This window comes from Sorghum bicolor, chromosome 9 (assembly GCF_000003195.3).
Source record: "Sorghum bicolor cultivar BTx623 chromosome 9, Sorghum_bicolor_NCBIv3, whole genome shotgun sequence".
Classification (NCBI taxonomy): Eukaryota; Viridiplantae; Streptophyta; class Magnoliopsida; order Poales; family Poaceae; genus Sorghum; species Sorghum bicolor.
In genome coordinates this window covers 13,607,428-13,679,516 of record NC_012878.2, presented here as the reverse complement: position 1 = coordinate 13,679,516, position 72,089 = coordinate 13,607,428, and positions in this window count along the sequence as shown.

Below are 72,089 nucleotides of genomic sequence, written 5' to 3'. Positions count from 1 at the left end.
CTTCCTGCAAAGCAGAGTCCTGATTGGACTTAGGGGCAGGGCGGGCGCCCAGTTGGACAGGGCGGGCGCCCTGTCTCTGGCCCCGATTTGCCTCCGCTTCGGTCTCGTGGCTTCTGGAGTCTTCTAGATGTAAGATAATTGCGCAGCACGTTAATATCTTTACGTAATCCTGACATGTGGGCCTTTCTTCCATATTTCCTGATAACCCCCTGCAGAAATAGACAAACACCAAAGCTCGTGGAATTCTGTCAGATAAAACCCTAAGTCTAGATCTTTATTTCATTTGGATCCTTTTCTTTATTTATTTGATAATTAAATTGGATACTTAAGGACCGTCAACAGATACCACATAGGATCTTTGACCTTGATACCATTTGGTGGGGCACTCCCCCTATGTCATAGCATGGGTCATTCACTTGTCAATCTTGTTGGTGAGGGAACTTTCTTTGCTTGATGATCACTTAAAGTTAAGGATCACTTGTGGAACCACCTTCTTGTATGATAGATACCATATGTATAAATGTGATATCACTTGAAATATCTTGTCTGATACCATATGGGATTCTTCTACCAATTAAGGATCTTCTAGTATGGAACCACTTATTTGCAATCTTGAACATTTGCTATCATGAGTACAAATTGTAGGATACCAATTGAAGAAACATTTGAATCTAGATATCCGCTTGCATTGTTGTCTTGTTCTTGTATTCTTATCTTCATGAGCTTCTAATTGTTGACTTGAACTAAGTTGATTGCCTAAGCTTCCAAGTCCGATTTGAACCAATGACAAGCTTTTTCACACCTCACATTAAGGGTTATCTTGCCAATGTTGTACTTGTCACTTGTTAACAATCCGAAATAGATCAAGTACTTGGGTTCACTAGCTCATTAACAAACTCATATACATACCACTAGATCAACTAGTCAATCAAGCAATAGTGGTAGGTTATGAATTTAAACCTTTTCATTTGTCATGCATGATCCTATTAAGCATGTACTATGTGCACTAACCGCATACTAGTAAGGGATGAAATGATCATGCACATTACAATGGTACCTTTGCTATCTTGGAGCAGAGGATAGTCAATAAGATTCCAATTTAGCTCCAAATAGCAATGTGAAGTCCAACTATAAGCTTGGTGAAGACCAAATATAAATGCCAATTGATAGATCAAATCTTCACCCATATGAATGGAGAACCACTTCTTGATCAAGTGCACTATCTTGTTGTGGTTGGCTTGCTTTTTCTTTTGACCATTGCTTGCATGAGAGAACTATTAAGAATATTACTTGAAATAGCATGACTAGCTCTCTTTTGGGTTGTTGCTTGCTTTCTTGATCAATCCTTTTGATTGCTTCAACTAAGCATCTCAAATGCCCTTTAGATCACCACTTCCATGTCAGCCTTCCAAGCACCACACTTGGTTTACCCACTCCTCGGGCGGCACGCCCCTCACATAGGGAGAAGTGACCTCTCTCCAAAGAACCATTTTTGACACTTATTTGAATTGCCTTTGATTGATTGATTCAAGTGACGGACTTAATGTGATGAGTAACCATGAATCCCTTTTCTTTTTAAGTCCTTTTATTTCTACTAGTTTAAGTCCTTTTCTTTCTACCAAATGATTTCCAATAGTTACTAGAACTTAAACTTCATCTTCATCTTGAGTTTGATCTTGATCTTCAATTTGAGTACTAAATGTGTACACCAAGTACATTCCACAATCAAATGACCTTGTACTCATTAATTGTCATGCTTCTAGATCAATTCAAAACCAAACTTAGGTGCCTCAAACACTTATAATCATATTTCCAACTTGAGGACCTTTCAATTTAAGTGACTCTAGATCAATCCAATATTTGTCACTTTTCTGATAGATTCTGTACCCTTTAAAGAAATATCTATATCTCACAATGTACAGATCCAAATGCTACGAAATTTGGTGGAGATGTGATTCACTAAGTCTTTTAGCAGCTGTAAAAATTTGAGCTTCATTTGACTTCTAGATTGCTACCAGATTTCAATTCTTCCACCACTGCTACATGCTGAAAACTGCTGCACTATAGCTGATAAGATCCACTCCAAAACCGAAGTATCCCTTATCCAATCCTCATGAAATTTCTACAGCATCTTCTATGATAGGTGTACAGCATGCATACCAAATTTCAAGCCATTCCAAATAGATTTGATCACTCAAACTCAGACTTGATCACTGCTAGCTCAGTTTTTCAAATTTAGACAGATTTCAAGCAATTGAGCTATACTTGTTCAAATTGAATCAAACTTGAAATCAACTTGATTGAATACTTTCACAAGACATATATCCATTCAATCCACTCACTAAAAGTCATCTCATGAACTTATCCATCTCATACCAATCCAAACTTGATTACTAAGCATTTAATCCATTCAATCATCTTATAGCAAGCAACATTGCATATATATCCAATTCAATCAACCTATATGCACCCAAATGAATGTGATCAACAAATATATTCCTTGGTTAGCTCATGATCATTTAATTTGCAAGATTCAACTCATGTATTTGCAAGCCATCAAATAATCCAATAAAATACCACAACTTGAATATGACACTTGTATGTTGTAGCACATTTGGACTTCACTATCTTGTCATGGCATTGGGTTTGGATGTGCACTAGGCTTCAATACTTGGTTCAATCATATGATGAACAATATAGTATCAATTGAAATAAGCCTCCAATGCCGATGGTACCTACAAACAATCATCCACTTTTTGATGGTACCCAAACTAGTTTGGGTCCTCTCAAGTTAGGTGCAACATACTTAGGCATAGCCTTAGTATGAATAGCGGGATGTTTTGCAATAGCAACCATAGAGGTACCATTACCATCCTTTCTAAGCATAGTAATATCATCAATTGAAATAGGCTTAGAATTATTACCTAGGGGACATGAATGAGCCATGTGTCCCCTTTCCCGGCATAAGTAGCAACTTCTTTTAGATTGAGCCTTTTCTTCCTTGCTCATGTGTTGCTTCTCATTGCCTTGCCTTTGAGAATTGCTTGAGCCTTCTTCTCAAGCTTGGTAGGACACCTCGAGGCAAAGTGTCCATAATCCTTGCACTCAAAGCACTTGATGTGAGCATAACCTTTCTTCTTGTCTTCATTCTTGCTCACCATCTTGGCATCTTGGATTTGCATTGGATGCCTTGCTCTTCCACCCCTTCTTGTTTTCTTCTTCTTCATCATCAAATCACCGTGATCGTTGAACTTGACATGAGCTTGGGGCTTCTTTTCTTGCTCAACTTGTGGCTTAGGTTGAGGCTCTTCTTGTTGCTTCACCAATTTCTTCTTCTTTTATCTTCTTGAGGTTCTCTTTGTTTGGGCAACTATTAGCAAGATGTCCCACTTCATAGCACTGATAGCACATGAAATGAGAAAGCTTCCTCTTTTCTTACTTTCTTTCTCCCTTTGTCATCTTCTTCTTGAAGCTAAGGCCACATTTGTCACCATAGTTTCTTTGGGTCTTCAATATATTCTCAAAGGTGACTTTTGAGTAGTAGCACCTCTCCAACTTGTTGCTCAAATTCTTCACTTGTTCATTAAGCTCATTGTTCTCTTTCAAAAGGTTAGTCTCACAAGACATGGAAGTAGAACAAGCATCTATGTTTGAAGAACATGACATAGATAATAAATCATCACAAGAGGTGGATACATGCTTCTTTCCTACATCACAAGGGTTAGTAACAATATATGATTGATCATTTTGTTGATATTTGGTAACGCAATAAGGAAATGATCTGCAAGCGCATGGATATCGGTGAGCATTTCACCCGGGAGGTTTTCCAGAGTATCGTATTTATATTTTTACCACTGGGAGAAAGGGTGCATCTGACTAACCAAATCTATTGCTACCATCCCTTTAGGCTACAAAGAATGTTTCTCGATGTGAGTGATGTATAGAGAAGACTGCAACCGTAGTCTCGTTCTAACCTTGGTAAGGATGATCTACTGTTCTATTGGGGAGGCTCACGGAATCTAGACAACACAAAGGATGTTCGACCCGCACCTATAAACCTACCCGTCCTGCTAACAAGATATGGGATACAAAGGTAACTCGGAAATGTCACGTTCCTCGCTACTACCACGGTCCAGCTAGTCAGGGGATATCTATGAGTACCCTAGCCTAAACACCACGTTTACGCTAGCAAGTGATTACTCTAATACTCAACCGGAAGAGGATTAAAGTAAACTCATAAACCAAAGAACAATAAAACAAGAACTTACTAGCATTAGAAGTCGAATTACTGAAGAAACTTAGAAGCAAGCCTCGGGTTAGGAGACTTGATCCCGTAGGTACAACTCGGAGTAGACACCGACAGGCCGGCCTTCCTCCGATCCACACCTCCACTCTATCTCTCTCAATCTAGTAGAAACTAGAAGATCTATTTCCACTTTACATTGGTTGCTAAGCCTAAAAAGAAATATTATTTAGAGAAGAGGTTTTCCTTCGAGGGCACCCCTCAATCTCTATGATAATTTCTTGTCTTCTCCAGGGGCCAGGGGGGTCTCCTTATATAGTCCTCCTCCTCTATGCGTTTTTGGGTCGGTAGGCGATGTGATACTATGTTTTCCTTGATCCAATAGGTCGGTGGAACATCGTGTGCGAAGAGAGTCCCGAACAGGATCCAGCAGGGGGCGGGCGCCCAGGTCACCAGGGCGGGCGCCCTGGGCCTGGCCCCTTTCGGCCTCCGCTTCCTTCCCGTGGCTTCTGGAGTCTTCTAGATGATAGAAAATTGCGCAGTGCGTTGATATCTCTATGTAATCCCGACATGTGGGCCCTTCTTCCTTATTTCCTCATAACCCCCTGCAGAAATACACAAACACCAAAACTCGTGGAATTCTGTCAGATAAAACCCTAAGTCTAGATGTTGATTTCATTTGGATCCTTTTCTTTGTTTATTTGATAATTAAATTTGATACTTAAGGACCATCAACAAACTCCCCCAAGCTTACCTCTTGCTCGTCCCTGAGCAAGGATGAACTCAAGAGTTTCTGCAGTGGTTTCATGCCTTAAAAGTACACACGCATTCAAGCAAGATCTCATCTCTGAGTTAGAATAAACTGTTAAGACTTAAAACTTACTCATTTTACCTTTCACCATGGGTCTTGTAACCGTCACTTGTGTCTTGAGCAGTTAAAAGATAGAACGGTCAAGTCAAGCGTCATGTCTCTTATTCTTGATCAGCTATAGCTCTGGGGTTTTTGCAGATTTTCAAATAAAACTCAGAGATTCCTTATATGACTCTCTTAGATCTCTCTTTTGTGGAATTTTTGGATCCTTACCAAGGCAGTAATGGTATATGCCTTCTCTCAAAGTATGTGGTATTTTTGGTATGAGGCATAGTGATATTGCCTTCTCTCTCACCCTACTCTAATAAGGTTCTGATATCTGGAGCTCATAGGTGGGAGACAGCTAATACATACTTACAAGACATTTATTGCATAGTCAAACCATGGACCAGAGAAACAAGTCAATAAGTCAAATCAAGATGTGCATGTGTGGCGAATGAATGGTGTACGGTGATGATGGTGATAATAATGGTGAAAGTCTAATTCTACTTTTGCTCTTTTGAGGGGATACATACCTTCCTTGCTTTTTGAACCTTTTTAGGGAGAATGAGATGCTCTATATTTTCTTTTTCTTTCCTCTCAGGTGGGTATCTTGTACCCCTAATTCTACTGTCGGACACTTGCCTCTTTTTATTTTTACCTCTCGTCTTACTTTTTCTTTTCTTTCGAGGTTCCGGGCACTTGCCCCTTTTTATTTCCTCGTATTTTTCCTCTCTTTTTTTAGAGCACTCATCTCCTTAAATAATATAGCAAGTGGTAGTAACCAAGATAACTCGAGCATTTATTTCACAGAGAATAACAGGGATAGGAAAATATTTTTGGCTATTCTCTCCCGGATTAGGAGTAGAATAATTTCGGGTGAATGTGGAGATGGAAATGAGTGGATATATGTGGATGGTACTTCCGGAGTAGAAGTAGCATGTATGAGTGAACGTGCAAGTGAATCTTGATTTTAACCACATGACAAGCTCCTAAGGGTCTACACAGCTTGACCACACTCAATGCTCATAAGCAGTAAAAAGTAAATATGTGGCTCAAAGTCTAGCAAGCATGTATATATGGCTGTGGTAGGAATTTAAACTCTCATCATATAGGAACTCATCATGTGTTATTTTAAAGATTTTTCAAAGATAAAATTCTCCAGAATTCTAGCATCTCTAGGAACAGATAAACAGTAGCTCAACCTTCCCATATCATATCCGTTAACGACTTAGACTTTTAGATCAAGTACTCTTCCCACGAGTTCAGGTTTAGAGCAAATCTTACTTCATAACAGTCATGCCTAAACTTGAGAGAGATTTCAATTTTTAGAACTAGTCATGGCAGAGCAACTATTCATCATTTCCATGTGAGAGTTTATCATGAAAGTTCATAGCAAACTTTATTTATTTATTTATTTATTTAGCAAACTAAGCAAAAATATATAAAAAGCACAAAATCTTTATTTGGGTTTTCATGATTATGCATCTTTTATTATTTGAGTAAAGTATAAACGCGAGTAGAAACACTTAGCTGGATAAATGGGGGTGCTCTTCCCCAAGCTGGATTTTGACGTAATTTCTTCTGATGTAGCTAGCAGGTGGTGGAGGTGTATTTGAATGTCGGCAGCACCCTGACATCGATTAGGATGTCCTCCGTCTGCTAGTCTTCTTTGATCCTTGAATTCTGTGGAGCTCAAATAGACAACAAATCTTTGTGGAACTGGTTAAGTGTTAGCATAAATATCTAGCCTTTATCATGTTGAGCCTCCTCCATAAATGTTACTTATTTAGCAGGATCAGGCACTTCTTATTTTTATATTTTTTATTGTAAGATGAAAACTTATTTATTTTATTTTTATGCCACCACAGTGAATGTACTTATGGGTTTTATGCCATGAGCATACTCACATGGGGCTTACTATTTTTTAACATTTTTATTTTCTTTTCAAGATAGCATGAACCTCATTAACTAAGCAAACTATAATTGAATAATTGAAAGGAAAAGGATAACTACCAAGTTTACCTCTTGGCAAGGCGTTCGGTGTTTTTAAATCCTCCGAATGGGACTCCTTGTGTTTTCAGTCGTCCTGGGATTCGCTAGGTGGCGTAGTCGGTGGTTCCGGTGGCGCCTCCTCTTCGTGTATAACTATCTTCTCTCTCCACACCTAACTCGGTGCTACAGTCTCCTCAGGACAGTTCTGTTCAAGCTATATGTCTTCAGACCTTATCACTTCTCCTTCGTAGTCTACCTATCCGTCCTTGATGATTTGCCTCCTCTGGTTGCGGTTGTGTTGGCTTCTTCTTGTCCTGACCTGCTTAGAATCTTCAACTATATAGTTAGAATCATTAAATTAGTGGCGTACCTTCTCAGAGGGGAAGTGCATGTGGACTTCTCCAGTTCCAATATAGATGATTGCTTTGATAGTATTTGAGGAACGGTCTTCCAAGGATGGTAGGTGGATCATACTCGTCTTCTACCATGTCAATGTCCTGAAAATCATCTGGAGCTGAATATATTGGTTGTAGGGGCATGGTTCCATGCAGGAGCTGATAAGTGACTGCGGCCATTATGTTGTCGTCAGATTCGGTGTCGTAGAGTGTCTTCTGAAAAGAGTATCCATTGATTGCGCACTCGATGCTTGGAACACCAGGGTCGTCCTTCTTGATCAAGAAAGGTGACTTGAGTCGACGATGTTGACCTCTTCTGACAAGGATCCAAGGTTTTAAGTCTCCTGGACAGGACTTTCCACCATCTTCATCCTTTAGGTGCATCATTTGATTAGGTGTGGACCTTGACGTCTGCACCTCTTGATACAGTGTCACCCATGTTCTTCGATTGCCCAGCAGTTCGAAGTGCGGTGTTGGCAATATCATGCTCAGTGTGTTTGTGCTCATAGATCCAGGTCCTTCACTTGGTGGAGTCTGGGAGTTGTAAAACTCCTCCATGTTTTGCTTGAAGTGTACCTGTTCATAGAGACAAGGCAGAGATCAAGTGCATGGGCCCTGTTGGTGGAAAACACCAACAGAACCAAAAGTGTATTTGTTCTTCTCTAACCTTAAGCATAGTGAGCAAGACAAAGTTAATGGATCATGAGTGTAGCATTTAAAACATTTGTTAGATCAGATGGCTCAACCTAATGGAAAGATAATCTATCTATATTTATGTTTTGTTTATATCTTCCAAAGATTGAATGTGCAACATATTAGCTTATATGTTTAGGAGCGTGGGATCACGCAGGTAGTACTAAGAACAAAGATTAAAGGACTAAACATGTTGAATTAATTGGGTTGGTTAATTTGGAGTTATAAATCATACATGTCTATCTCTTTGTTTATGTGAACACCAGAACCAAGGAGAAGCTTATAAAAGCGATAGTCAAGTACCTTAAGATGTTACCTTACTTGAAGAGTGATGGTATAGTATCACCTTGTGGAAGCTTTCCTTTCTTAGCGGTTGTGCATCGTGTTTGTGGCACCCTCCATGAATCATCTCTTATGAGCTACGTCTTTCTTGGGCAAATTGTTAAACTTCATGTGTCTCCTTTATCTCCAATGAGTTTGTATCTCAGGACTTCCCAGGTTGATATTGAAAGTTTTCCTGCAGGAGTTAGTCCAATAAAATATCCCAAATCTACTATAGCATACTATCGGCTCAAAAATCAACCTAGACACCATGTCTAATTTGATTTAAGGGGGCATTTTAACCTAAACACCATGTTTAATTTAAAAAATCCTTTGGAAGTAAGATCATCATTCCTAAACTAAGCACCATGCTTGATTTAAGAGATAAATGAAACTACTCCAAACCTAGACATATACTAAAGCAAATAAAGGTAGCATGAGAGCAATTATAGAGATCCTACTCAAGTGGAGGTGAAGTAGTGTAATTAGTATTTAACAAATTGAGCATCTCTCAAAGGTAGGGACAACCAACATAGCAACATGGCGAAGGATGTTTTTATGTAAAGTACTCCCCCAAGCATGAATTTTACAAAATTCAAGTTTGGATGAATTTAATTCAATGTTGCATGATGATTGGTTGGACATACCTTGTGCTTGTCATTCATCTGATCTTCTTGCTCCAATCCTAGAAAGGTTAGTGGCAAGAATACCCGAAGGAATATTTCTACAATTATCTTTATATGCTCAATACACAAAGCAATGTAAATAATTAGAAGTGCTTGTTTTAGCTAAGCTTGTCCTTGGGAAACCATCAATTAACTCAACGAGATCTGCAATATTTATTATAGACATATGCATCGACAACCGCTCTTTTAAAGTTTTTATAAATAGAAAAGAAGAGAGGGTTGGAGATCTCAAATGTGGTGATAGCACATGAATTTTTAATGCCATTGATGTTGCTCTTCTCGATCCTCCTTATGGTCTTGGTGACTCTTATGCATGGGATGTCTAGAGAGATTCATAGGATCATCGGGAGGTTCAAGAGAAAGATCATAGTAGAAATTATTAGGCTCAATGATGGATTGGATAGCCGAATCATGGGATTGGAATGTTTGGAAATCGGCTATTGAAACTTCCTTTCCTTGTTTGGGAGATGATTCCTTCTCTATCTCTAAGATTTTTCTATGAAGACTAGTGCAAGAAGGATGTCCACAAATGAAGACATACCTTCCTTTACTAATAGATAAAGAAAGAAGGACTCTACCAAAGGTTATATGATTAAGACCAATGTGAAAATATCTAGGAAAAACATGGTCTTGTAGGACTAGGTCTAAACCAGAATTTATAGAAAGATTAAAAGATTCCCTAGTGTAGCTAAAAGTGCATTATCTTCTTGATTAAAAGATAGGACCTCAGCTATAGAAAAGGGTTGGTTTTGACCTATTGCAATCAACTCCGGACACAGATCATAATTAGGGGCAGGACGTGTTGACTCCCATGGTCTATGGCTGGTCTCCGAAGGTGCAAAGAATTCAATAATAGGTATGGAATTTGAGTTATCCATAAAGATAAAAATAAAAAGATAAAAGAATAAAAGTATAAAAGTATAATACAAGATAATAGCAAGACTCAAAGTTATCTCAGCAAACCGTCTTTCTCCCCGGCAACGGCGCCAGAAATGCTTGTTGATATTTGGTAACGCAATAAGGAAATGATCCGCAAGCGCACGGATATCGGTGAGCATTTCACCTGGAAGGTTTTCCAGAGTATCGTATTTATATTTTTACCACTGGGAGAAAGGGTGCCTCTGACTAACCAAATCTATTGCTACCATCCCTTTAGGCTACAAAGAATGTTTCTCGATGTGAGTGATGTATAGAGAAGACTGCAACCGTAGTCTCATTCTAACCTTGGTAAGGATGATCTACTGTTCTATTGGGGAGGCTCACGGAATCTAGACAACACAAAGGATGTTCGACCCACACCTATAAACCTACCCGTCCTGCTAACAAGATATGGGATACAAAGGTAACTCGGAAATGTCACGTTCCTCGCTACTACCACGGTCCAGCTAGTCAGGGGATATCTATGAGTACCCTAGCCTAAACACCACGTTTACGCTAGCAAGTGATTACTCTAATACTCAACCGGAAGAGGATTAAAGTAAACTCATAAACCAAAGAACAATAAAACAAGAACTTACTAGCATTAGAAGTCGAATTACTGAAGAATCTTAGAAGCAAGCTTCGGGTTAGGAGACTTGATCCCGTAGGTACAACTCGGAGTAGACACTGACAGGCCGGCCTTCCTCCGATCCACACCTCCACTCTATCTCTCTCAATCTAGTAGAAACTAGAAGATCTATTTCTACTTTACATTGGTTGCTAAGCCTAAAAAGAAATATTATTTAGAGAAGAGGTTTTCCTTCGAGGGCACCCCTCAATCTCTATGATAATTTCTTGTCTTCTCCAGGGGCCAGGGGGGTCTCCTTATATAGTCCTCCTCCTCTATGCGTTTTTGGGTCGGTAGGCGATGTGGTACTATGTTTTCCTTGATCCAATAGGTCGGTGGAACATCGTGTGCGAAGAGAGTACCGAACAGGATCCAGCAGGGGGCGGGCGCCCAGGTCACCAGGGCGGGCGCCCTGGGCCTAGCCCCTTTCGGCCTCCGCTTCCTTCCCGTGGCTTCTGGAGTCTTCTAGATTGTAGAAAATTGCGCGGTGCGTTGATATCTCTATGTAATCCCGACATGTGGGCCTTTCTTCCTTATTTCCTAATAACCCCCTGCAGAAATAGACAAACACCAAAACTCGTGGAATTCTGTCAGATAAAACCCTAAGTCTAGATGTTGATTTCATTTGGATCCTTTTCTTTGTTTATTTGATAATTAAATTTAATACTTAAGGACCGTCAACACATTTGACCCAAGTGATGAGCTCTCACTAGTTTTAATTTCTTCATTAGAAATCTTCTTAGTGAGAAAAGCATGATCTTTTACCAAGTTGTCATGAGCAACACAAAGTTCCTCATGAACCAATTTTAGCTCCTCATGTGAACAAGTAGTAACATAAAGTAGATGCTTTTGTTGTTCACATGTGGTCTTTAGAAATGAGTTTTCATTTTTCAATTTATTTGTTTTTGCTAACTCATTTCTTAAAGCTTTTGAGAGTTTGCATACAAGCTCAAAATTTGGACCATCACAATCAATAATCACATCACCAATAGATACCTTAGTGTCACCATGTGACATGAAGCAATGTGGTGATGTAGTAGATGAGCTTGTGGAAGCATCACTCTCAAAGCCATCATCTTCACCATCAAGTGTGCATGAGGTAGCATCATCATTTGCATCACTTGAGGCATCATCATCATCCTTGTCAAGTGATCTTGTAGAATGATCATCATCTTCTTCTTCACTTGACCATGAGGTGGAGCAATCCTCCACAACCACCATGTTGTGGTCATGCTCAACATCCTCATTTGCGTCCACCTTTGGCACATCATCTTCTTTGGATATTGCCTCATATTTCTCATTGAGAAATACCCAAATCTCATGGGCGGACTTCATATCCATGATCTCACCAAATATATTATCTTTCATAGATGATTAGAAGATGTTAGTAGCTTGGCAATCAAGATGTAGGCATTTCTTTTGCGCTTGAGTTGCAACCTTTTTATCAATTGCACAAGAAAAGCCCACATCTACGATCCACCACACTTGAGGAGAAATAAACTTAAAATTGCATTGCATCCAATTTCTCTACAGTGCAAAGTGTGTGCCATAAAAAATATGTGGACACTCAACATCTAGCCCATAAGCCGCCATCCTCTCGAGTCAGTGAAGACCACAAATGTGAGACCTAGCTCCGATACCACTTGAAGGGTCGAGATGGCAGACTAGAGGGGGGGTGAATAGTCCTTTCTAAAAAATATTACGTCGACTAACCGAAACAAATGCGGAATTAAAACTATCGGTCTAGCCAAGACTACACCCCTCTATCTAAGTTCTCCAGCACCTTGTAAAAGATCCTAAACAAGCAAACAAGGTGCTACCTTAGCAAGAGCTCACCTAAACAATTCTAGGAGCAAGGTCACACAAACCTATGCAACTAGTACTTTGCAAACAGGAGGAGCTCCTACACAAACTAGTGAGGCAAAGCGCACAAAGCCTAAGCTCACTAGCAAACTCAAAAACAAGGCAACTAATGCCAAATTAGAGAGCGCAACTTACTTAGCTACACAAACTAAGCAAAGTGACTAACAAGGTTACACAAACCAAATTAGTCACGCAAGGGAACTACTTCTAGCTACACAAGCAAGAAGGTAAGTAGCAAGCTACACAAGCTAACTAATTACAAGAGCAACTACACAAGCACAAATATATGAAGTAAGAACAAGCTTGTGTTAGGGACTTGCAAACCAACGGGAAGAACAATGTTGACACGATAATTTTCTCCTGAGGTTCACTTGGTTGCCACCAAGCTACGTCCCCATTGTGTCGACCAACACTTGGTGGTTCGGCGGCTAAGAGGTGTTACACGAACCTCGTCCCCACTAGGACACCGCAAGAACCTACCCACAAGTGAGGTAGCTCAATGACACGCACGATCCAATAGAGTTGCTCTTCGCGATCCCCGCGGGTGAGCACCGTACCCCTCACAATCTCTTCCCCGGAGCACCGCACAATCTCCTTGCGTGCTTCGACGGAGTCACAAGCCACCAAGCCATCTAGGAGGTGGCAACCTCCAAGATTAACAAGCACCACCAGCTTGCAACACGAACATCTAGTGCCACTCTATGCAATCTCTTAATGCAACGCACTAGAATCGCTCACTCACACAATCGGATGATCACTATCAAGCATATGTGAGTTAGAGGCTTTACTAGCACTCCCCAAGCATGGACACTAAGTCCCAAGGGTGCTCAGCACCAGCCAAGGCCGGCCACTACTTCTATTTATAGCTCCATGGCTAAACTAGCCGTTGCCCCTTCACTGGGCAAAACACGTGGGCACCGGACGCTCGCAAGGAGCCACCGGACGCTCAACCCCCAGCGTCCGGTGCTCTGGCGTCAGCCACGTGTCACTAGCCGTTTGAACTCGACCGTTGCCGCCAATGGCTACCTCGCGCTCGCGCCTGACACAGCACCACCGGATGCTCAACTAGTCCACACCGGACGCGTCCGGTGCACATCGGACTCGTGCGCAGAGAGCTCCGCAAACTCGCACGGTCACCGGACGCAAGCCACCGGACGCACCCTGAGCGTCCGGTGCTCACTGATCAGAAACACCTCGCGTGCACTCGCTGACATCGCACACCACCGGACGCTCGAACAGTAACCGCCCAGCGTCCGGTGCCAGCGTCCGGTGCGCTCTGCACACCTGAGCCACAGACACCACACCGGACGCTCTGGACCAGCGTCCGGTGCTGCCACCATCAGCGTCCGGTGAGTGTTTCTCGGCAAGAAACACTCCCACGACTTCTCCAAATTTCCCACCGGCGCAATATAAAACATGCACTAAATTTTCTCAAAAGCGCCGAACACACCCCTCTCAACCCTAGGAACTCCACCTCCTTTGTAAATGTGCCAACACCACCAAGTGTACACCACCATGTGCAAGTGTGTTAGCATTGTCACAAACATTTTCTCAAAGGAGTTAGCCTCTCAACTTGCCATGCCACTCGATCCTAACACATATGCAAAGTTAGATCGCTCAAGTGGCACTAGATGACCGATATGCAAACTAGTTTGCCCCTCTTGATAGTACGACCATCTATCCTAAATCCGGTCATAAACTTCTCTACACACCTATGACCGGTGAAATGGAAATGCCCTAGGTTATACCTTTGCCTTGCACATTTGATTTCATCTCCTCCAATGTTGATGCAACACATGCACCAACCAATCACCAAATGATATGATCCACTTCATATCATCACGTGACCGTATTGGTTCATCGATCTTGACCTCACTTGCTCTTCACCGTTGCCTCGGTCCATCGGCGCCAAGTCTTGCTCAAGCTTCACCGTCACACGCGGTCACTCACTTCAAAGCCTCTGACTTTCCCTTCACTCTTGCAACCGGTCCATCAAGCCAAGCCTCATATTGATCTTATCCACCTTGGTCACATGACTCCATGTCATGTCTCATATGCAATGAGCTCCTCCATCATCACATCATCACCTGTGGACTAATCTCCTGTGTATCTCACATAAACACTATTAGTCCACCTAAGTTGTCACTCAATTACCTAAACCAAACAAGGACCTTTCAATAGCTTCTGTAATTAAAAAGTTATGAAGATTTCTTTGCACTGGTCCGTTTTTGACTTCCACTGGTCCGTTTTTGACGTGTCTTCTAGGACTTGCACTGGTTCGTTCTTCAGGGTCCGATTCATCCTTCTCTTCTTCTATATACCTGAGTACAATCAAGGTAGAACACTTAGGTACAATATAATTTTCATTAACATTAAAATGAATCTCACAAAGTAGCGCGTGGACCTCTTGTTGTAGCTTCTTTGCACGACTACGTGTAACCGGTCCATCGATGACTTGGGCTGGCGTCGGTGTAGGTAAAACTTGAGTGGTTGTAGCTTGACTTGGAGCTTGTGACATCTTGCTTGCTGTCATGGTCATATCAGTGGTGGAACTAGGAATAGCCGATGAAGTAACTTCAAGAAGTTGAAGGTTTGAATTCATATATGCAAGTTAATATAAGCAAAAGGATTTATCCTATCGGCTATTATGTGATGTTACCTGAAGAAACTTATGGAATATTGCCTAGGTTGGGGATAACATCATCATCACTGCTGGAAAAAGATAAGACTTCTAGTGGGTCAGGAAATTCAGGTCCCTTTTCAGTAGTCTGTTTTTGAGCAACATCTTGGAAGAGTCAAGAACTAGCTAATGTGTAGGTATATTGTATACTTATGAGTTAACAGAAAGGTTACCTCAGTGGCTGCATTAGCTAAAGACTTAAGCTATTTTGAAGAAGTGACTTTAGTCTTCTTTGAGGTTGTATTTTGAGAAGCAGTCGGTTGCTTTCTTTTTAGTGTAGCAATCGGCTGATCATCAGGTAGGTCTGATGTTGGCTTCTTCATCAAAACATTGAGGGAAGGTGCATCAGAGCCTAGTCTGGGGTTAGGACACCATATGTCATAGTTCACCCATGGAGGGACCAAGCCAGCAAGATCCTATAAACAATTTAAATAAGTGAACATATTCTGAGGTGCGAAATTCTAGAAATACAATGTATAGAAACATACCTTAGGAGTAGCTTGAAAGTTTAGATCGAGGAGCAGTAAACAGATACTGGGTCATTGAAGATGTGTTGACTCCACTCTTGCCACCAATGATCAAAAGCTGTAGAAGTGAAATGGGTACATTCCCATCCACTAATGGCTTCTGGCAGCAGAGATTGTTCAAAGTGAAAAATTCTGTTGTACTCTATTCCAACATTGACAGTTTCCCTCAGCTTCATCTTATCAGCAAAAAACAAAGCTGGGGGCAATTGGCCAAAGCCCATTTGTCTGGCCACTACTCAAGGATAGAATAATTCATAGAAAGTTGGAGGTTTCTCTCTACCATGCCTAACTTCAACAGGCAGAAGACAGGGCCTTGCTAGATCGCGTAAAATTTTGAATTCCTCAATATCACTATAAATGTTCTCGAATCTAAATGATGATGGGAGTTTAAATACTGGGATGTATGAGTAGACAAACCATTCTAGAGCTATTTCTAGAGAGTTTCTGTAGAAGAGCTTGAAGAAATTAGTAATTGATCTGTCGATAGTGATTGTTGATGCTGCCTCACCAAAAGACATGCATCGACAAAATTTCTGATTTGTTGGGAGCTGATCTTCTTGCTCTTCTGGGTATTCTAAGGGGTAAGACAGATTGATCAGCTCTGGGGCCACTAGCTTGTGCAGATGTAAATTGAGCCATAATTGCAACAGCCACCAGGGGCATGTGATTGTTGGGACATTTTTATTCTGCATTATATGTTGACAAACACTATTTAGAAGACTATACAAAGCTCCAAGGAGGTTCTTGCCAAGTGGAATTTTAGAGTTGCCTAATATCTTTTCTGCCAAGGTAAGATAATTGGATATTGCAGAACAGGCCTATCCATAGAAGATATATCTATCCAGCCACATGTTCAGGAAAGCTGTGTGCTCTCTGGCACACACAGACCTATTATTAGATTTGTGGCTGATGATGTATTGAGACCAATCTCCACTTCTTATGCTATCCAGCTTGACAGAAGGCTTCACCCTCAAACCAAAGGGGTTGATGTGTCTTGCAATGTTGCGGCTTGTAAGCATGTGTTGATGCAAAAACGTATCTGCAAACACAAAGGGCTAATACCCGATTCAAATGTTGAGGCGTGCCAGCAGATTTAACCTAGCAATCGACAAAGGTGATAACTTGAATACTTTGGTCCTGACAATAGCGATGCGCCCGGATGTCACGGCCAAGAGGTACTCATGCAAAACTTGAGAATTCACCGAGTATTGCTCGATGAATCCTTAAGAACTCGTAAACAAAAGAAAATATGTGAGTTGACGAAGTCGTCGAAAAGTAGATGTAAAACTTGTGTATGATATATTGATTGATTCTTTTCTTACATTGCACTAGGCCTATATATATAATCTGTCTTAAAGAGTTACAACTGTATACGACTAGGATTTAATTCCAAACCGAACAGAACTCGTACGTAAAATAAACCCTAATAGATATGGAAAATAACTACCTATCCATCCTTGTGATCGGCATACCACCATTGTCCTCATCGGCGCACGCCCTGTATCTCTTTTAACAATTCCCATACCTTTCCTTATCGGCATCGACAATCATTTTAATTGGCAATGATCGGCAACAACCACCAGACTTAGCAACATCTTCCTCCTGTTGTTCTATCATCGGCATCATCGGCTATCGGTAACCTTCTTATCGGCCAGACACATCACCTCTCTGACTGCTAATTCAAGCTCATTGACTATCCCAATTTGTGTCCAAAAATAGTGTCAACACATGCCCCCCAATTTCAGAATATGAAATCATTAATGCTCTGAAATTCTCTCCTGATAATGATGACCTTTTCACAATTATTTCCTTCTAGCAACAATTAATTACCAAATCCAAACAACCTTAATTTGGATCTCCAGCAAATACCTCGAACCTCTCAACCACCCAAGCCAAATCTCATAGAAACACGCTCATCGACAACTGTTCTGTTAGGGTTGATTGCCGATGGACCGACCAAAAGATCGTGTATAGTGGAGTATCCCCTAAAATCATGATTACATGCTGTCAAATCACATGTACTATCCCTTGATTACTGTGCAAACAGTTACCATATCCATCTAAACAACCTCAAATTTCACGGATACGGCAAAGAGATAAGTCAAAAATACACCTGCTCACTTCAACCTATAAATACTTCCTTCCTCAACACTCTTTCTTCACCTTACCATCCTCCATTCCCAAATTCATCTCCCCGACGACGGCATTGACGAAGAACTCAAGAACCCCAACAGCAAAAGCCTTCCCCAGAATCTTCAAGTCTTCGACTCTTCTTCTTCCTTGGGAAGAAATGGCTGACAACTTCACCGTGCTTGAGGTCAATCTATTCCCATCCTCTTTTTCCTTTACTGCAATCCTTTTAATTTTTTGCAAGTTTATTTACTCAGCCTTTTCTCCCCATTTCTTTAGGTTCTTTTGATCTCCAAACTCCAGGATTTAAGTGAGAAAATTGTTATTCCCACCGAACAACCCCACCTCCAATGTCTTGGCCCAATAGGTGACCCAGATCCCACCGATCTGATTAACGCAGAAACCAATAGGATCCCTTTTAGAGCTGAGAACTTCTCTTTAGATCTATGGAAGGACACTTTCCAATCGTGGCCAAAACCCACTAAAGGATGGAAAGATTGGTTTCTGAGAGTTCGCAAAACAAATGAAACATATTGGGGGAACGCAAATTAGACCAATGCATCAGACTCTCCATTGCCGATATGGAGAAGAATGAGTCGATGACGATAGCATCTTTATATTTTTGGTCAGACACCTTCAACGCTTTCATTTTTGGTCACGGCCCAGCTTCCCCCACACTTGCCGATGTTCTCATGCTTACTGGCTTAGATACTGCAACTGCCGATGATGGCGGTATTTTTGGCTGAAAAACCGAATATAGAGTAGAAACCCGCAACATCGGCAGCTGGTCAGGATATGTTCAGAAATATTGGCAAACTGGATCAGTCGGTCAGAGAGAGCATGCCATCTTTCTGAACATGTAGTTAGACAAATTTATATTCTACTGCCGATCGGTAGGGCCAACCTCTATTTACTTATCGACAGTAGAAAGACTAGCTAATGGTAACCGATTCCCTCTTGGCTGATATCTGCTGGGTTCAGTCTATCATCTCCTCCACCAAGTAGCCGAGAAACTCCTGTTTGGTGAACCCATCGGCAACCTGGGAGGTCCTTGGTGGTTCATTAACATGTGGCTCAACGCTCATATGCATAAATGCCTTCGGTGGGATTTCTTTACACAACAATTCCCACGTGACATTACCGAAGATTATGAACTAGCAGAGGATGAATCGGCAACACGCTCACCTCTTAATTCTGGCGAAGCTATTATAGTGCTCACCGGTACTGATGCAAACAAAAACTAGGTCGATCGATTCTTTCAAACTCTGTATGATGGTCTTTCAAAAGATCAGCGAGCATGGATGCCCTATGAAGACCCAGAGTCCAGATTCCCGCTCAATTTCCATCCCTTCGATGATGCTCTCAACAAAGATAATGATGTGATGATGGCAATCGTCACCCAAGAGCAATTTCGGTGAATAACTTTGGTAGTGGAAAGAACACCAACACCACCTATGAGTTTTACAACCCATCGGCACTAGCTCACCAGTTGGCTTTTGGCCAGCTACCCATCAAGCTTTGTTATGCCGATGTGGTTAAGCCGAGAGAGGTGATAACCAGTGGACTCGAGTGGATCAGAATAGCTTAGCTCTAACCAGACGCCGATACGTTAGACATTGATCTATCAGCTTGGGTTCCAGCTCTCTTCATCACTCACACATACAAATGGTGGTGGGAAGAATGGAAAGAGCATCTGTTCCAGGTATCGGCTCACATGTACCGCAGCATGATCGATCCCGAGTATGAAGTTCCAAATGATGTTGTAAGTCTCTTACCGATACTTTAGTCCTTTTGTTAACCTTGACTTTATCGGTAACTAACCCCTTTTATTTTAACAGGTCGATGACCCAGCGTCGACAATAAGCAGAAGTGGGAGACCGATCGACCTTCTTCCACCAGGTCCAATCTCTGTAATTGGCCACAATGCACCAAGTTTAGCAGCCCTGATGCACCGAAACATCCGCTTCAAGAAGACGACCACCAAGCGGTTGAAAATTTCTCCATCGGTAGCTGCCGCCACTCTGGCACAAGCTTTTAAGGTAAATTCTTAATTTTTCAATCATACTGACTCCATCCTATACTTACATTGTCCTTTTAGGGTGCATCGGCTGCAACCAGAACGTCATCGGTAACATTCTGTTCTTTCAAATTTCAATAATATTTCCCTACTTTTACATCTAACCCATAGGACTTTGATCTTTGTAACAACAGTCTGGTGCATCAGCAAAAACCAAAAGCGCTCGATCATCGGGTGCCGATGCCCCCCAGTACAGTTAGGCTCCACCCAAGAGGAAGGCTCCCAAAAGTACCAAGACTCAGCCAAAGTGGTAGAAGATAGCACCATCTTCTCCACCTCATCCAACTCCCAGATCCAAACAGCACCTTCTCCTCCTCAACCAGTGCCCCAGACGCAAGAAATACCTTCTCCTCCTCCATCAGTGCCTCAGACACAAGCAGACCCAACCGATACGTCTAAACAGATTACCGACCCAGTTGACCTGGGCGCATCATCGGCTGTTCCCCCTGAGCAAACAGTTACTATTCCTCCTCAAGGTAAAGCGCCGATCACAGAATCATTACCAATGATTTCTTTTATAAATATTGTAACACCCCAAGTGTTATGATTGCATTAGTCATGTGCATAGCATGAGCATCATCATCCATTCAAAGCATCCATGATCATCATCTATCTTGAGACATGTCATTCTATGCAAAGATGTGGTTTAAATTGCTTAAATAGTCTTCCTATGCTTATGTTTGAGTGAACAATGCTTGTGTTTGTGCCCTATGCTTTGGTAATTAGTTTATCTATGCTTAACTTAATCTTGGGAACAATGTTCATGTTGATCACTTCTCCAAAATATGCTTCTAAGTCATACTTATGAAAATAGGCCCTAGAAACCTCTTTTGCTTAGGCTTTTAAAAAGTGTTTCATAAAATGTTTGCATGTCAAAACTTCCTACAGCAAAGCTGTAGCAAATTTTATATGGAACAAAAGTTGTTTTATGGCCATCTCATGAAAATGAACACAAATAGCTCAAAAGTGATGCACAAGGCAGATTTGGGGATGTTTTCAACACTTCGAAAATTTTCTAAGTCTTGGAACGAAACCACTTTGCTCGATTGATTTTGAAAACTTCATAACTCTCAATCCAGGCCGATTTAGCTCTTGCTCCAATTGACAAAGTTTTAGATCTCGCCTAGTACTCCAACTTTGTCAACTACGCCATCTCCTAATTCGCTCTGGTTTGGGAGATAATCGTAGGTGAAGTGGCTGTGTCAGACAAACACCGTTTCTTCTGAATCGAACCTGAGCTCGTCGACGTGGCCGACCGCCGGCAGAGCTCCGTCGCCATTTGTCGACCGTACGCCGCGTCTGGCCCCACTTGTCAGCTCCCGTCGCGTGCATGACCTCCACGGCGACGTCCCGAGCGAAGTGGACGCGTCCATTCGCTCTGCCTCGCCCTCTCTCGCCTGAAACTCGCCCGCAGCGAGCTCTCCGCCGCGAGCTCATTCCGGCGAGCTCGTGTGCGCTCCTCGCTGCGTCTCCGTCCACCAAACTCCACCCAAAGCTCCGCCGTGAGCCGCTCTCCAACCTCCACCCTCTAACTCGCCGAGAAACCCACCGGTGAGCCGACATTTCCTTCTTTCCCCAAATCGGGTCGCCGTGACCTTCTCCGGCGAACTCAATGCCGAGCTCTATGAAGCCTCTCGTCGTCTCTGGTTAGGTCCTAGAGGTAGCTTAGGTCCTTAGCGAGCTTTTGCACCACTTGGTGGACGCTCTACCAGGTTCTCCGACGCCGGACACGGTGCGCAGCGCCGCCGTGCTTCCGCCGGAGTTGGGTGCTCTCGTGGCCAGCGTGCTCCACGAGGATCCAGGCCAAGCCGTGTACCTAGGAAGCTTCGCCGTAGTCTGCTGGTGCTGTAGAAGGCCTTAGGTCACGCTCTACCGGCCTGAGGGCTCCGGCGTAACGCCGAGCACCTCCGCCGAGCCGCCATCGTCGACGGCAAGCTCCTTCCGGTGGCTCCGCCGGGGGGAAAAGGGGGTCAATCGAGTCGTTAGGGTTTGGGGATCACGCTGATGCCCTTGGTTTGGCCGGAGACCTCGTCGTCGCGGAGAAATCGTCGGCGAAAGTCGCCTCGGCCGCGTGGAAGAAGGACCTGACAGTGGGGGTCCACTGTCAGTGTCACCTCTTTCCCTCTTCTTTTATTCAAAATCTGGATTTTTGGCTTTCTTGCAAAAATTATATCTCCTGTTTCTGAGATCCAAAAATTGTGAAACAAATTTTGTGGTGTTTCTTGAGATGGCTAGTATTTAATAAAAATATAAAATGAATCATGTTTTCTGGGAAATTATTTATTAAGGATTTAAACTTATTATTCTTGGCTAAATGCATATCTCTTGTTTTACTGCTTAGTTTGCTCTGAAAATTTTATGGTAACCTTTGCAGGGCATTAGAGTGCTCTGGTAATTATTTCATGATTTGTGGAGCACTGCAGTTGTGATATGTAATTTGTGTTTGAAATATGGCTTGTTTCTTTAATTAAATCATATAAAATAATTGGTCATTATGCTGGTGTTCTACTTTGGTGGTAAACTTGTGTATGGTATTCTTAAGATCTAAATAATCTGAAATCTGTTGTTTGACACCATATAAGTGATGTTTCTGATTTTATGAAATAAATGCCTTGACACATGTTAAATACATATCTTTAATTTGGCATGTGCATTTGCTCTGAAATTTTTATGGTGATGCTCTGATGTTATACTTGTGCCTCTGTAATTTTTGTAGATTTTTCTGAGCAGTTTAACTAGTATCCTGTAAATATGCTCTTAACTAGAGTTAATTAATAAATGCCTTGTTAAGTAATTGTTTTTGGGTTGTCATCTGATGATCTGGTAACCTTGTAATATATTTGTGCTCATAGGCCATGTGGTTGGCATGGTTTGTGTTTTGATCATGTCATTACATAATTAACTAAAGGGTTAAATGCTGTCCTGGACAGCAAGGAAAGGATTTAACTTTACTTAATGATAACTTGACTTTCTGTGAAACTTGCCTAAATCAAAGTTGTTCTAAACTTATTGAACTAGCTGTGGTTTAAATTTGAGGTCATTTGGCCAAGTAGTTTAAAAGTTATAGGTGTTCCAAGTTGGGTTCCAGAAATAGGTGTTCTCTGTTTTTCTGGGACAGAACCTGGAACTTTGTTTAAATGACTAGTTTCATGTATGAATCTTGCTGTCATGTTTAAAGATGAGTTGTAGACAATTTCATAAGCTTTCCAGAATGTCTTCACTCATGTTTGTTGGATCTGTCTATCATTAGTTATGATTTATTTACTGAGCATACTTGTTTTGTGTTGTTTGCTGCTTTACTGTCATGATAGGTTTTGGGCTGTGTCAACTTATTTATTATGCGAGTTAGCATAACTTTTGTTCTGTAAATGAGTGTCCAGTGAGTTGCTTGTGTTATTAAGCATTCATCGTTAGCATATGCATCTTCTTATTGTTCGAGCATGCAATAGGTGCACCGGACGTGGCAGTTTCCTTCGAGCTCCAAGCGAACCCCGAAGGCCAGGAAGGCAACCAGGAGGTGGAGGTCCAGCAAGTCGGACTCGAGGAGCCCGAAGAAGAAGTTGAGTGCCCGAATCACGAGCCGGCATCGTTCGTAAAAGGCAAGCCCCGGAGCATTCTAAGCCTCCCTCTAATTTTGAAAGTTTACTTAATATGTTATATCTATTGATGCATTACGTATAGGAGTTGTGAGGAAACTGTTGCTGCATTCTACTCTATCCTTGTCCAGATAACTCACCCTCCCTGGTTGTAGATTTAGGATCGAGTAGCAGCTTAGCGATGCTTTAATCGGTAGAAGTCGGGTGATATCCTGTCATCCGCGCGATATAGGGTTATGTCGGATCACGGTGGTCTATATGTGCTATCGTGGATGGAACCTGATTAAATTGATTTGAGCCGGGCGGAGTTTTGCAAGTGTGTAGTAACTCCGTCTGTGGCAGCTAAGGACCGATCGTTGTACGTCCTCTTGTCATGTTGAACGCATGCCTAACACTTAGTTGGCCGGATAACTAGTTCCGACCGCGAAGCCGAGTAGTATGACTCAGGCCGGAAGACCGGCAAGTATAAAGTGCGCACTACCGGAGGAAGTGCGGTGTGCGGGGGACCATTGGCGTAAGCCCAAAGGCAGGTGAGTTAAAATTCCTGACCTCCCTGGCAGAGTGGTAGCCCTGGGAGTGCGGCGCTGATCGGAGCCGCGATTCCTGAGTTGTACCAAAGGTGACCCGTTGGCTCTCCGGCAGGGGAAGCTTGGGTGAGTGCTAGGAATAATCCTCCAGCTGGATAGGAATTCGATTCGAATCGCCGTCTCTCCCGGTTAGTGAGAACTTGACAGAGCAGCGGCAAACGTAGCATTCACTAATGAATTTGGTTCATGATAATGATGATAGCAAGAAGAACATATGATGAATTTGATATGGTTATTATTGTTTGTAATAATCAAGTGATGTGTTGTAGTACAGGTGCTAATCTAGTGGTAGGCTGATGATAAATAAATATGATGCTCTTAAAATAACTTAGTTGTAAGTTAAGCTTTTGGGCAAAAGGTGAGTCAACTAGCTCCACTTGAGATTTAGCCTTGCATGATCCTTGATGTCTTTTATGTTTTACTAGACGGGTAAGTCTAGCTGAGTACATTCTCGTGCTCAGGGTTTATTCCCACCTGTTGCAGATGACATCTTCTATGACGGATTCTGCAAGACCTGTCTCCATCCCGCTAGGGATGAGGACTAACCGTTGGGCACGGTTCTCTAATCTTCTCGTCTTTGATGCTTTTGGAAGGATGGCATAGACTCTAGCAGTAACAAAAACTTGCGAACTGATCTTTGAATAAGTGTGTGTAATTATTTTGCTTCCGCTACTTCGAACTTGGGTTGTAATAACTTAATGACTCCGATGTGGTGCCGCTTCGACGGCAATGAATGACTATGTAACATTCGTTGTGTTTATGTTGAACTATTACGATCTTGGTTTGTTGCGAGTTGGTTTGAAGTCCTTCGTGATTTCGATTGACTACCGGGATTATATGGGCTCAAGTTTAGAAACTTGATTGCTTGGCGATCGTTTCTGCACTTGAACTCTTATAATTTGGTCGGTTCTGTGACAGCTGGCATCGGAGCAAGTTCAGCATTATAAATGCAGCGTTTGTGTATTTTAACAAAAGAGTTTTTAAATAAAAGGGTGTAAAATATATAATTAAGTTATGCTAGTGGTCGAATCCTCCTTGCCCACATAATGACTATAGGTGGCTATTTAAGTACTGACTTGGGGGTTTTATTTATGCATCTCCGGCAGTACTCAGGTATGGATGTGTGATGACCGCACTATGCTACCCTGTGGTCTAATGGTGGAGGTAGCCTTCATATGTGAATTAGCCACATATGTCGCTAGATTTAAATTATGCAACGTCGCACCTACGCGCAGGTAAGTGTGAGCTGTGAGAGCATGATCGTCCAAACGACGGTCTAGGGGAGTGTTCGCGGTGGTTTTCTAGAGTGGTTACATGTTGAAACCATGGAACCACGAAAGAAACTTAATTGGGGAGTACTTAATTTCTCGGGTAGATGTGGTGTCATTGTTTGTGCATGTGGGGCATGTCCAAGCAATGTGCACTTAGTTTACTGCTTTCTTATGTGATATTTTGGGAACTGTTGGGCTGAAATGAAGTTTTCTGCAGGTACTCTAACAGCGCACGTGTAAACCGATAGTTATCGTATCGAGAGACGAATGTATGCCACCGTATATCCGTTAGAATATTAATTTTCTAAGTTTGTGAGGACGTACGGTTCGTGCATGCATCATGTCGCATTCATACATACATTCTGTCTACTCCTTCCCTTACAATTTCGTCTCTTTCCAATAAATAAATGTTGCTTAAACTAATCCTCTTTTACCCATGGTATTCCTATTCCTTTCTACAGATGGACGCACCTGCTTCACCCCGTCCCAGTGACACTTTCTTGCACGAGTTTGGTACTCCTACCCTGCTCTGGAGAGTGTTACGGACTGTTGGGTATACTGAGCCACCTCAGTATTCTTGGTGGGAGATGGAGAGCACAGGAGGTATCCAGTGGTTTGCTGTGCAGGGAGTTGTCCCTCCACATGGGGACAAGCCTGCATGGACTGGCTGGTCTTGCAGCTCAGATGGGCAGACTCCCTGGGAGGCAGTTCAGGTTGCAGCCCAGACTATCCTGCTCGATATCTATCAGAGGTGTGGTGACGAGCTGACGGGAGGACCAGCGGCCTCCATTCCTAGTGCTGACCCAGCAGCCGCAGAGTGGAGACAGGCTGACGGCTGTGCTTTGGTTCGAGGCAGGGGAGAGAGATCTGATAGCTCTAGTCCTGCTATGAGTGCTATGATGGCTGTGCTCAAGCTGATTAGTCAGCGAGAGGGCACCTATGCACAGGTGATGGTGGCTGTTCGCAGAGCCCAGGAGATGCAGCGGAAGGTTGAAAAGCATGCTCGCAAGTTTCGCAAGCAAGCTAGACTCCTGGAGCAAGCTCAGAAGGACCGCAATGACTGGGAAGGCATTGCGGAGTACCGTAGGCAGCAGTGGGCGAAAGCCATTAGGGAGAGAGATCATAAGCAGGATCAGATGAGCCAGTTAGCTAGAGAGAGGGAGACCTTGCAGGAGCGCTTGGTGCAGCTAACTCGTGAGAGGGATACTGCACTCCGTGTGTCGGAGAACAGGCGCCAAGCATGGGAGATGCACCGAGTTCAGTCGCTTGAGCGGGAGAACTATCTGCAGGATCAGATTGAGGCTGGTCTTGTGGAGATTCACCGTCTCAACAACTTGCTACACCCTATTCCTCGCCCTATACCCGTGTATCCAGAGGTGGGACCTCAGGTGATTGTGGCCGATGATGATGGTATGGAGGTCGATGGACCAGCAGCGGCCGCACCACCTTTGCACGAGGACATGGAGGACGAGGAGCTTGAGCCGGTTAGCGACGAGGATGGAGAGGCAATCTTCGACGCTGACTCGGACGACGAGCCTGGAGTGTAGGAGTAGTGGGTAGTGTTGTGAGGATCTTTTGTAGTGTGCCAGTCAGCCGTGGTGCTTTTGTAACCATGTTGTAATCCGAAACTTTGACCTTGACTCATGGCATGTACTGTGATGGTGTAATAACTTTGAGGACCCAATGTGCAATCTTAACATGTTTGTTATGTTATGACGATGTTTTCCGTTGTGGTGCGTATTACAGATATCTATGTCATGTGTTGGATTGGTGATGTTGTTTTGTGGAATTGAATTGTTGTGCCTTTCTGTAAAGCTATTCTCTCGAATACTTTCAGGCATGAATATAAGTTCTACGACAAATCTTGTCATCATCAATGCTCACTGACTGTGTCTTTACAAATGTCTCGTGGCACCCGAGGTGCGGAACAGCGTGCAAACATGAATCCACCCCCTCCTTCCCCACCACCAAATCCAGCTGAATTGATGCAAATGATGGTGTAAAATCAGAGGATGCTCACTGAGACCATCAATCGTATGGCAAATCAGGGTGGTCGTAATGCACAGGAAGGGCCAGCTCCTAACCAATACAGTAGCTTCAAGGACTTCATGGATACGAAGCCCCCACCTTTCCGAGAAGCTGAAGAACCCCTTCAAGCTGAAGAGTGGCTGAATACGGTGGAACAAAAGTTTCGCCTACTTCGGTTGACTGAGGGTTTGAAGGCGGAGTATGCGGCTCACCAACTGCAAGGACCGGCAGGTATCTGGTGGAATCAGTATCGGGAAGCTCTTCCAGCCGGCACCGTGCTTGATTGGAATCTTTTCCGTGAGGCGTTCAAAGGGCATTTCATTCCTCCTGGTGTTATGGAGATGAAGCACACCGAGTTCATGCAGTTAACTCAGGGCAACAGGACTCTGAAGGAGTATTTGCATGCTTTCAATCATTTGTCTAGGTATGCTCCTGAGTTTGTGAACACGGAGACGAAAAAGATCGCTAGTTTCAAGCGGGGTTTGGGCCCCAAATTGCTGAAGACTATGGGCCGCACTAAGTGTGCAACTTTCAATGAGTTTGTCAGTGATGCTCTCACCCAAGAGAACTATAACACTGTGTACACTGCGACCAAGACTCGCAAGAGGGCTTTTGAGGCCGGTGCCGGGTCATCTCAGTCCAAGGCTCCAGTGGCAGCTAAGCCCCATTCCGTGCTCCAACCCCCAACCAGCGATACCGCCCTCCGGTGAAGAAGAATCAGGCCAAGACGGGTTTTCACAAGGGGTACTCTATTGCTCTTCCTAGGGGCAATACGGGTCCCAACTATGCCAAGACTCCACCTGCCAACCGTCCGTGCTGGAACTGCAATCAGACCGGGCATTAGCAGAGCAACTGTCCTTACCCGCCAAAGAAGGGCAACCAGGGGAACGTCCGTCAGGGGCGTGTTCATTACACAACTGTGGAGGCAATCCCTACTGGTGAGGTAGTCACGGCTGGTAAGTTTCTGGTCAATCAACATGATGCACTTGTGTTTTTGATTCTGGAGCATAGCATTCGTTTGTGAGTTCTGAATTTGTGTCTAAGCATAGCATCAAGGCCGTTACACTTGATAAGGGCAGTTATTGTATTAGTGCTGCGGGAAATGATATTTCCACCAATCAAGTGGTTTTGGGGGCAACTCTGGAAATAGGAGACCGTCAGTTTCTTGCTGATTTGGTTGTTCTACCCGGTGTGGGCATAGATGTAATCCTGGGGATGAAGTGGATGAGTGGCAATGGAGTTCTTATCGACACCACCACTCGTGTAGTGATGTTGAAAGACCCAAATACCAAGGAGGCATTTCTAGTGCAACTCCCTCGTGATATTCAAATCCGTAGCACTGTGAATGCAGTTACATCTAAGGCTATTCAGGATATTCCGGTGGTGTGTGAGTTTCCGGATGTTTTTCCTGATGATCTACCCGGGCTTCCTTCGGATCGGGATGTGGAGTTCAAAATTGAATTGATTCCAGGCACCGCTCCTATCTCTAGAAGACCTTATAGAATGCCACCCAATGAGTTAGCTGAGCTTAAGACCCAACTAAATGAGTTGTTGAAGAAGGGTCTTATTCGTCCTAGTTCTTCTCCTTGGGGTTGTCCGGCTATCTTTGTGAAGAAGAAGGATCAATCTTTGCGCATGTGTGTGGACTATCGTCCCCTAAATGCGGTGACTATCAAGAACAAATACCCTCTTCCTCGCATTGATATCTTGTTTGATCAGTTGTCCAAAGCTAAGGTATTCTCCAAGATTGATTTGCGATCTGGGTACCATCATATCAAGATCCGTCCTGAGGATGTACCTAAGACGGCTTTTTCGACGAGGTATGGGTTGTATGAGTACCTTGTCATGTCCTTCGGTCTTACAAATGCACCTGCTCATTTCATGTATCTTATGAATTCGGTGTTCATGCCCGAATTGGACAAGTTTGTGGTGGTCTTCATTGATGATATCTTGGTATATTCTTGCAATGAAGAGGAGCATGCAAAGCATCTGCGTGTAGTGTTGTCGCGTTTGCGCGAACATCAGCTTTATGCCAAGTTTAGCAAATGCGAGTTTTGGCTAAAGAAAGTACCTTTCTTGGGCCATGTCTTATCTGAAGAGGGCATATCGGTGGATCCGGCCAAGGTGCAAGAAGTGCTGGATTGGAAAGTTCCAACTTCCGTACACGAGGTTCGGAGTTTTCTCGGTCTTGCTGGATATTACCGTCGATTCATTCCGGAATTCTCCAAAATATCCAAGCCTATGACTCGCCTGCTTCAGAAAGATGAGAAGTTTGTGTGGACACCTGAGTGTGAAGAGGCATTCCACAAGTTGAGGACATTGCTGACATCAGCTCCTGTCCTAGCTCAACCTGATATCGAGAAGCCCTTCGATGTCTTTTGTGACGCATCGGGCATTGGTTTAGGCTGTGTGTTGATGCAGGAAGGTCGCGTTATCGCGTATGCCTCACGCCAACTTCGAAAGCATGAGGTCAATTACCCTACTCATGACTTAGAATTGGCAGCGGTTGTTCATGCTTTGAAAATCTGGAGGCATTATCTGCTGGGTAATCTGTGTAATATCTACACCGATCATAAGAGCCTCAAGTATATCTTCACTCAACCTGAACTGAACATGCGGCAGCGAAGGTGACTTGAGTTGATTAAAGATTATAATCTTCAAGTGCACTATCATCCGGGCAAGGCAAACGTGGTGGCGGATGCCTTGAGTCGGAAAGTGCACTGTCACTCAATCCAAGTGGAAGATCCGTTGTTGTCACATCTTATGCATCCACTTGTGCTCCACCAGATCTCTCTGGAAAGTACCATTCGCAATCGAGTCATCGAATTGCAGCAGACAGATGTAGGCATCCACCATATAAAGAGGAAAATGAAAGAAGAAGAAACCAAGCATTTCCGAGTCGATGAGAACGGAATACTTTGGTTCAAGGATCGACTTGTGGTCCCAAAAGACCGTGGGCTGCGAAACCAGATCCTATCTGAAGCTCATTCATCCAAATTGTCTATCCATCCTGGTAGTAGCAAGATGTATCAGGATTTGAAACCTTTGTTTTGGTGGACAAAGATGAAAAAGGAGATAGCTGCTTTTGTCGCTCGTTGTGACAATTGTTGTCGCGTGAAGGCTGTTCACATGAAAGCTGGTTTGCTTCAACCCTTGTCAATTCCTGGTTGGAAATGGGAAGAAGTCAGCATGGATTTCATCAGTGGACTCCCAATTTCTGTTAAGGGTTACGATTCCATCTGGGTGGTTGTAGATCGTTTGACCAAGGTTGCTCGATTTATTCCAGTCCGGACTGACTATTGTCCACATCAGTATGCGGAGTTGTATTTCGAGCACATTGTTCGTCAGTATGGTGTGCCTCGAACAATCATATCCGATCGTGGACCACAGTTCACTGCTCGTTTTTGGGAATGTTTGCATGAGCAAATTGGTACTCATTTAGTCCGCAGCTCTGCTTATCATCCCCAAACAGCTGGTCAAACTGAACGAGTTAACCAGATCCTTGAAGATATGTTAAGGGCATGTGCTCTCTCTTCAAAAGGTTCTTGGGTTAAGTGGTTGCCATTAGCTGAGTTCTCCTACAACAATAGTTACCAGGAGAGTATCAAGATGGCTCCATTTGAAGCTTTGTACGGTCGGAAGTGTCGAACCCCGTTGAATTGGGTAGAAGCTGGAGAGCGAAGGTTTTATGGCATCGATTTCGTGAACGAAGCGGAGCAGAGAGTCCGTACTATCCAGCAACATCTGGAAGCTGCTCAAGCTCGTCAGAAAAGTTATGCCAACAAGAGAAGGAAGCCGATTGAGTTTTCAGTTGGTGACCATGTGTACATCAAGGTGTCTCCGATGAAGGGTGTCCAAAGGTTCGGCGTCAAGCGAAAGCTTGCACCTCGCTATGTGGGACCTTATCGGATTCTCGAAAAGTAAGGGAATGTGGCATACAAAGTTCAACTCCCAGTTGCGCTTCGAGCTATCTTCCCTGTCTTCCACGTATCACAATTGAAGAAGTGCCTTCGTGTACCGGAGGAACGAGTGGAAATTCGAGATATCAAGTTGAAGTCAGACTTGGTGTATGAGGAGAAGCCCGTAGCGATTCTTGATCGCAAGGAACGGGAAACGCGTAATCGTGTGGTTAAGCCCTACAAGGTGTTGTGGAGCAACCACGGGGAAGAAGATGCCACTTGGGAGACGGAGGATTATTTAAAAGAAGTTTACAAAACCTTCTTCGAAAATCAGTAAGCTTTCAAATCTCGGGACGAGATTTTTGTAAGGGGGGAGGGCTGTAACACCCCAAGTGTTATGATTGCATTAGTCATGTGCATAGCATGAGCATCATCATCCATTCAAAGCATCCATGATCATCATCTATCTTGAGACATGTCATTCTGTGCAAAGATGTGGTTTAAATTGCTTAAATAGTCTTCCTATGCTTATGTTTGAGTGAACAATGCTTGTGTTTGTGCCCTATGCTTTGGTAATTAGTTTATCTATGCTTAACTTAATCTTGGGAACAATGTTCATGTTGATCACTTCTCCAAAATATGCTTCTAAGTCATACTTATGAAAATAGGCCCTAGAAACCTCTTTTGCTTAGGCTTTTAAAAAGTGTTTCATAAAATGTTTGCATGTCAAACCTTCCTACAGCAAAGTTGTAGAAAATTTTATAAGGAACAAAATTTGTTTTATGGCCATCTCATGAAAATGATCACAAATAGCTCAAAAGTGACCCACAAGGCAGATTTGGGGCTGTTTTCAACACTTAGAAAATTTTCTAAGTCTTGGAACGAAACCAGTTTGCTCGATTGATATTGAAAACTTAATAACTCTCAATCCAGGCCGATTTAGCTCTTGCTCCAATTGACAAAGTTGTAGATCTCGCCTAGTACTCCAACTTTGTCAACTACGCCATCTCCGAATTCGCTCTGGTTTGGGAGATAATCGTCGGTGAAGTGGCTCTGTCAGACAAACACTGTTTCTTCTGAATCGAACCTGAGCTTGTCGACGTGGCCGACCGCCGGCAGAGCTCCGTCGCCATTTGTCGACCGTACGCCGCGTCTGGCCCCGCTTGTCAGCTCCCGTCGCGTGCATGACCTCGACGGCGACGTCCCGAGCGAAGTGGACGCGTCCATTCGCTCTGCCTCGCCCTCTCTCGCCTGAAACTCGCCCGCAGCGAGCTCTCCGCCGCGAGCTCACTCCGGCGAGCTCGTGTGCGCTCCTCGCTGCGTCTCTGTCCACCAAACTCCACCCAAAGCTCCGCCGTGAGCCGCTCTCCAACCTCCACCCTCTAACTCGCCGAGAAACCCACCGGTGAGCCGACATTTCCTTCTTTCCCCAAATCGGGTCGCCGTGACCTTCTTCTCCGGCGAACTCAATGCCGAGCTCTATGAAGCCTCTCGTCGTCTCTGGTTAGGTCCTAGAGGTAGCTTAGGTCCTTAGCAAGCTTTTGCGCCACTTGGTGGACGCTCTACCAGGTTCTCCGTCGCCGGACACGGTGCGCAGCGCCGCTGTGCTTCCGCCGGAGTTGGGTGCTCTCGTGGCCAGCGTGCTCCACGAGGATCCAGGCCAAGCCGTGTACCTAGGAAGCTTCGCCGTAGTCTGCTGGTGCTGTAGAAGGCCTTAGGTCACGCTCTACCAGCCTGAGGGCTCCGGCGTAACGCCGAGCACCTCCGCCGAGCCGCCCTCGTCGACAGCAAGCTCCTTCCGGTGGCTCCGCCGGGGGGAAAAGGGGGTCAATCGAGTCGTTAGGGTTTGGGGATCACGCTGATGCCCTTGGTTTGGCCGGAGACCTCGCCGTCGCGGAGAAATCGCCGGCGAAAGTCGCCTCGGCCGCGAGGAAGAAGGACCTGACAGTGGGGGTCCACTGTCAGTGTCACCTCTTTCCCTCCTTTTCTTTTATTCAAAATCTGGATTTTTGGCTTTCTTGCAAAAATCATATCTCCTGTTTCTGAGATCCAAAAATTGTGAAACAAATTTTGTGGTATTTCTTGAGATGGCTAGTATTTAATAAAAATATAAAATGAATCATGTTTTCTGGGAAATTATTTATTAAGGATTTAATCTTCTTATTCTTGGTTAAATGCATATCTCTTGTTTTACTGCTTAGTTTGCTCTGAAAAAATTATGGTAACCTTTGCAGGGCATTAGAGTGCTCTGGTAATTATTTCATGATTTTTGGAGCACTGCAGTTGTGATATGTAATTTGTGTTTGAAATATGGCTTGTTTCTTTAATTAAATCATATAAAATAATTGGTCATTATGCTGGTGTTCTACTTTGGTGGTAAACTTGTGTATGGTATTCTTAAGATCTAAATAATCTGAAATCTGTTGTTTGACACCATATAAGTGATGTTTCTGATTTTATGAAATAAATGCCTTGACACATGTTAAATACATATCTTTAATTTGGCATGTGCATTTGCTCTGAAATTTTTATGGTGATGCTCTGATGTTATACTTGTGCCTCTGTAATTTTTGTAGATTTTTCTGAGCAGTTTAACTAGTATCCTGTAAATATGCTCTTAACTAGAGTTAATTAATAAATGCCTTGTTAAGTAATTGTTTTTGGGTTGTCATCTGATGATCTGGTAACCTTGTAATATATTTGTGCTCATAGGCCATGTGGTTGGCATGGTTTGTGTTTTGATCATGTCATTACATAATTAACTAAAGGGTTAAATGCTGTCCTGGACAGCAAGGAAAGGATTTAACTTTACTTAATGATAACTTGACTTTCTGTGAAACTTGCCTAAATCAAAGTTGTTCTAAACTTATTGAACTAGCTGTGGTTTAAATTTGAGGTCATTTGGCCAAGTAGTTTAAAAGTTATAGCTGTTCCAAGTTGGGTTCCAGAAATAGGTGTTCTCTGTTTTTCTGGGACAGAACCTGGAACTTTGTTTAAATGACTAGTTTCATGTATGAATCTTGCTATCATGTTTAAAGATGAGTTGTAGACAATTTCATAAGCTTTTCAGAATGTCTGCACGCATGTTTGTTGGATCTGTCTATCATTAGTTATGATTTATTTACTGAGCATACTTGTTTTGTGTTGTTTGCTGCTTTAGTGTCATGATAGGTTTTGGGCTGTGTCAACTTATTTATTATGCGAGTTAGTATAACTTTTGTTCCGTAAATGAGTGTCCAGTGAGTTGCTTGTGTTATTAAGCATTCATCGTTAGCATGTGCATCTTCTTATTGTTCGAGCATGCAATAGGTGCACCGGACGTGGCAGTTTCCTTCGAGCTCCAAGCGAACCCCGAAGGCCAGGAAGGCAACCAGGAGGTGGAGGTCCAGCAAGTCGGACTCGAGGAGCCCGAAGAAGAAGTTGAGTGCCCGAATCATGAGCCGGCATCGTTCGTGAAAGGCAAGCCCCGGAGCATTCTAAGCCTCCCTCTAATTTTGAAAGTTTACTTAATATGTTATATCTATTGATGCATTACGTATAGGAGTTGTGATGAAACTGTTGCTGCATTCTACTCTATCCTTGTCCAGATAACTCACCCTCCCTGGTTGTAGAGTTAGGATCGAGTAGCAGCTTAGCGACGCTTTAATCGGTAGAAGTCGGGTGATATCCTGTCATCCGCGCGATATAGGGTTATGTCGGATCACGGTGGTCTATATGTGCTATCGTGGATGGAACCTGATTAAATTGATTTGAGCCGGGCGGAGTTTTGCAAGTGTGTAGTAACTCCGTCTGTGGCAGCTAAGGACCGATCGTTGTACGTCCTCTTGTCATGTTGAACGCATGCCTAACACTTAGCTGGCCGGATAACTCGTTCCGACCGCGAAGCCGAGTAGTATGACTCAGGCCGGAAGACCGGCAAGTATAAAGTGCGCACTACCGGAGGAAGTGCGGTATGCGGGGGACCATTGGCGTAAGCCCAAAGGCAGGTGAGTTAAAATTCCTGACCTCCCTGGCAGAGTGGTAGCCCTAGGAGTGCGGCGCTGATCGGAGCCACGATTCCTGAGTTGTACCAAAGGTGACCCGTTGGCTCTCCGGCAGGGGAAGCTTGGGTGAGTGCTAGGAATAATCCTCCAGCTGGATAGGAATTCAATTCGAATCGCCGTCTCTCCCGGTTAGTGAGAACTTGACAGAGCAGCGGGAAACGTAGCATTCACTAATGAATTTGGTTCATGATAATGATGATAGCAAGAAGAACATATGATGAATTTGATATGGTTATTATTGTTTGTAATAATCAAGTGATGTGCTGTAGTACAGGTGCTAATCTAGTGGTAGGCTGATGATAAATAAATATGATGCTCTTAAAATAACTTAGTTGTAAGTTAAGCTTTTGGGCAAAAGGTGAGTCAACTAGCTCCACTTGAGATTTAGCCTTGCATGATCCTTGATGTCTTTTATGTTTTACTAGACGGGTAAGTCTAGCTGAGTACATTCTCGTACTCAGGGTTTATTCCCACCTGTTGCAGATGACATCTTCTATGACGGATTCTGCAAGACCTGTCTCCATCCCGCTGGGGATGAGGACTAACCGTTGGGCACGGTTCTCTAATCTTCTCGTCTTTGATGCTTTTGGAAGGATGGCATAGACTCTGGCAGTAACAAAAACTTGCGAACTGATCTTTGAATAAGTGTGTGTAATTATTTTGCTTCCGCTACTTCGAACTTGGGTTGTAATAACTTAATGACTCCGATGTGGTGCCGCTTCGACGGCAATGAATGACTATGTAACATTCGTTGTGTTTATGTTGAACTATTACGATCTTGGTTTGTTGCGAGTTGGTTTGAAGTCCTTCGTGATTTCGATTGACTACCGGGATTATATGGGCTCAAGTTTAGAAACTTGATTGCTTGGCGATCGTTTCTGCACTTGAAATCTTATAATTTGGTCGGTTCTGTGACAAATACCATCGTCATCTTTAGTAATTTTCAGTTGAAGATATTCCATCGGCAGCTCCAACCGATCAAATCATAGTGCCAGCCGCATCTCCACGCTAGAGACAAGAAATTGCTCTGAAACAAGTAAGTCACCTGATCTATCAGACTTTGCATTACCGACACTTAATCCTAGGTAACTTATCCTCTCCCTTTTCTAGGAGCAAGATTCCCCCAATAGCTTGTTCTCTTTTGTTATCGCCATTTCGGATGATTAAATCGAAGAGGCAAGCTCCTCAATGGCAATTGGAATCGCATCGGCTGAGATCAAGTCCAGGCTGGAAGATTTACTAGCCCTATTGCAGCAAGACACAGCCCAGCTAGTGGATGACTCTGATCCCGCCAAAGACATATTCAAAATCTCCGTGGCCAAATTCCTGCCAATGATGAAGAGATGCTCTTCCAAGCGGCTCACCTAGAGAGTCACCAGCTCCAATAACAAAAGTCCGTCTAGCGTCTTGTTGATAGAGCCGCTCATGCCCAGCTTAAACAGGAGATGCTGCAAGTGAAGCATGCAACCGATGAGAAGCATAAGAGCATTGACATTCTGCAATCTTCAAGTGCCGAACTAAAATAGAGAATCTTCGATCTATCGGCAAAGAGGGAGGCTCTGCTGGCTGAACTCAAACAATTGGAGGAAGCCCTGACTCAAGCTCAACAAGAGGAAATCCAACTGCCCGATGTGCTCAAGACTCTTCAACAAGAGAGGGATGCCCAAGCTCGTAAGCCATTGGAAATGAAGAAGCTGAAGCCAGTGGAAGGTTCGACCGATGAAGACACCCGAGAGATAGATGAGGCAAACCAGATTCGTCTGCGGGCAATATCGACCATCCAAACCTTGATGGACCTATAAACTCTTCATCGGCAACTTGTTTAACTTCTTTCTCAAAAACATTAATAATTTGGTCTAGCCGTGTAATACCCTAAAAATTGTTCCTTTTGAAATAAATGAAAATTGATTTAATTCTGCATTTTTGTGCTCATGAAAATATAGGTGAAATAATATTTTTCTTTATAGTAAAAATTATCATAGGACCTAGTAACTTGAATGTGCATTCATGCTGGAGATTTCATTTTTTTGTTTGCTGAGTAATTTGATCCCAAGATTCAAAATAATTCAAACTGACTTTAAAATGGTTTTCAAATTGTTTGGAAATAGGCTTTGAAATAAAAAAAAGAAAGGAAACCCCTCACCCCTTCCTAGAATCAGGCCTAGAGGCCTGGCCTCCCTCTGCGAGGCCCAGCGCCCTCCCCTCCCCTCTCGGCCCTGACCTAGGTCAGTAGAAGCCTAGCAAAAGCCGAGCAGCGCATTTCCCCCAACCTTCCTCTCGCTGCCAATCGGGCCCACACGTCAGCGACCCACCTTTCCTTCCTTCTTCTTCGTCGCGTCGTCCTCGAGCAGGACTCCGTACGGTGCCACCAAATCCCGATTGGCACGGGATTTGCTACCTCTAAACGCGAGTAAGCCACCCCTATAAAGACCTAAACCTTCTCCGCGCTTCTCTTTCCCGTTTCCACAACCCTGGACGTGCTCTAGCCGGGTTTCGGATCTCGCCGAAAGGTGTAGGAAGCCACCGCCGTGGAGCGCCCTATTCGCGGTCGTGCCGTCGAATTCGAATCTCGGCCGAGCTTCACAACGCTCCCACGAGGTCTCCAAGATCCCTCTTTCTTTCTCTCGTGCTTTGATTTAACCGCTTATGGTCGCCGATGTGCTTAGGAGGTTTGCGTCCGCCATATCACGAAGTCGGTCGTCCTCGAACTCTCTCTGCCTCCAAAACGTCTTTGGGTGAGTTCGCCTTGACCTAAGTTTTATCCCGGTGGTTTTATTTTTCAGTTTGGTGCACGAAATCATCGGGACGATGAACTCCGGCGAGGAGTTCTGCCCTCCAGCAATGGCGCCATCTGTTTCTAATCCGATGGCCCATAGAGGCCGATACCCCTTCGGCCTGGCAGTTTTGCTAAAGAAACCCCGACCTTTTTCATTATGTAACCCGCAGTCCTTTGCGTAAAGCCTAGAATACGTCTTCTCGATTCTGAAAACATAAAACGACCCGGCTGAGTTCAAAATACGCTTTTCAGTATTTACTGTTTTGCCACCAGATTTAAATTGCTTATAACATGCTCATTTTAAATCTGATTTGGTCCATTCAAATTGCGTTAGGTTCGTATTTACGAGCTCTACATTTTAAAAATACTATCTCACTGTTTTTAAACTTTTTAAATTCATGGTACTATTTAACTAATTGTTTTTCTATATAAAATCTTAGAAAATTCATATCTTCTCCGTTTTAAATCCGATTTCCGTGATCTTTACGTCTGTGAGATCGTAGCGATGCGTAGAATCATTTTACAAACTTTTCATACTGTTTTCATATGATTGGTGTACTGTTCTAATTGTAGCCTTGTTTGTTTCATGTATGTTTTCTTCGATTATTTGAGTGATCGATGATCGTGATTAGACGGTGAATAATCTGTGGTGATCAAGAGTGCCACAACAAGCAAGATCAGTACTTGGACATTTAGCAAGATCAGCAAGAGCATTTGGATCAAGGCAACTATAGCATTTGAATTTTATTTCTGTGACCATGATCTTGTGATTGGATTAATGTAAAGTAATAAACGGTAAAAATGACTTTTTAGCAACTTGATGATTTATCTGTACGTGATCACCCGGGACAACAGTGCAACCATGAGGGCTATAATGGCTCTGGCTTTAGTTAAGTATGAGTAACTTTTCTAGCTCATTAGCGGTTACCCATGTGGCGCAATTGGGGAATAGCAGACCGTGGATTCCTGTGGGTGAATCACATGGACTGACTAATGAAACCAAGCGGCCCTAACTTATTAGACGAATATTTGAAATACTTCATAGTGATCCCTACCGACCTCCCTTGGAAGGGGGTTAAGAGATTAGCTACCTCGAGCGAAAGGGTAAATCATGACTCATCGGTAAAGATGTACAACCTCTGCATAGTGTTAAAAACTAGTATACTAGCCGAGCTCACGGTCAGGAGCGGCCTTGGGGACATCTACATTAAGGGTGATGAATCTTGTCTGTTAAATATGCTCATTGTTTATTGTTTAATACTCTACATTATTTATGTCACATTGATCATGAGATTGTGGGATCTATATAATCTAGTTGCTATACTTGTGGAGTTCGACATGGACTCACTCTTGCTATTTCCCCCAAACCTTAGGAGAAGTTTAGGCTTGTGATCAACCAGTCAGTTGGATCCTGTAGAGAGAAGTTAATACCCGAAGTTGGAGTTGTCTATCCGCTGTTTGATACTAAAGGTTATCTCTTTTATACTATGTACGTTATATGTTTACGCATTGTCCTTTGATATTACCCCTTATTTGTAGCTATATGTGAGATTTGCCTTTTAAAACTCACACATGGTGCATATCTGGTTTTGTCCTTAAAATCGGGTATTACAAAGTGGTATCAGAGCAATGCTGACTGTAGGACGCAAGCCTAGGTAGAACTGGACGTTTTAGCATGCTTCTATCTTTGCATACTTCTTGCTTTCACCTTGACCTTGATAGTTGCTAAAATTTATGCTTACTTCTTGCCCAGTTCTTTTATAAAATCTTGTCTCTATTCTAAATCCTCCCTCGTTGTCTCTTTAGATGGATCATAACGAGGAGACCTTTGACAAGAAGGAACAAAAGCACCTAGAATTGCCAACCATAAAAGCATTCGACAGGGAGAAGCTTCTAGCCATGCAAACACAAGTAGTGAAAGGAATAACTCAGAACAAGAACTCTCAACAATGCATCTCAGGACCAGTGAGGAGACAAGTAGCAGAAGCTTGGAACAATATGAGAAATCATAGAAGCGTTGGGAGTAATACATCAGGATATCATGATCGATGCCACTGTTGTGAGCATTATGGTCTTCCTTGTCTTCGGAATATGTCATCTAAAAAGGAAGTTAAGACAAAACCAACTTGTGTGACTAATAAGGATAAGAAGAGGAAGGCAAAAGCACTAGAGCCGACACTGGGAAGTGATCAACACCCAAATCCCAAGATGTCACATGTAGCTTCGAATTCTTGTCAGAAAAATTCAAACCTTGGAGATAAAGAAACTTCTCAAGTTAACCCCACTGCTCATGAGGTATGCATAGATGGGTGGACAATTACTTATAGAGAATTTCAACCTCGGAGGATCAAGCAATATAGGAAGAAATCTAATCATACAAAGATAAACCATCAGAGTCAGCGAGTTGGTAACACACCTAGCAACACTTCAGTGGAAAGTAACATCACAAAGGATCCAGCTAAGAGAAGGTGTTTTCACTGTCAACAAGAAGGACATTATATAAGCTCTTGTCCACAAAAGAAGCAACTGATGCATCATGAAAGTAGCCACACCGAGCCTAAAATTTAGGAGTTTGTGTCCCCTTGTGTAATAAAAACGCTAGTAGCGAAAGTTGAGTTTGTATGCCTTGTGAACCTTTAATGCTTAATTGCTTGCTATTATGTGTATGTTTGATTTGGATCTTTGTAATGAGTGTAATGATTTTGTGAGTTCTTCACAATTTCATTTAGTTTATAGAACTAAGGCATAAGGAGTAATGACATAAGTAGTTCGGTTTGGTTATATCCTATTTCTATCTTTTGCTGTTTTCTGGAGCAGTCTGCAATAATCATACTGTATACCAAGATCTGATCGTGCAAAGTTTACCAAATGTTTCTGGGAACAACCAGACTTCAGGATCTTTCTCTGACCGCAAGAATCACCCTCATAGCTGTTATGGTTTGGAAGTTACAAAAATCACAAGATGATACAGATGTGCTGTCAAGAATCTGGACCAGTTTTTGTTACTTAATGTGTAAGACAAATATAACTATAGAATTTGGAAAAGTATTCTATAGAAAAGTTGTAGAAAATTTTCTACGCTTTCCAACGGTATAAGCTAGAACTCATTTGGATTAGTAGAACCTGAGATATGATATTTACACCTGGATGTCTCTGTTCTGTTTCATAATCTGGACAGATCTGGCATTTCCTATTCTCAGCCAAGATAAAAACTGAAACTGGGAAAACGTGGTGTACGAAAGTTGTAGAGGATTTCCTAAGCTTTTCAAAAATGTAAGGATCATCTCCAGATTAGGTAAGTAGCTCGAGATATTATTTTTGGAAGTTACAGCACCTTTGCTGAGACATTATCAGGAAGGATATTATGTTTGGTTGTTTTACCTAAGCTTAAAGACAGAATCTAAGGAGGTCTACTACAGGAAAGTTGAGGTGAATTTCATAAGTTTTCTAACGATACAAGCTATAACTCTATTGGATTAACAGAATGAGAGTTATACCTGTTTTTCTATGCTGGTGTTTTTTCATATCGCGGGAAAATTTCAGGATACATGTTAGTTCTCTTGCACGGAAGCTCTTTGGGATGTCATACGTTCTCAATGTTAGTTAACTTGTCTGGAAAACATGCTAGCTACCTTTCTTGTGTCCCCTAGTTGACCTTTCTTAAGGGGGGTAGCCTAAATAAAGGGGTTACATGGAGAAGAATTGGATAATGTTGGATCAAGAGACTCGGTACCACGAATGTAAAAGACTATGATGTGTGGCGTCCAAAAAGGATAGGAGAACTAGTCTCTAGTGTCCCCCAATCAATCTAATTTTAAGGGGGGTAGTACCTTGATATCACAGATGATGCATTTTAAAACTAGCTTGAAGTGATAATTGTCTTCTGAGATATTCTATGGTTATGATCATCTATCCTTGCCGTGTTACTGACGTTGGTCATTTGATGACAGGGAGTGTAGTGTCCCATGAATCCGGAGCACAATATGATGCCTCTCATGGATAGGTGGGAAGATTATGATCATCTTGCCTTTGAAGAAAGATGCTATGAGTATGACAAAGCTGAGTGTTATCAAAATAATAATATTGAGGAGCAAGTTGACAATGAATCAAATCAAAATCCACAACGACGGAAGCGTAAAAGGAAAGCTCGTAAGAAGCCTGCTCACGGAAATAAAGTACAGCAAAATTATATCAATGAAAGACTAAACAATGTGGATATGAATAACATTCAAGGAGTCACCAAAGTGGTGGGTGGTTATGTTCAAGTGGACTCAGTGTTGGTTTTTGCTCTGTTTGACCGAAGTGCTTCCCATTCTTTCATTTATGCCAACTTGGTAATAACAATTGAGTGGGTGAAGTGTCCAACAAGGAAGTCTTTGTTAGTTCAAACTCCAAAGGGAGAAATACAGGCAGACCAGGTTTGCTCGAATATTAATCTGGTCATAAGCAAGGAGAACTTCACAGTAAACCCCATTGTGCTAGAGTCACTCAATATTTCTTTGGTTCTTGGCAATGGATGGTTATATGCACACAAGGCAGTGATCTATGCTACCCAGTGGAAACTTTTCTTAACCGCACCATCAGGGAAAAGAATTGAGTATCAAGATGGTCCACTCCTACATGAGGAGGCATATCCATGCTAAGTTATCATGTCTTTGAGTTGTATAAGTCAAAACGTTGGTAGTCAAGATGGATTTTAATCATTTATGAATAATAGACATTTTATGGATGTTTTGTTTACAAGTTGTGATCCCGAGACGTAAGTGTTTACATTGGAATACAAGTTGTGAAGTTGAAATAGATATCAAGCTCTTGTTCTTGTTTCTCTTTTGGAATCCGTATCTTTTTCGAATCTCGAGGACGAGATTCATTTTAAGGGGGGTAGATTTGTAACACCCTAAAAATTGTTCCTTTTGAAATAAATGAAAATTGATTTAATTCTGCATTTTTGTACTCATGAAAATATAGGTGAAATAATATTTTTCTTTATAGTAAAAATTATCATAGGACCTAGTAACATGAATGTGCATTCATGCTGGAGAATTCATTTTTTTGTTTGCTGAGTAATTTGATCCCAAGATTCAAAATAATTCAAAGTGACTTTAAAATGGTTTTCAAATTGTTTGGAAATAGGCTTCGAAATAAAAAAAAAAGAAAGGAAGCCCCTCACCCCTTCCTGGAATCAGGCCTAGAGGCCTCGCCTCCCTCTGCGCGGACCAGCGCCCTCCCCTCCCCTCTCGGCCTCGGCCCAAGTCAGCAGAAGCCCAGCAAAAGCCGAGCAGCACATTTCCCCCCTGCCTTCCTCTCGCTGCCAATCGGGCCCGCACGTCAGCGACCCACCTTTCCTTCCTTCTTCTTCGTCACGTCGTCCTCGAGCAGGACTCCGTACGGTGCCACCAAATCCCGATTAGCACGGGATTTGCTGCCTCCAAACGCGCGTAAGCCACCCCTATAAAGACCTAAACCTTCTCTGCGCTTCTCTTTCCCATTTCCGCGACCCTGGACGTGCTCTAGCCGGGTTTCGGATCTCGCTGAAAGGTGTAGGAAGCCGCCGCCGTGGAGCGCCCTATACGCGGTCGTGCCGTCGAATTCGAATCTCGGCCGAGCTTCACAACGCTCCCACGAGTCTCCAAGATACCTCTTTCTTTCTCTTGTGCTTTGATTCAACCACTTATGGTCGCCGATGTGCTTAGGAGGTTTGCGTCCGCCATATCACAAAGTCGGTTGTCCTCGAACTCTCTCTGCCTCCAAAACGTCTTTGGGTGAGTTCGCCTTGACCTAAGTTTTATCCCGGTGGTTTTATTTTTCAGTTTGGCGCACGAAATCATCGGGACGACGAACTCCGGCAATGGCGCCACCGCGCTGGCCACTGTAGCCGCCCGGAGCTCTCTCTCTCTCCCTTCCCGATCTAATCTGCGCCATCCGTTTCTAATCCGATGGCCCATAGAGGCCGATACCCCTTTGGCCTGACAGTTTTGCTAAAGAAACCCCGACCTTTTTCATTATGTAACCCGCAGTCCTTTGCGTAAAGCCTAGAATACATCTTCTCGATTCTGAAAACGTAAAACGACCCGGCTGAGTTCAAAATACGCTTTACAGTATTTACAGTTTTGCCACCAGATTTAAATTGCTTATAACATGCTCATTTTAAATCCGATTTGGTTCATTCAAATTGCGTTAGGTTCGTATTTACGAGCTCTATATGTTAAAAATACTATCTCACTGTTTTGAAACTTTTTAAATTTGTGGTACTATTTAATTAATTGTTTTTCTATATAAAATCTTAGAAAATTCATATCTTCTCCGTTTTAAATCCGATTTTCGTGATCTTTACGTCTGTGAGATCGTAGCGATGCGTAGAATTGTTTTACAAACTTTCCATACTGTTTTCATATGATTGGTGTACTGTTCTAATTGTAGCCTTGTTTGTTTCATGTATGTTTTCTTCGATTATTTGAGTGATCGATGATCGTGATTAGACGGTGAATAATCTGTGGTGATCAAGAGTGCTACAACAAGCAAGATCAGTACTTGGACATTTAGCAAGATCAGCAAGAGCATTTGGATCAAGGCAAGTATAGCATTTGGATTTTATTTCTGTGACCATGATCTTGTGACTGGATTAATGTTAAGTAATAAACGGTAAAAATGACTTTTTAGCAACTTGATGATTTATCTGTACATGATCACCCGGGACAACAATGCAACCATGAGGGCTATAATGGCTCTGGCTTTAGTTAAGTATGAGTAACTTTTCTAGCTCGTTAGCGGTTACCCGTGTGGCACAATTGGGGAATAGCAGACCGTGGATTCTTGCGGGTGAATCACATGGATTGACTAATGAAACCAAGCGGCCCTAACTTGTTAGACGAACCTTTGAAAGACTTCATAGTGATCTCTACCGACCTCCCTTGGAAGGGGGTTAAGAGATTAGCTACCTCGGGCGAAAGGGTAAATCATGACTCATGGGTAAAGATGTACAACCTTCGCATAGTGTTAAAAACTAGTATACTAGCCGAGCTCACGGTCAGGAGCGGCCTTGGGGACATCTACATTAAGGGTGATGAATCTTGTGTGTTAAATATGCTCATTGTTTATTGTTTAATACTCTACATTATTTATGTCACATTGATCATGAGATTGTGGGATCTATATAATCTAGTTGCTATACTTGTGGAGTTCGACATGGACTCACTCTTGCTATTTCCCCCAAACCTCAGGAGAAGTTTAGGCTTGTGATCAACCAGTCAGTTGGATCCTATAGAGAGAAGTTAATACCCGAAGTTGGAGTTGTCTATCCGCTGTTTGATACTAAAGGTTATCTCTTTTATACTAAGTACGTTATATGTTTACGCATTTTCCTTTGATATTACCCCTTATTTGTAGCTATATGTGAGATTTGCCTTTTAAAACTCGCATATGGTGCATATCTGATTTTGTCCTTAAAATCGAGTATTACAAGCGATAGGACTGTTATCGGCATATATACTTTCATGCATCAACCAAGATACTGCCTCGGTATCTTACCACTTAGCCACTGTCTTTTTATTCTCCTCTATGCTAATTAAAGCTCTTAACCGATGCCCTGCTAAATCTTCCAACTCATCTTTCATCAAAGTAGCATAGTCACCAGCAGTTAACTGATCCTGAGAAAACATTCGCCTAGAACCAGTTTTAATTTCCCATGGTAGTACTGCATCATGTCCATACACCAGTTGATAAGGTGACACTTTGGTCGAACCATGACACGCCATCCGATATGACCATAAGGCTTCATTTAACAGAGTATGCCATCGTCTGGGATTTTCCTCAATCTTTCGCTTAATGACTTAATAATTCCTTTGTTAGAAGCCTCGGCCTATCCATTGGCTTGAGCATAGTAAGGAGAAGAATTCAACACTTTAATCCCCATACCGATTGCAAACTCATCAAACTCTCCTAACGTAAACATAGTACCTTGATCGGTAGTGATTGTTTGGGGAATTCTAAATTGGTAAACAATATGCTGTTTCACAAAATCAATCATGTTGGCCGATGTCACTTTCTTCAAAGAAATAGCCTCAACCCATTTAGTGAAATAATCAGTGGCAACAAGGATAAACTTATGCCCTTTACTCGATGGCAGATAAATTTGACCGATGAGATCAATAGCCCAACCCCGGAACGGCCAAGGTTTAATAATAGGATTCATAGCCGATGCGGGTACCCTTTGAATATTGCCAAACTTCTAACATCCTTGACACCCTTTGAAATACTTAAAACAATCCTCAAGTATAGTCGGCCAAAATATCCGTTCCTTCTAATCATCCACTTCATCTTAAAAGCTGATTGATGTGTGTTGACACTTGCTAACACCACTTGAATACTAGGTTGTCATCCCCAACATGGCACTAGAGTGTACTATGGTATTTATACGCACACAGATAAAACCGCAAGCACACGGATACCATTGTAGCTTTTACCCAATTAAAGGTTTTATCGTATCCACAGGGAAACGGGAGAACTGATCTACGCTCTAACTTAACCTAGATAGATAGGTAGGTGTAAATAGGAAAGATAGTAGAATTGAATAAGAACAATATTAAAGGTAAGATAACAATGGGTGATAATATGGGAATAGAGAGTAGAGCAATCTAATATATGGGCGATGGTAGGAGAATAGAGAGGATAACTATGGTTTCTCTACTTCAAAGGGGTATGTCTAAATCTGGGACAAACCACATGATAAGAATACACCACAAAGGATGCTTATCCATAGGCCGATAAACCCTACTAGTCCTGCTAACGGGAGGTGGACTACAGGGGACCAACATAGCTGTCACCTATGCGGCCTACCACACGATCCAGCTAGACAGGGGATATCCACAAGTAATTTAGGTCTAAGCACCACGCTTATACCTATACTACAACTCTCACCTATAGAGTCCTATAGATTAAAGTACTCAAAAGAGTTGTGAACCAGAACATACATGGATAGTAATTGCATAATAAAATAGAAGTAGATTACCAGAATCGTCCCATGAGCAAGCTTGATTAGATCTTGATCATGGCGAAGTACAACCGGAGGAAGAACCGACACGCCGGCCTCTCCTCCGATCCTCCCTCGCTCTCCATCTTGCTACTATCTAGATCTACTCTAGTTTAGAGATGAGAGGAGAGCTCTCATCTCCAAACCCTAGCTTTTGCTCTGTCTATGAATAATGAATAAGGATGAAGGGGTGCCTCCTCCAGGGGCCAGGAGGCCTGCTTATATTGTCCCTGTTGACGGTTCTTAAGTATCAATTTTAATGATAAAATAAACAAGAGAAAGGACCAATATGCAAACAACACCTAGAATTAGGGTTTGATCTGACAGAATTCCACGAGTTTTGTTGTTTATCTATTTCTGCAGGGGGTTATCAGGAAATAAGGAAGAAAGGCCCACATGTCGGGATTACATAGAGATATCAACGCACCGCGCAATTTTCTACCATTTAGAAGACTTCAGAAGCCACGGGAAGAAGACGGAGGCCGAAAGGGGCCAGGCCCAGGGCGCCCGCCCTGGTGACCTGGGCGCCCGCCCCCCTCTGGATGCCAATCAGGACTCTCTTCGCTCGGGATATTTCACCGACCTATTGGATCAAGAAAAACATAGTACCACCTCGCCTATTGACACAAAAACGCATAGAAGGGGAGGACTATATAAGGAGACCCCCCTGGCCCCTGTAGAAGACATGAAGAAATTATCATAGAGACTGAGGGGTGCCCTCGAAGGAAAACCTCTTCTCTAATTAATATTTCTTTTTAGGCTTAGCAATCAATGTAAGGTAGAAATAGATCTTCTAGTTTCTACTAGATTGAGAGAGATAGAGTGGAGGTGTAGATTGGAGGAAGCCCGGCCTGTCGGTGTCTACTCCAAGCTTGTACCCGCGGGATCAAGTTCTCCTAACCCGAAGCTTGCTCCTAGGATTCTTCAGTAATTCGACTTCTAAATTCTAGTAAGTTCTTGTTTTATTGTTCTTATGGTTTATGAGTTTACTTTAATCTCTTCGCGTAGAGTTTAGAGTAATCATTGCTAGCGTAAACGTGGTGTTTAGGCTGGGGTACTCATAGATATTCCCTGACTAGCTGGACCGTGGTAGTAGTGAGGAACGTGACAATTCCGAGTTACCTTTGCAGATCACATCTCGTTAGCAGGAAGGATAGGGTTTATAGGTGCGGGTTGAACATCCTTTGTGGTGTCTAGATTCCGTTAGCCTCTCCATTAGAACAGTAGATCTTCCTTACCAAGGTTAGAAGGAGACTACGGTTGCAGTCTTCTCTATTTATCACTCACATCGAAAGACATTCTTTGTGCCTAAAGGTTAGTAGTAGTAGACCGGTTAGTCAGATGCACTCTTTCTCCTAGTGGTAAAAAATAAATACGATATTCTGGATAACCTCCCGGGTGAAGTGCTCACCGATATCTGTATGCTTGCGGATCAATTCCTTATTGCGTTCCCAAATATCAACAAGCATTTCTGGTGCCGTTGCCGGGGAGAAAGACGGTTGCTGAGATAACCTGAGTCTTACTATTAGCTTGTATCTATACTTTTATCTTTTCTTATCTTTTATATTCTTTATTTATTTTTCTCTTACCTTATGGAAAACCAAAATTCTAAATCGATCCATGAATCTGCAATCCCTTTAGCAACTGACCTTTTACCATGGGAATCATCACAGCCTATCCAAACATCCCAGTATAAGTTAAGTTCTAGGTTGATTGCCATGATTCAAAACCTATCTTTTTCGGGAAAGGAAGACGAAAACCCTTACCTTCATATTAGAGATTTTGAGCAAACATGTGATTGTCTTCGCGTTGAAGGCATTTCTGATAAAACTTTACGTTGGAAGCTTTTTCCTTTTTCTTTAAGGGGAGAAGCTAGACAATGGTACAGTCAGAAGGTAAGTCAACAACAAGGTGAATGGGGAGTTTTACGAGCCAACTTTTGTCTAGATTTCTATTCCCTTGACCGTATAGCCGACCTTAGACTCGAAGTCCTATCTTTTAAACAAAAAGATAATGAAACTTTGGGAAAATCCTGGAAACGTTTTTCTGATCTTTTAGAATCTGGTCCAAACCTTAATCTTGAAGACCCTGTTCTTTTATTCCATGTTTTTCGAGGTCTTCAGAAAAATCACAAACAAATGCTACACACAATGTCTAGAGGTTCTTTCTTTCGCATCCCTGCTGATGAAGCTAGAGTGATCCTAGATAGAATCCTAGAAGCTGAGATGGATAATACCCTTCATGATGAAACCTACGAAGCCGAAGTAGACACTCTGCCAAATTCTTCATCTACTTTAGCTATCCCAAGTTCTAAGCCACAAGAGGAAGAAATTCCACCACCGGACTTCATGATGGATATAGAATCCGATCTTTTTGCCGATTTTCGAAATATTTCAAACTACCATTCTATTGACAAACCCCAAAACGGCCAGTTTAGCATTTATTTGCCAAGTGAATATCAATTGAGAGAGCTTATCTCAGTAATGAATAGCGAATGGTTGGAGGAATCAGAACTTTCCTCTGATGTGATCTGTTTGGACACACCCTCTATAACTATACGCTGTGCTTATAATTCTGATCGATTTAATGCTCTCTATAATCCTGTTGTGGGGATCAACATCATGTCTGAATCTTTTGCACTTAAACTATTTAAAAATCTTGTCTTAACCCCCACAACAAAGGTCATAAAGGAATCTTCGGGACGATTAGTCCCCAGTCTTGGAATTATTAATGTCCTACCTCTTACGGTAGAAGGCTCCATGGTTCATTTGAACTTCTATATCTTTGATACATGGGACTTTGACCTGTTAATAGGACAACCTTTTAGAAGACTCCTTTATGAAGGTCATACTAGAAAGCTACACATTTCTTTTGGAAAAACCTTTAAATTCCCAATAATAATTTCACACTCCTTAAACAATAAGGCCGAGTCATATCTTTTGCCTGATCCTATGGAGGAAGTAAAGGCTGCATCTCTAGAGCTTTTAGATGAACCAGACTTAGAAGACGAAACTCCTTTCTTCACAGAAGAAGAAGACAAACCTTCTGAGCCTGAACCTTTAGATGAGTTTGCAGAAACACCTAGACCCCCCATAGAGCTTAAAACTTTACCACCCGATCTTACCTATGCTTTCCTAAACAATAATCCAGAGTTCCTTGTGATCATTAGCGATAAACTCACTCAGGATCAAACTCTGCGATTAATGACCATTCTTGAGAAACATCACTCAGTTTTCGGCTACTCACTCGAAGATCTTACAGGAATCAGTCCTATGATTTGTACCCATCGTATTCCAATAGATCCTTCTGTTTCACCCTCTCGAGAACCCTAACGTAGACTTAATAACACTACGAGAGAGGTAGTTAAAAAGGAAGTTATAAAGTTGCTGCATGCAGGGATTATATATCCTGTGCCGCACAGTGAGTGGGTGAGCCCAGTACAAGTTGTGCCTAAAAAGGGAGGCATGACTGTTATTATGAATGAAAAGAACGAGCTAATTCCACAACGCACCGTCACAGGATGGCGGATGTGCATAGACTATAGAAAACTAAACAAAGCCATGAGAAAGGATCACTTTCCTTTACCTTTTATAGATGAAATGCTAGAGCGATTAGCGAACCATTCGTTCTTTTGTTTCTTAGATGGATATTCAGGGTATCATCAGATCCCGATCCATCCCGATGATCAAAGCAAAACCACTTTTACATGCCCGTATGGAACTTATGCTTATCGTAGAATGTCTTTTGGGTTATGTAATGCACCAGCTTCTTTTCAAAGATGCATGATGTCTATATTTTCTGATATGATTGAAGAGATTATGGAAGTTTTCATGGATGATTTCTCTGTTTATGGAAAAACTTTTGATAGTTGTCTTGAAAACTTAGACAAGGTTTTGCAAAGATGTGAAGAAAAGCACTTAATCCTTAATTGGGAAAATGTCATTTTATGGTTAGAGAAGGAATAAGTGCTGGGACACTTAGTGTCTGAAAGAGGAATTGAGGTAGACAAAGCTAAAATTGAAGTAATTGAACAACTACCTCCACCTGTGAACATAAAAGGAATTCAAAGCTTTCTTGGTCATGCTGGTTTTTATCGTAGATTCATAAAAGATTTTTCATTTATTGCTAGACCACTTACTCTTTTGCTAGCCAAGGATGCTCCTTTCGAATTTGATGATGCATGTCTAACATCTTTCAATTTATTAAAGAAAGCACTCATCTCTGCACCAATCATTCAACCCCCTGATTGGTCGTTGCCTTTTGAAATTATGTGTGATGCCAGTGATTATGGTGTGGGGGCAGTATTGGGACAAACTAAAGATAAGGAGCATCATGCAATTGCTTATGCCAGTAAAACTTTGACAGGAGCTCAACTTAACTATGCAACCACTGAAAAAGACCTTCTGGCCATTGATAAATTTAGATCTTATTTAGTTGGAGCTAAAATAATTGTTTACACTGATCATGCTGCACTGAAATATTTGCTCACTAAAAAAGATGCTAAACCTCGCCTGATTAGATGGATCTTATTACTCCAAGAATTTGACTTAGAAATAAAAGATAAAAAGGGAGTAGAAAATTCTGTTGCTGATCACTTGTCTAGAATGTATTTTAAGAGTCCACAGGAAACCCCCATCAATGATTCACTCCGGGCGACATGCTCTACGGGATTAACAGGTCTGACCCCTGGTATGCAGATATTGTTAATTTTATGGTTTCAGGGTATGTACCACCAGGAGCAAACAAGAAGAAGCTTATTCAAGAAAGTCGTTCACATATATGGGATGAGCCATACCTCTTCCGAGTATGCTCTGATGGCTTACTCAGGAGATGTGTGACCACTGAGGAAGGATGGAAGATCATCAACAGATGTCATTCATCACCATATGGAGGTCACTATGGAGCATTCCGTACACATTCAAAGATCTGGCAGTGTGGATTCTATTGGCCTACAATGTATGAAGACACGAAGCAATATATCAGAAGATGTGGGCCATGTCAAAGACACGGAAACATAAATACAAGGGATGCAATGCCACTCACCAACAACCTTCAGATTGAGCTCTTTGATGTCTGGGGAATAGACTATATGGGTCCATTTCCTTCATCAAAGAAGTGCGAGTACATCTTGGTGGCAGTTGACTATGTCTCCAAGTGGGTAGAGGCATTACCTTGCAAGCATGCCGACAACGTCAGTTCAAAGAGGATGTTTGAAGAAATTATATTTTCAAGATTTGGATTCCCCAGTGTAGTGATAAGTGATGGAGCAGCACACTTCTTCGACAAACACTTCAAGCAATATCTATCAAGACATGGAATCCGTCACAACGTCGCTACCCCCTATCATCCTCAGACAAGTGGCCAAGCAGAGACTTCCAACAAACAAATCAAGAATATTCTTCAGAAGACAGTAAATGAAATGGGAACGGCATGGAAAGACAAGTTACCTGATGCACTCTGGGCATACCGGACAGCATACAAGACCCCAATTGGAATGTCTCCATACCAATTGGTGTACGGAAAGACTTGCCATCTACCTGTTGAACTAGAGTTCAAAGCACACTGGGCCATAAAGAGATGGAATATGGACCTAGATGTTGCTGGAGATTATAGAAGAATGCAACTATCAGAATTAGAAGAATGGCGAGAAAAGGCATATCACAACTCAAAGATCTACAAAGAAAGAGTCAAGAGGTGGCATGACAAGAGAATCAAGAAGAAGGAGTTCACACCCGGAGATAAGGTATTACTTTTTAATTCCAGGGTGAAGCTTTTCGGGCATGGAAAACTCCGGAGCAAATGGGAAGGACCATTCAAGGTAATTAATTCATCATCCCACGGAGCTATCACACTTCAAAATGACGAAGGTACGTTATTCAAGGTAAATGGTCAACGTCTTAAATTATTTTTAGAGCCCAATGAGGAATTAGAAGAAATAGACGTAGTCCATTTTTACCTTCCCATAGAGAATTAGAGCCCGACACTTTTGGTCTGATGTTTTTCGGTCATATATATATTTTTCTAAATAATTTCGCATCTGGAAACGCGCTCGGAAAGTGGGCCCACAGAGGGGCCAGAGAGAGGGCGGGTGCCCAGATCAAGTGGGCGGGCGCCCAGCTCCTGTTCCCCCTCGGTCCCGACTTTCTCTCTTATGGAAAATGCACTTATGGTAATTTGAATAATCCCTCAGATGGAAAGTTTCCCACGCAAGTCGACGGGAGCAACCCGAACAACCCATGAAGGCACTCTTTTGACCCCTATATAAACAGACCCCTGACCTCAGTTTTCAAACACCAAGCCACCAAGCCTTCTCTCCTTCAATTAGAGCTTGATTAGCTCTCCTTCAATTAGAGTTTGATTAGTTCCTTGCTGCTCAAATGGCCGAGAAGTACCACGATGATTGGGAAGTCGTCCCCTTCAACCTCAACATGGAGCCTGTGGAAGACCCCGATGCCCGTGCTCTCGTCCCGGCCAACACAGAGCGACAGCTAGAAGCCATGCCATTACGCCAACGCAGCTCCGCCCAATCTTACCATGCTCAACCAGTTCTCACCGCACCACCACAACCCCTACTCCTCAAAGGATCATCATCCAAGACGAAGACCGCTATCAAGGTGTCAAGCGGCACAAGGATCCTTCCACCTAGATCCAATGAGAGGGTCATTGGAGTCAAGACCAACCGGAGCGGCAAGATCAGCAGCGTACGCTACACTACAGAGGAGGAAAGGCCTTACTTCGAAGGGATTAGAGCAGCCAAAGTCCGTTTCATCCCTCCAAAGGCAGCCCCGAAGGACGCTCTCAATGCTTTTGAGACACCTCCCAAACGTCGGAAGACTATAGTCGATATTGATGAGGACGTTCGCAGGCTAGACAGAGTTATCATAGATCTCCAGTCCTCGATTAATTCCCTCACTAGGCAGCTCTCTAACCATAACACCATTATACTAGGCCTTAGGCAGGATCTTGCCAGTGCCAACAAGAAGATCAAGGAATTAGAGCGCCGCTAAGTTATCTAGATTAGACCTTGAGGCAATAGATCTTAGTTATCTGTTGGGTATTTTAAACGCAAACAGAAAAATCCGCAAGCGCACGGATACCGATGTAGCCTTCACCCGGGAGTATTCCAGAGTATCGATTTTCCACAGAGAACGTGAGTGTACTAATTAAGATCCAAGGTCGCCCAAGGATAACTATATAATTATTTTTGGTGGGAAGAGAGGAAGTTTCCTGAGAGTTCTCTAGTTGATCTAAGAATCAAGAATTACTTCAAGATTATCTATATCGGGACATCAGAGCACTAACCACAGAAAGAGATGAGAAGGGGGCTAGGAAGGTCTGACTACGGTCCTACAAACACCGATCCGAACGTGGTGGAATACGTCGACCGTTAGGGCTGTCACTACCCTAAGGCTACCACAACAATCCGCAGGATTGGGTGCAATTCCAGGTAATCGCAAGACTAAACACCACGTCTAATCTATTAATTACTACTCTAGCGTTATAAAGACTAGAGCACTTGATGCAAGCGGGAATCCAATAAATAACTTGAATGTAAATAAAAGTAATTAAAAGAACTCAGGAATTATGAATTGAAGAACCTGGAGAACGATGAAGAACGAACTAGATGCTGCAAAAGTATAATGTTGAGGAAGATCCGATAGATCCGGCTCCTCCTCCGCTCTCCTCTTCTCTCTCCCTATTTTCTAGATTACAACTAGAACTAACTAGAACTAGAACTAGAGGAACTAGAACTAGAACTAGATGAACTAGAACTAGATCTAGATGAACTAGAGGTAGAACTAGAAGAACTAGAGGGATCCTCTCTACTTGGATGAATAATTGAAACCCTAACTTTGATTCTGTAGAAGAGGTATGATCTCCAGGGGCCAGGGGGGTCTGGTTTTATAGTCCCTTCAAGTGAATCTGGGCCGTCGGATCAAACCGACATTGATCGTGTGGTTTTCCTTGAAGTATTAGGTCGGTGGAGCATGATCCCCGAACTTCACCCTGATTGGTCCAGGGGGGAGGGCGGGCGCCCTCAGGACTAGGGCGGGCGCCCTGTCCCTGAGGCCTCTCGACTTCCGCTTCGGTCCCGTGGCTTCTGGAGTCTTCTAGATGATAGAAAATTGCGCGGCACGTTAATATCTCTATGTAAACCCGACGTGTGGGCCTTTCCTCCATATTTCCTGATAACCCCCTGCAGAAATAGACAAACACCAAAACTCGTGGAATTCTGTTAGATAAAACCCTAAGTCTAGGTGTTGGTTGCATTTGGATCCTTTTCCATGATTAATTGATGGTTAATTGTGAGCATTAAGGACCGTCAACAAGCTCCCCCAAGCTTAACCTTTGCTCGTCCCTGAGCAAAGATGAACTCAAGAGTTTCTGCAGTGGTTTCATAACTTAAAGATACAGATGCGTTTAAACAAGATCTCATCTCTGGTTAGAGTAAACTGTTAAGACTTAAAACTTACTCATTTACCTTTCACCATGGGACTTGTAACCGTCACTTCTGTCTTGAGTAGTTAAAAGATAGAACGGTCTAGTCAAGCACCATGTCTCTTATTCTTGATCAGCTATAGGTCTGGGTTTTTGCAAATTTTCAAATAAAACTCAGAGATTCCTTGTATGACTCTCTCTAGTCTCTCATTTGTGGTATTTCTGGATCCTTACCAAGGCAGTAATGGTGTATGCCTACTCTCAAAGTATGTGGTATTTTTGGTATGAGGCATAGTGGCATTGCCTTCTCTCTCACCCTACTCTAATAAGGCTTTTGATATCTGGAGCTCATAGGTGGGAGACAGCTAATACATACTTACAAGACATTTATTGCATAGTCAAACCATGGATCCAGAAGAACAAGTCAATAAGTCAAATCAAGATATGCATGTGTGGCGAATGAATGGTGTATGGTGATGATGGTGATAATGGTGAAAGTCTAATTCTACTTATGCTCTTTTGAGGGGATACATACCTTTCTTGCTCTTTGAAACTTTTTGAGGAGAATGAGATGCTCTATATTTTCTTTTTCTTTTCTCTCAGGTGGGTATCTTGTACCCCTAATTCTACTGTCGGACACTTGTCCATTTTTACCTCTCGTCTCACTTTTTTCTTTTCTTTCGAGGTTCCGGGCACTTGCCCCTTTTTATTTCCTCGTATCTCTTTTTTTTCTTTTTTTCTTTTTTTCTTTTTTTTTCTCTCTCTTTTTTTTAGAGCACTCATCTCATGAGATAATATAGCAAGTGGTAGTAACAAGATAACTTGAGCATTTATTTCACAAGGGAAAACAGAAATGTTTTTGGCTATTCTCTCCCTGATTAGGAGTAGAATATTTTTAGGTGGTTGTGGAGATGGAAATGGATGGATATATGTGGATGCGTACTTTCAGAGTAGAAGCAGCATGTATGAGTGAACGTGCAAGTGAATCTTGACTTAACCACATGACAAGCTCCTAAGGGTCTACACAGCTTGACCACACTCAATGCTCATAAGCAGTAAAAAGTAAATGTGTGGCTCAAAGTCTTGCAAGCATGTATATATGGCGGTGGTAGGAATTTAAACTCTCATCATACAGGAACTCATCATGTAATATTTTAAAGATTTTCAAAGATAAAATTCTCCAGAATTCTAGCATCTCTAGGAACAGATAAACAGCAGCTCAACCTTCCCATATCATATCCGTTAACGACTTAGACTTTAGATCAAGTCCTCTCCCCACAAGTTCAGGTTTAGAGCAAATTTTAATTAATAACAGTCATGCCTAAACTTGAGAGAGATTTCAATTTTGAGAACTAGTCATGGCAGAGCAACTATTCATCATTTCCATGTGAGAGCTTATCATGAGGGTTCATAGCAAACTTTATTTATTTATTTATTTAGCAAACTAAGCAAAGATATATATAAGCACAAAATCTTTATTTGGGTTTTTATGATTATGCATCTTTTTATTATTTGAGTAAAGTATAAACGTGAGTAGAACACTTAGCTGGATAAATGAGGGTGCTCTCCCCCAAGCTGGATTTTGACGTAATTTCTTCTGATGTAGCTAGCAGGTGGCGGAGGTGTATTTGAATATCGGCAGCACCCTGACAGTGATTAGGATGTCCTCCGTCTGCTAGTCTTCTTTGATCCTTGAATTCTGTGGAGTTCAAATAGACAACAAAGCTTTGTGGAACTGGTTAAGGGTTAGCGTAAATACTTAGCCTTTATCATGTTGAGCCTCCTCAATAAATGTTACTCTCTTTAGTAGGATCATAAATTTATTTTTATATTTTCATTTTTATAGGACAGGAATATATTTATTTTATTTTTACGCCACCACAGTGAATGTACTTATGGGTTTTATGCCATGAGCATACTCACATGGGGCTTACTGTTTTTTAACATTTTTATTTTCTTTTGAAGATGATATGAACCTGATTAACTAAGCAAACTATTTTAAATAATTGAAAGGAAAAGGATAACTACCAAGTTTACCTCTTGGCAAGGCGTTCGGTGTTTTTAAGTCCTCCGAACGGGACTCTCCGTTTCCTCAGTCGTCCTGGGATTTGCTGGATGGCATAGTCGGTGGTTCCGGCAGAGCCTGCTCTTCGTGTATAACTATCTTCTCTCTACACACCTGACTCGGTGCTACGGCCTCCTCAGGACAGTTCTGTTCAAGCTGTATGTCTTCAGATCTTACGACTTCTCCTTCATAGTCTGCCCATCCGTCCTTTATGATTTTCCTCCTCTGGTTGCGGTTGCGTCGTCTTCTTCTTGTCCTAACCTGCTTAGAGTCTTCAACTATATAGTTAGGGTTAGTAAAATAGCAGCGTACCTTCTCAGAGGGGAACTGTATGTGGACTCCTCTAGTTCCAATGTAGATGATTGCTTTAACGGTGCTGAGGAACGGTCTTCCAAGGATGATGGGTGGATCGTACTTGTCTTCTCCCATGTCAATAACCTTAAAATCATGTGGAGCTGAATGTATGTTGGTTGTAGGGGCATGGTTCCATGCAGGAGCTGATAAGTGACTGCGCCCATTATGTTGATGTCAGATCTGGTGTCATAGAGTGTCTTCTAAAAGGAATATCCGTTGATTGTGCACTCGATGCTTGGAACACCAGGGTCGTCCTTCTTGATCAAGAAAGGTGACTTGAGTTGACGATCTTGGCCTCCTTGAGCTGCAGTGACCATCTTAGTTGACTCGGTACACATTTGCTTGTTCCTGTTCCTCCTGTTGGTCCTTTCCTTGGTTCACGTCAGGATTGCTCTAAGATTTGTGTAGTCTTGTTCTTGAAGGAAAATGTCTCCTTCCTCCCTTTGATGTAGAAATGGATCTTGGCAGCACTAGCGTGGATGACAGCTCCTGAGGTGTTCAGGAATGGCCTCCTTAAGATGACGGGTGCCCTCTCATCAGTACCAGTCTCTATCACCACGAAGTCTGCTAGGGAGTACAAGGTACCAACTCGGACGCAGAGGTTCTTCAATATTCCCTTTGGGAAACTTAGTGTCTGACTGCAGGCTGCAACACATGGTTGTTTCTGATAAAGGATGTGTAAAGAATTTTTTCATAGAGTACCCTGGGCATAGTGTTGACACTGGAGCCAAAGTCGCAGAGTGCTTTTCGGAAGTCCACCATGCCGATGGAGATCGGGATGACGGTGCATCCTAGATTGTCTCTCTTGACCGGCAGAAGGTCAGTAATTACTTCCACAACGGGGTTACTCCAGTAGTTACATCCTCAAGCATCTCAGGGCAGTGTTTGCATGAGTGTCCAGTATCTCTAGTGTGTTTGTGCTCATATATCTAGGTTCTTCACTTGGTGGAGTCTGGGAGTTGTAAAACTCCTTCATATTTTGCTCGAAGTGTACCTGCTCATAGAGACAAGGCAGAGATCAAGTGCATGGGCCCTGTTGGTCGAAAACACCAACAGAACTAAAAGTGTATTTGTTCTTCTCTAACCTTAAGCATAATGAGCAAGACAAAGTTGATGGATAATAAGATCATGAGTGTAGCATTTAAAGCATTTGTCAGATCAGATCGCTCAACCTAATGGAAAGATAATCTATCTATATTTATGTTGATTTGTTTTTTTTATAAAATATATCTTTCAAAGATTGAGTGTGCAACATTTTAGCTAATATGATTAGGAGTGTGGAATCACAAAGGTGGAAGGACTAAACATGTTGAATCGATTGGGTTGGTTAATCTAGAGTTGTAGATCATACATGTTTGTCTCTTTTATTCATGTGAACGCCAGAACCAGGGAGAAGCTTATAGAAGTGATAGTCAAGTACTTTAAGATGTTACCTTACTTGAAGAGTGATGGTACAGTATCACCTTGTGGAAGCTTTCCTCCCTTAGCGGTTGTGCATTGTGTTTGTGGCACCATCCATGGATCATCTCTTGTGAGCTATGCCTTCCTTGTGTAAATTGTTAAACTTCATGTGTGTCTCTCTTTGTCTCCAATGTGAGTTTATCTCAGGACTTCCCAGGTTGATGTTAAAAGTTTTTTTTTTCTGCAGGGGTTAGTCTGACAAAATATACCAATGTCTACACAAGCAGTTTTTAGTTCAATAACCAAACTAGACTCCATGTCTAACTAGATTAAGGAAGGCTGTTTAACCTAAGCACCATGCTTAATTTAAAAACCAATAGAAGTATGTACAGTACTTCCAAACTAACACTTACTAGGATAAACAAAGGTAGCGTGATGGCTTTTATAGAGATCTACTCAAGTGGAGATGAAGTAGTGTGATTACTATTTAACAAATTGAGCATGTCTCAAAGGTAGGGACAACCAACATAGCAACATGGCAAATGATGTTTTTATATAAAGTACTCCCCCAAGCTTGAATTTTGCAAAATTCAAGTTTGGATGAATTTAATTCAATGTTGTATGATGATTGGTTGTACATACCTTGTGTTTGTCATTCATCCGATCTTCTTGCTCCAATCCTGGAAAGGTTAGTGACAAGAATACCCGAAGGAATTTTTTTACAATTATCCTTATATGCTCAACTCACAAGGTAATGTGGCAAATAATTAAAAGCTCATGTTATGATCTAATCAGTGCTTGTTTTAGGACACTAAGCTTGTCCTTGGGAAACCATCAATTTATGTCAGTGAAGTGGTTTTCCCTCCAACGCTGACCTATATCAAGATCAACTCAATGAGATCTGCAAAAAAATTATTATAGACATATGCATCGACAACCGCCCTTTTAAAGTTTTTATGAATAGAAAGGAAGAGGGGGTTGGAGATCTCGAATGTGGTGATGTTGGAGAGACCAATGGATTGTGAAGATGTTGCATATGAGCATGGAGTAAATGAAGTGGCTATGAAATAAATTCCATGCTCATTAATGCTTAGAGTGAAATCCATGTGGTACGGTGAAAATGATAAGGTGAGTGTGGTAAAAAGGAAAAGAAAAAAAGATACACGGACGACTTGGTTTGAAACTAGCACAGCTACCGTTCCCCGGCAACGGCGCCAGAAAGCTTGTTGGGTATTTTAAACGCAAACAGAAAAATCCGCAAGCGCACGGATACCGATGTAGCCTTCACCCGGGAGTATTCCAGAGTATCGATTTTCCACAGAGAACGTGAGTGTACTAATTAAGATCCAAGATTGCCCAAGGATAACTATATAATTATTTTTGGTGGGAAGAGAGGAAGTTTCCTGAGAGTTCTCTAGTTGATCTAAGAATCAAGAATTACTTCAAGATTATCTATATCGGGACATCAGAGCACTAACCACAGAAAGAGATGAGAAGGGGGCTAGGAAGGTCTGACTACGGTCCTACAAACACCGACCCGAACGTGGTGGAATACGTCGACCGTTAGGGCTGTCACTACCCTAAGGCTACCACAACAATCCGCAGGATTGGGTGCAATTCCAGGTAATCGCAAGACTAAACACCACGTCTAATCTATTAATTACTACTCTAGCGTTATAAAGACTAGAGCACTTGATGCAAGCGGGAATCCAATAAATAACTTGAATGTAAATAAAAGTAATTAAAGAACTCAGGAATTATGAATTGAAGAACCTGGAGAACGATGAAGAACGAACCAGATGCTGCAAAAGTATAATGTTGAGGAAGATCCGATAGATCCGGCTCCTCCTCCGCTCTCCTCTTCTCTCTCCCTATTTTCTAGATTACAACTAGAACTAACTAGAACTAGAACTAGAGGAACTAGAACTAGAACTAGATGAACTAGAACTAGATCTAGATGAACTAGAGGTAGAACTAGAAGAACTAGAGGGATCCTCTCTACTTGGATGAATAATTGAAACCCTAACTTTGATTCTGTAGAAGAGGTATGATCTCCAGGGGCCAGGGGGGTCTGGTTTTATAGTCCCTTCAAGTGAATCTGGGCCGTCGGATCAAACCGACATTGATCGTGTGGTTTTCCTTGAAGTATTAGGTCGGTGGAGCATGATCCCCGAACTTCACCCTGATTGGTCCAGGGGGGAGGGCGGGCGCCCTCAGGACTAGGGCGGGCGCCCTGTCCCTGAGGCCTCTCGACTTCCGCTTCGGTCCCGTGGCTTCTGGAGTCTTCTAGATGATAGAAAATTGCGCGGCACGTTAATATCTCTATGTAAACCCGACGTGTGGGCCTTTCCTCCATATTTCCTGATAACCCCCTGCAGAAATAGACAAACACCAGAACTCGTGGAATTCTGTTAGATAAAACTCTAAGTCTAGGTGTTGGTTGCATTTAGATAAAACTTGATGGTTAATTGTGAGCATTAAGGACCGTCAACATTATCTATCTTTAAATTCGGTTTAGGTTTGCAATTATCATCAGTTTGCTATTATCATCAGTTTGTTATCAGTTTGCTACTAGTCTTTTGTAATAAACGCCTCAAGAGTAATAAAGAGTATTACTATTATTATTATTATTATTATGTCTTGTGTGTCTCTACTTTATTTTTGTGCAAGGAAGCAGAAAACAAGTATGGGGGAGATCCCTCAACATGCCAAACACACTCCGACTACACCACTCCACGATTCAGGTACACACTCTACACACTTCACTTTACACATACAACTATCTTGATTATGCAGATTACTGTTTCCGATATGATAAAATAAAAAGATTAAAAGATTTCTAATCATGATTAATCTCAATCTGTGATATTTCCTGAAAAACTTGCAATTATTGAAAATCATTTTAAAACCCTGTGTCACTTAAGTCAATATGGAATATAGAGTATGAGTTTCTTATTCTTGATATCATTGTTACTTGGAGAATTTATTTCAAAATATTCAAAATTCTAGCTACCATCCTCAGTGTTTTATATGCCTGATAAAACTGAAAATATTGATTATGATTATAAAAGCTATCTACTCTGTATTGAGTTTGTTCAAAATGAGTTAGACCCTTGTTGAGAGATTTATCATGCTCCTAAGATCAAGACATTTATTTAGAAAGATTCACTCTTCCGAAGTATTATTGCATTAGAGGCATGGGCTATGCAAAAATAGAGATATTTTGAGGAAATAAAAAGGAGCAAGTGCTCGACAACCTCGCAGAAAAAAAATGGACAAGTGTCCGGCAGTGGAATTAGGGGTACCTCGGTATCCACTTAAAAAAAAGAAGAAAAAGGAAAAAAAATGAAATGATAGCCAATGGTCCCTCTAATAAGCAATATGCCAGCAAGAGTTGACAAAGATTTGAATTTCCAAAGTCTTTGATCTAAGAGTATGACATTCCCCTCCTCGGATCCCGTTTTGATCAAGCAATAAATGCAAAGTAAGTATGCATGAGAATTTTTGCAAAAATAAAACAGCCTTAGTGAGATATATATAAAAGATAATGAGTGATCTGAGAGAACCTATGAGGATCAAAAGTATGCTAACTTTCTTTCAAAAAAAATATACAAAAAGCTCCAAGTGACAGGATTGAGAAGAAAGGATCTTTACTCTTGATCATAAACTTCCCTGACTATGGTACACAGTGGAATTTTTAACACCCTGCAAATATAAAGAATGTTTTTAAATATTTACCCCAGATATTGTTCTTAACCATCCTTTTCTCGAGGACAAGTAAAAGCCTCGGTATCTTACCACTTAGCCACTGTCTTTTTATTCTCCTCTATGCTAATTAAAGCTCTTAACCGATGCCCTGCTAAATCTTCCAACTCATCTTTCATCAAAGTAGCATAGTCACCAGCAGTTAACTGATCTTGAGAAAACATTCGCCTAGAACCAGTTTTAATTTCCCATGGTAGTACTGCATCATGTCCATACACCAGTTGATAAGGTGACACTTTGGTCGAACCATGACACGCCATCCGATATGACCATAAGGCTTCATTTAACAGAGTATGCCATCGTCTGGGATTTTCCTCAATCTTTGGCTTGAGCATAGTAAGGAGAAGAATTCAACACTTTAATCCCCATACCGACTGCTAACTCATCAAACTCTCCTAACGTAAACATAGTACCTTGATCGGTAGTGATTGTTTGGGGAATGCTAAATTGGTAAACAATATGCTCTTTCACAAAATCAATCATGTTGGCCGATGTCACTTTCTTCAAAGAAATAGCCTCAACCCATTTAGTGAAATAATCAGTGGCAACAAGGATAAACTTATGCCCTTTACTCGATGGCGGATAAATTTGACCGATGAGATCAATAGCCCAACCCCGGAACGGCCAAGGTTTAATAATAGGATTCATAGCCGATGCGGGTACCCTTTGAATATTGCCAAACTTCTAACATCCTTGACACCCTTTGAAATACTTAAAACAATCCTCAAGTATAGTCGGCCAAAATATCCGTTCCTTCTAATCATCCACTTCATCTTAAAAGCTGATTGATGTGTGTTGACACTTGCTAACACCACTTGAATACTAGGTTGTCATCCCCAGCATGGCACTAGAGTGTACTATGGTATTTATACGCACACAGATAAAACCGCAAGCACACGGATACCATTGTAGCTTTTACCCAGTTAAAGGTTTTATCGTATCCACAGGTTAACGGGAGAACTGATCTACGCTCTAACTTAACCTAGATAGATAGGTAGGTGTAAATAGGAAAGATAGTAGAATTGAATAAGAACAATATTAAAGGTAAGATAACAATGGGTGATAATATGGGAATAGAGAGTAGAGCAATATAATATATGGGCGATGGTAGGAGAATAGAGAGGATAACTATGGTTTCTCTACTTCAAAGGGGTATGTCTATATCTGGGACAAACCACATGATAAGAATACACCACAAAGGATGCTTATCCATAGACCGATAAACCCTACTAGTCCTGCTAGCGGGAGGTGGACTACAGGGGACCAACATAGCTGTCACCTATGCGGCCTACCACACGATCCAGCTAGACAGGGGATATCCACAAGTAATTTAGGTCTAAGCACCACGCTTACACCTATACTACAACTCTCACCTATAGAGTCCTATAGATTAAAGTACTCAAAAGAGTTGTGAACCAGAACATACATGGATAGTAATTGCATAATGAAATAGAAGTAGATTACCAGAATCATCCCATGAGCAAGCTTGATTAGATCTTGATCATGGCGAAGTACAACCGGAGGAAGAACCGACAGGCCGGCCTCTCCTCCGATCCTCCCTCGCTCTCCATCTCGCTACTATCTAGATCTACTCTAGTTTAGAGATGAGAGGAGAGCTCTCATCTCCAAACCCTAGCTTTTGCTCTGTCTATGAATAATGAATAAGGATGAAGGGGTGCCTCCTCCAGGGGCCAGGAGGCCTGCTTATATAGTCCCTGTTGACGGTTCTTAAGTATCAATTTTAATTATCAAATAAACAAGAGAAAGGACCAATATGCAAACAACACCTAGAATTAGGGTTTGATCTGACAGAATTCCACAAGTTTTGTTGTTTATCTATTTCTGCAGGGGGTTATCAGGAAATAAGGAAGAAAGGCCCACATGTCGGGATTACATAGAGATATCAACGCACCGCGCAATTTTCTACCATCTAGAAGACTTCAGAAGCCACGGGAAGAAGACGGAGGCCGAAAGGGGCCAGGCCCAGGGCGCCCGCCCTGGTGACCTGGGCGCCCGCCCCCCTCTGGATGCCAATCAGGACTCTCTTCGCTCGGGATATTCCACCGACCTATTGGATCAAGAAAAACATAGTACCACCTCGCCTATCGACCCAAAAACGCATAGAAGGGGAGGACTATATAAGGAGACCCCCCTGGCCCCTGGAGAAGACATGAAGAAATTATCATAGAGACTGAGGGGTGCCCTCGAAGGAAAACCTGTTCTCTAATTAATATTTCTTTTTAGGCTTAGCAATCAATGTAAGGTAGAAATAGATCTTCTAGTTTCTACTAGATTGAGAGAGATAGAGTGGAGGTGTAGATTGGAGGAAGCCCGGCCTGTCGGTGTCTACTCCACTCTTGTACCTGCGGGATCAAGTTCTCCTAACCCGAAGCTTGCTCCTAGGATTCTTCAGTAATTCGACTTCTAAATTCTAGTAAGTTCTTGTTTTATTGTTCTTATGGTTTATGAGTTTACTTTAATCTCTTCGCGTAGAGTTTAGAGTAATCATTGCTGGCGTAAACGTGGTGTTTAGGCTGGGGTACTCATAGATATTCCCTGACTAGCTGGACCGTGGTAGTAGTGAGGAACGTGACAATTCAGAGTTACCTTTGCAGATCACATCTCGTTAGCAGGAAGGATAGGGTTTATAGGTGCGGGTTGAACATCCTTTGTGGTGTCTAGATTCTGTTAGCCTCCCCATTAGAACAGTAGATCATCCTTACCAAGGTTAGAAGGAGACTACGATTGCAGTCTTCTCTATTTATCACTCACATCGAAAGACATTCTTTGTGCCTAAAGGTTAGTAGTAATAGACCGGTTAGTCAGATGCACTCTTTCTCCTAGTGGTAAAAAAATAAATACGATACTCTGGATAACCTCCCGGGTGAAGTGCTCACCGATATCCGTGCGCTTGTGGATCAATTCCTTATTGCGTTTCCAAATATCAACAGTCCCCTCAAGTGAATCTGGGCCGTCGGATCAAACCGACATTGATCGCACAGTTTTCCTTGATCCTTTAGGTCGGTGGAGCATGATCTGCGAAGTAGAACGTGATTGGCCGAAACACCAGGGCGGGCGCCCAAGGGGGGAGGGCGGGCGCCCTGTCCCCGAGCCCGCTCGTCTTCCCGTTCGTTCCTGTGGCTTCTAGAGTCTTCTAGATGATAGAAAATTGCGCGACATGTTAATATCTCTATGTAAACCCGACATGTGGGCCTTTCCTCCATATTTCCTGATAACCCCCTGGAGAAATAGACAAACACCAAAACTCGTGGAATTCTGTCAGATAAAGCCCTAAGTCTGGGTGTTGGTTGCATTTGCATCCTTTTCTTTATTTATTTGATGATTATATTTGGTACTTAAGGACCGTCAACAACTCCCCCAAGCTTACCTCTTGCTCGTCCCTAAGCAAGGATGGACTCAAGAGTTTCTACAATGGTTTTATGCCTTAAAGGTACACATGCATTCAAACAAGATCTCATCTCTAGGTTAAGGTAAACTGTTACGATTTAAACTTACTCATATTACCTTCCACCATGGGGCTTGCAACCGTCACATGTGTCTTGAGCAGTTAAAAGATAGAACGGTCAAGTCAAGCACCAGTTCCTTGTATGACTCTCTCAATTCTCTCTTTTGTGGTATTTCTGGTTCCTTACCAAGGCAATAATAGTATATGCCTTCTCTCAAAGTATGTGGTATTTTTGGTATGAGGCATAGTGACATTGCTTTCTCTCTCACCCTACTCTAATAAGGTTTTGATATCTGGAGCTCCTAGGTGGGAGACAGCTAATACATACTTACAAGACATTTATTGCATAGTCAAACCATGGATCCAGAGAAACAAGTCAATAAGTCAAATCAAGATGTGCATGTGTGGTGAATGAATGGTGTATGGTGATGATGGTGACAATGGTGAAAACAATGGTGAAAGTCTAATTCTACTTTTGCTCTTTTGAGGGGATACATACCTTTCTTGCACTTTGAAGCTTTTTGAGGGGAATGAGATGCTCTATATTTTTTTTCTTTTCTCTCAGGTGGGTATCTTGTACCCCTAATTCTACTATCAGACACTTGACCATTTTTACCTCTCGTCTCACTTTTTCTTTTCTTCGAGGTTTCGGGCACTTGCCCCTTTTTATTTCCTCGTATTCACTTTTTTTTCAGAGCATTCACCCTCCTGGAATAATGTAGCAAGTGGTAGTAACCAAAATATCTCGAGCATTTATTTCACGGGGAATAACAGGGATAGGATAATGTTTTTGGCTATTCTCTCCTGGATAGGAGTAGAATAATTTTGGGTAAATCTGGAGATGGAAATGAGTGGATGTATGTGGATGCGTACTTCCGGAGTAGAAGCAGCATGTATGAGTGAACATGCAAGTGAATCTTGATTTTAACCGCATGACAAGCTCCTAAGGGTCTACACAGCTTGACCACACTCAATGCTCATAAGAAGTAAAAAGTACATGTATGGTTCATAGTCTAATAAGCATGTATATATGGCTATGGTAGGATTTTAAACTCTCATCATACAGGAACTCATCATGCAATATTTTAAAGATTTTCAAAGATAAAATTCTCTAGAATTCTAGCATATCTAGGAACAGATAAACAGCAGCTCAACCTTCCCATATCGTATCCGTTAACGACTTAGACTTTAGATCAAGTACTCTTCCCACAAGTTTAGGTTTAGAGCGAATCTTAATTCATAACAGTCATGCCTAAATTTGAGAGAGAATTCAATTTTGAGAACTAGTCATGGTAGGGCAACTATTCATCATTTCCATGTGAGAGCTTATCATGAGGGTTTATAGCAAACTTTATTTATTTATTTATTTAGCAAACTAAGCAAAGATATATATATAAGCATAAAATCTTTATTTGGGTTTTTATGATTATGCATCTTTTTATTATTTGAGTACAGTATAAATGCGAGTAGAAACACTTAGCTGGATAAATGGGGGTGCTCTCTCCCAAGATGGATTTTGACGTAATTTCTTCTGATGTAGCTAGCAGGTGGCGGAGGTGTATTTGAACGTCGGCAGCATCCTGACAGCGATTAGGATGTCCTCCGTCTGCTAGTTTTCTTTGATCCTTGAATTCTATGGAGCTCAAATAGACAACAAAGCTTTGTGGAACTGGTTAAGTGTTAGCATAAAAATCTCTTTGCCTTTATCATGTTGAGCTTCCTCTAATAAATATTACTCTTTTTGGTAGGATCATAAATTTATTTTTATATTTTCATTTTTATAGGACATGAATATTTTTATTTTTACGCCACCATAGTGAATATACTTATGGGTTTTATGCCACGAGCATACTCACATGGGGCTTACTATTTTTAATATTTTTATTTTCTTTTCAAGATAGCATGATTAACTAACAAGCCATTTAAGGAAAGTAAATAATTTAAGGAAAAAGGGAAAGCAGAAAGGATAAATATGGATAACTACTAATTTTACCTTTCGGCGAGGGTTCAATGTTTTAAGTCTTCTAAACAAGACTTCTCACCATGTTCATTCTTTAGGTGCATCATTTGATTCAGGTGCAGACCTTGACGTCTGCACCTCTTGATACGATGTCACCCATGTTCTTCGTTTGCCCAGCAATTTGAAGTGCGGCGTTGGCAGCATCCTGCTCAGTGTGTTTGTGCTCGTAGATCTAGGTCCTTCACTTGGTGGAATCTAGGAGTTGTAAAACTCCACCATGTTTTGCTCTAAGTGTATCTGCTCATAGAGACAAGGCAGAGATCAAGTGCATGGGCCCTATTGGTGGAAAACACCAACAGAACCAAAAGTGTATTTGTTCTTCTCTAACCTTCAGCATAGTGAGCAAGACAAAGTTCTTCATTTAAAACATTTGTCAGATCAGATCGCTCAATCCTTATGGAAAGATAATCTATCTATATTTATGTTTTTTATATATATCTTCCAAAGATTGAGTGTGCAGCATTTTAGCTCATATGATTAGAAGTGTGGGATCATGGAGGTAGTACTAGGAACAAAGATTAAAGGACTAAACATGTTAAATCAGTTGGGTTGGTTAATTTGGAGTTATAAATCATACATGTTTGTCTCTTTATTTATGTGAACGCCAAAACCAAGGAGAAGCTTATAAAAGTGATAGTTACATATCTTAAGATGTTACCTTAATTGAAGAGTGATGGTACCATCTCACCTTGTGGAAGCTTCCCATTCGTAGTGGCTATGTATCTTGTTTTTGTACTTTGTCTCCTTCCATGGATCATCTCTCTATGATGAATGAGCTATGTCTTTCTTGTGCAAATTATTACACTTCATGCGTCTCTCTCTTCATCTCCGATGTGAGTTTATCTCAGGACTTCCCAAATCGATATTGATAGTTTTTCTACAGGGGTTAGTCCGACAAAATATACCAATGTCTACACAAGCAGTTTTTAGTTCAATAACTGAACTAGACTCCATGTCTAATCAGATTAAGGAAGGCTGTTTAACCTAAGCACCATGCTTAATTTAAAAGCCAATAGAAGTATGTGCAGTACTTCCAAACTAACACTTACTAGGATAAACAAAGGTAGCATGATGGCATTTATAGAGATCTACTTAAGTGGAGATGAAGTAGTGTGATTAGTATTTAATCAATTGAGCATGTCTCAAAGGTAGGGACAACCAACATAGCAACATGGCAAAGGATGTTTTTATGTAAAGTACTCCCCCAAGCTTGAATTTTGCAAAATTCAAGTTTGGATTTAATTCAATGTTGTATGATGATTGGTTGGACATACCTTGTGCTTGTCATTCATCCAATCTTCTTGGTCCAATCGTGGAAAGGTTAGTGACAAGAATACCCGAAGGAATATTTTTACAATTATCCTTATATGCTCAATACACAAGGTATTGTTGTAAATAATTAAAAGCTCATGTTACGATCTGATCAGTGCTTATTTTAGGACACTAAGGTTGTCCTTGGGAAACAATCAGTTTATGTCGGCGAAGTGGTTTCCCTTCCAACGTTGACCTATATCAAGATCAACTCAACGAGATCTGCAATATTTATTATAGACATATGCATCGACAACCGCCCTTTTAATGTTTTTATAAATAGAAAGGAAGAGGGGGTTGGAGATCTCAAATGTGGTGATGTTGGAGAGACCAATAGATTGGGAAGATGTTGCATATGAGCATGGAGTAAACAAAGTGGCTATGAAATAAATTCCATGCTCATTAATGTTATCTTCGTCGCCAATCTGAATGTTCGGAGTTTCTCCTAGATTGATCTCACCTGTGTCCTCTTCTATAGTTGGATGAATCTCATCTTCAAAGGGAGTCAAGAACTCACTATTTGAAATTGAGCCAAAGTCAGAATCCATTAAGGCTTCTTCCTTATCCATCCATTCTACACATTCTAGCCATTTAGAACTAGTGATCAGGAAAGGGGAGGTGTTAGAATTTTCTATGTGGCTTAGCTCTCCTTCTATGACATTACTTGACATGTCATCCTCATGGTCTTTATGACTCCTATGGTTTGATCGTCTTGATGGATTGCTAGGATCATCATGAGACTGAAAAGGAGAGGGATAAGAGGAATCTCTAAGGTCAAGGATGGATTTAGAACTTGTGAACATGGAAGGGGAGCAAATAGAATTTTCTATATGGCTTAGCTCTCCTTCACTTGATATGTCATCCTCGACTTCTTCATAATAGGAACCAGGACATTCTCTAAGAGAACCATCATTGCAAGGATTTGAATTTTCTATGCTTGAAAGTCTCTTATGGAACGAGAAGTCTAAACCATCAGTATCTGAAAGATTTAAGGTCGGAATTCCTTCCTCCCTTGGAGAATTTTGGGGTATTAATGGTTTAGGATCGATAGCTAAAGTTTGGGATTGAAGTGGTTGTGATCTGGCTATCGAAACTTCTTCTTCTTGTCTAGGAACTGGTTCTTTCTCTTTCTCAGGGATATAAATGCTAGGAAACTTTCCACTCAATGAATCAATTAAATCCTTAGCTTCACTAGCAGGTACGTGATAGAAGGATCCTCTAGAGGCTGTATGCAAGGTTTGCTTATTTTCCCTACTAAGGCCCTCAAAAAAGTGAATTAGAAGAACTTCTTCTAGAATAGAAAGCTTTGGGCCAGTGAGAGTAAGGTTAATAAAGCGGTCCCATGATTTGCCAAGAGAAAGAAATAATCTCACACCGAAGTTCTGCCACTTTGGAGATTGGAAAATATTTAAAAAGAAAACTATTATATAACTCCTTCCAATCTCCATGAACACTCCCTACTTTGAGTTTGTACCAATGTCTAGCTTTTCCTACTAAAGAAAACAGAAAGAGCTTCCATTTAAGGGTCTCATCGGATATGCCTTCTACGCGAAGGAGGTCACAGACTCAATAAAACACTCTTATGTGTGTGTATGGGTTTTCCTCACCTTCTCCTGAGAAAGGTTGTTTTTGAACAAATTATATGTATTCGGGGTCTATCTCAAAACTAGATGCTATGATAGGCTTTGAAGATTTTGGTGGTTCGAGATGTGTGCCCGTAGGTTTATGAAACTGATAGATAGACATGTTTGCATTCATGATAGACCAGAAATCAAGGATTAGATAAAAAGAAAGAATAGCAGAGCTGAGGCAAAGGATAAAAGGAAAATATATATATATATATGAAAATGATTAGATTAAGCTAGTTCGTAGTCAACTCAGCAACCGTCTCCCCGGCAACGGCGCCAAAAAGCTTGTTGACACTTGCTAACACTACTTGAATACTAGGTTGTCATCCCCAGCATGGCACTAGAGTGTACTATGGTATTTATACGCACACAGACAAACCTGCAAGTGCACGGATACCGTTGTAGC